The sequence below is a fragment of the Pyrus communis genome, chromosome 10, assembly GCF_041283825.1.
Source record: "Pyrus communis isolate YQ-2024b chromosome 10, ASM4128382v1, whole genome shotgun sequence".
Taxonomy (NCBI): domain Eukaryota; kingdom Viridiplantae; phylum Streptophyta; class Magnoliopsida; order Rosales; family Rosaceae; genus Pyrus; species Pyrus communis.
The window spans coordinates 8,966,433-9,038,521 of NC_142574.1; the positions used below are offsets into that span (position 1 = coordinate 8,966,433).

At 38.3% G+C, this 72,089-nt stretch overlaps 4 protein-coding genes and 1 long non-coding RNA gene across 5 annotated transcripts in view; 4 read left to right on the forward strand and 1 right to left on the reverse strand.

The window, feature by feature from the left end:
* The first annotated feature begins 7,566 nt into the window (after positions 1–7,566).
* Positions 7,567–8,247, forward strand: LOC137727287 (uncharacterized). Its single transcript, XR_011067781.2, has 2 exons — positions 7,567–7,921; positions 7,989–8,247. It is a non-coding gene; the product is annotated as an uncharacterized LOC137727287 (long non-coding RNA).
* A 1,623-nt stretch (positions 8,248–9,870) lies between these two features.
* LOC137727579 (uncharacterized) lies at positions 9,871–12,714 on the forward strand. Its single transcript, XM_068466419.2, has 2 exons — positions 9,871–11,923; positions 12,219–12,714. Exons 1-2 carry the CDS (start codon positions 11,671–11,673, stop codon positions 12,473–12,475), a joined length of 510 nt encoding a protein of 169 aa, XP_068322520.1. The 5' UTR covers positions 9,871–11,670; the 3' UTR covers positions 12,476–12,714.
* A 7,359-nt stretch (positions 12,715–20,073) lies between these two features.
* Positions 20,074–21,629, reverse strand: LOC148693479 (uncharacterized). The gene is made up of 3 exons (XM_088678435.1): positions 21,577–21,629; positions 20,952–21,298; positions 20,074–20,717 (listed from the first exon to the last, which is right to left on the reverse strand). Exons 2-3 carry the CDS (start codon positions 21,294–21,296, stop codon positions 20,532–20,534), a joined length of 531 nt encoding a protein of 176 aa, XP_088534561.1. The 5' UTR covers positions 21,297–21,298; positions 21,577–21,629; the 3' UTR covers positions 20,074–20,531.
* A 12,986-nt stretch (positions 21,630–34,615) lies between these two features.
* On the forward strand, positions 34,616–34,978 carry LOC148693480 (uncharacterized). The gene has a single exon (XM_088678025.1). It carries the CDS (start codon positions 34,616–34,618, stop codon positions 34,976–34,978), a length of 363 nt encoding a protein of 120 aa, XP_088534151.1.
* A 32,176-nt stretch (positions 34,979–67,154) lies between these two features.
* The window catches only part of LOC137728714 (CDPK-related kinase 5), a 7,389-nt gene continuing 2,454 nt past the window's right edge, over positions 67,155–72,089 (forward strand). Inside the window, exons 1-6 of the mRNA XM_068467462.2 lie at positions 67,155–68,094; positions 69,892–70,022; positions 70,235–70,276; positions 70,365–70,473; positions 71,593–71,671; positions 71,766–72,062. Coding sequence (XP_068323563.2) covers positions 67,546–68,094; positions 69,892–70,022; positions 70,235–70,276; positions 70,365–70,473; positions 71,593–71,671; positions 71,766–72,062 — 1,207 coding nt within the window. The 5' untranslated portion in view covers positions 67,155–67,545. The remainder of the gene's footprint in view (positions 68,095–69,891; positions 70,023–70,234; positions 70,277–70,364; positions 70,474–71,592; positions 71,672–71,765; positions 72,063–72,089) is intronic.

Consider the following 72,089-nt stretch of genomic DNA (forward strand, 5'->3'; position numbering starts at 1 on the left):
TTTGTGTACAAGCTTCCGCATACACATAATGGTTTTGACGGCATTTGGGTAATAGTTGATCGGCTTACTAAGTCAGCACATTTTATTCCAGTGAGGGAAAAGTATTCTTTGGGCTGATTAGCTGAATTATTCATATCGAAGATTGTGAAGTACCATGGTGTTCCAGTGAGTATTGTCTCGGATCATGACCAAATATTTACTTCTAAATTTTGGGTGGCTTTTCAGGAAGCTTTAGGTACGAGATTACTCTATAGTACGACATATCATCCTCAGATAGACGGACAATCAGAGAGGACCATTTAGACGTTGGAGGACATGTTGAGATCTTCGGTGTTGCAGTTTGGTGATGCTTGGCACAAGCGGTTAGATTTGATGGAATTTGCCTACAACAATAGCTTTCATTCGAGTTTAGACATGTCACCATTTAAGGCTCTGTATGGTAAATCTTGTCGTACACCCTTATGTTGGTCAGAGGTCGGAGAAAGAGTTTTGGTGGGCCCCAAGATTGTAGATGAGACTACTCAGAATGTTCAGGTAATTAAGTCTAACCTGAAAGCGGCCCAGGATCAACAAAAGAGCTTAGCGGACCGACATGCCACTGATAGAGTGTATAAAGTTGGTGATTGGGTGTTTCTGAAGCTTTCACCGTGGAGAGGTGTAGTACAGTTCGGACAGAAAGGTAAGTTAAGTCCTAGGTTTATCGAACCATATTTGATCACCGAGCGAGTTGGTGAAGTGGCTTACAGGCTTGAGTTGCCTTCTGATCTGGCTAAAGTGCATAATGTTTTTCATGTGTCCATGCTTCGTCATTACGTTACGGATCCGTCGCATGTGATACCTCATCAACCATTGGAAATTAACCCGAATTTGACATAGGACGAGGAACCAGTAACTATTCTGGATTGGAAGGAAAAGGTTCTGAAGAACAAGAATGTGAGTTTAGTGAAAGTTTTGTGGAGGAATCACTCCACAGATGAGGCTCCTTAGGAGACGGAAAACCGGATGAGAGATTTGTATCCTCGTTTATTCTTTGGTTATTAGTGGTTAGTTTGAGTTGTTATGAATTTTGAGACGAAATTTTCTTAAAGGGGTAGGTTGTGACAGCCCGTCCCGAATTATTTGTACTGTAGGTGTGAAATGACGATTTTGCCTTTGGTAGTTATTTGTCATTTTGGGTGGTTTTGTTGTTTGGCTGGTTGCATCTGGACCACACACACACCCTCCTCCCCATCATCATCTTCCGTGTACCACCCTTTGTCTCGAACAATTTCTCTCTATCTCTCTCTTTTTCTCTCTCTCTCCTTCTCACGTGTACAAACGAGGTCCAAAACCTTTGCAAACATCACAGATCGAAGTGGAAAATGGTACCTTTGTGTTCGTGAAGATCATATGAGTTCAACCATACCAAATTCAGGTAAGGAATCCTTCGATTTCACGTCGAACCAAGAATCTCCGAATTGGTCACTGTTTATACACACGTGAAATATTGACTTTCAGGGAATTTGAAGCTTATAGGACGCTTGTGTGGAATTGGACATCGGGATCGTGAGTTGCAAGTTTGACCGATTTTTCTTGAATTTTTCCGACGAGATCCTGTGATCTTTGAGGTTTCAAACATGTATAACGTTGTTCTTCTCATCTCCAGCTTTCCATTGGTGTAAATTTCACAGAAATTGGTGAAGAAACAAGTGAGAACGAAGGGTTTGAAGTTTTTCCAGGTTTCCGGCGACCGGTGACTCGCTGGAGAAGATTACGGAATATTTCGTCAATTTGAACGAAATATTCTATCGCAGTCAATCAGATTTAACGGAATCCGTTAGGGTTTAACGGAATATTCCTAACGATGTTAACTGACGCCGTCAGTGTGCCTGGCACGTGGTCACGTGTAGGGCCGTGCCTTCGTCGGCGCATAGAGCTTCAAAAAATTATTTTAAAAATATGGGGTTGTTCATGAGGTTGAGTAGATCATGTTGGTGTATTCACACACCCCATTTGAGCATTGTATGAGAAGTTATTACCTAGTTTTGGTTATGTGCTTTAAATTGACGGTTTTATAGTTGTTTCGCATATGGGTGAGACCCATCTTGAGGACGAGCACAGTCACCCGAGGCAAGGGGGTTACGACCCTTCCACATATCAGTGAGTGGGCTTTTGGTTTTCTGTATATACCTATATACTTGTGGTTTTTTCCCAGAAAATGATATGGAATGTTTATATGTTTTAAAAGCCATGCATAGCGTTTGCCTATTTAATTATGCATTAGTAGTTGCATATATGTATGTTTAGTGCTGCGGACGCATAGGTAAGTGCCAGGTTAGTTTATGGTTTATGATTGTGAATTAGTGGTTATGTGAGATGCATAGAGAGCTCATAACCTGCACCCCCGACATTAGTGCTCCCGCCCAGAGTAGGGCATAGTCCTTCACGTGATGTTCACCTCCTACACCACACGTTCATCTTGGATCCAAGTTAGGTGCATAGTCATGTCATACAGACCACTATAGGTGGTTCTAACTCATAGGTGACCCGCAATTATTCATCCAGTCTTCACGTGATCGTAGCACTTGAGCGTATTTATTTACACCCAGTCCTGTTGTATAGACTGCTTTAGGTGGTTCCGACTCGTGTGCAGGTACAGTTAGTGAGTTGGGGATTTGAGCTCTAGATTCAGCCGTACAGGTCACGTTAGGTGACTCCGGCTGACATGTTACTTGCATTGATTGACATTACCTGGGTTACTTACAGTTTATGTGGAGGCATTCGACATGGCATACTTTTGAACATGTTTTCTATATATGTGTATATTCTATTTTTTGGAAAACTATACAAGTTTTACGGCGAGGGGTTAGAACTTTTGATAATAAAATGATTTTGAAAAGCTTTGTTTTTGCCCACTCACACTTTTTGTTTTGCGCCCCTCCAGGTTCTAGTTAGAAGCAACTTTGGTGGTTCACGAGGACTTGAAGGTGGTTCACGAGGACTTGAAGGTGGTTCTGATAGAACATCATAAATGTAGGATCACCTTTGGATGTTGTAATTAGTATTCGTTCTTCTGGACTGCACTTAGATTTTCTGTGCTTTGATTATGTTTATCACACTTAGTCTCGCATTAGTGTGTTACCTTAACTAGCTTACTTAATAGTTTGGTTTTTATTTATTCGTACTTTTATTATTTATCTCTTGCTTCCGCACTGTGCACATGGCTACGTCACTCTCAGGTGACGGCCAGCACGACTTGATTTCGGTCAGGGTGTGTCATAAATAATGAAAATGAAAAACATAATTTGACCCAAAAAAAAAAGGAAAACATAATTAAATTAGTATATACATACTAAATTTCAGAGTTGACCACTTCACGAAAGTTGTAAAGCTTGTTATTATTAGTGATTATATATATATATATATATTACATTTTTCACGCTTCTACAATAATTATTTTTAATTTTGCACTCAAATCAAAAACACTATTCATGAGATTTGGAGGGTTTTAAAAATCTAACCGACCATTTAACCATCATTTAAACGTAGATGATGCAATTACGAGTGTTTATATACACTTTCACATTTTTTTAGACTTATACATTAATGATTATGAATTTTCCCTTAAAAATACTATTCATGAGGGTTTGTATGGTTTTATAAATCAAACAATAATGTACCCAACCTCAAAGCGTAGATGATGTGATTACGGGCTTTTGCATATTTTTTTCACATTTTTTGCACTTGTAGATTAATTATTATAATGTTTTTTAATATCACTCTTTGCCTATAGTATACTATAAAAATAAATAAATAAATAAAACTTAAATTTTAAAATTTATATAGAATAATAATACAATAATAATTTATAAACAATATATACATATCCATTATATCTATTGTATTTACTAGTAAGTTTTTTTAGTAGTTTAAAAAATTAAAATCATCAAAATAACTTTTTCCTTATCCTGTCGGAACAGGTTACTCGCGTGTCACTCTCGTGTAAACCTGTTAAGGACCCGTTATTAACGGGTTCTTATCATGTGACCCGATAACGACTCGATTAGTTATTCTGTTGACTCGAAATCCGTAATTTTTGTGTCGTTAACATGCCATGTAAGAAATTGTCAAGTCAAGTTGTTTTATGCCCAAAGTCTTTATTGTAGCAGTCTTTCTTTTGGAATTCATCTTTGAAGTCGGCACTGCTTGTATGTAAAGTGTGTTCCCCATTTTTGTTGGCAGTTTTGTGCGCATATTCTCCCATGCAACAAATTATGAAGTGATTGAATTTTTAGTTGATGGGATTGAAGTTCTTATGGCTTTGGTAGCTATTAAATGTAGGGGTGGGCAAACGGATATAGGAACCACAAGTCGGGATGGGTACGGGGCGGTTCTTAATTTTTAAAATGAGAAACGGGGTAGGGCAGGGCGGGTCTTTGAAATTTTAGGTGTGGGCCGGTTCCAAAAGTATAGAAAAACGGGTACCCGGACCGGCCTGTTTGTAATTGCAATGGACGGAGAAGATTGAATGATAAACCATTGGTGTAAACTTGCAAGTGCACAAGATAGTCGTAATATAGCGTTTTGCAAGTCCAAGTATTGTTCCCATGAGGATTCTAATTCAATCTCCAATTTGATAAATCAAACCAAATGTAATTATATTAAAGACACACAAACCCAAAAATTTAAAATATAAACCCAAACAACGAACTAGACTCGATCTTAATTAATAAATCAATCAAAGATGTGAAGAGTTTGTTGTGATGATTTTATAAACAAATAAAAACAGAACCTTAAATAAAAATAAAAATTAAAGAGAAGAAAACGTTGTGTTTTAAAGCAAGTGATGAAAAAGTCTAGGGATTCGGAATCAACCACAAGCAATCTAGTTCAGGTTTCAATGTATTCAATCGATCTTTTGATTATGTAGATGATAATTCCTGTATCTAAGTCCTTGTCAGGCACATTAGACCATAGTTTTCCTTAAGGGAATGATTCTCTTCTAGTTTAGGCAGAGGTCATATATCATAACATGTAATCTATCATGGTTAAGGCATAAATTTAACAAGTAGGACTCTTTACACTCTAGAAAACAAGGGAACCAAGCAAACTCTTTACGCTCTAGAAAACAAGGGAACCAAGCAAACCATTATTCTTTGTCAAGCAACAATGTAATTTACCATACTTAACCACAAGAAGCTAATTGAATTATATTGCTAGTTTAGCCTCAAATTCATCTTCCAATCTTACTAGATGCAAAGTCCTAAGGTGATCAATCAAAGAACTCAAGCAAAAAGTTTCAATTCAAACAGTGATTAAGCATTCATCTAAAAGAAACTAGAAATCCAATGAATAACATTAAAAACCATAAACATCCATGCTAGGGCATCATCCTAACCCTAGGAAGGTGCGTTGTACTCTGTTGGTTTTGTATAATCACGCATGAGCCTTGGTTGTAGTGGTGGCAATGGTTGAGGATTATCTCTACCATTATTGACTACTTCACCCATGGCTGGTTCTCTAAGCACTCGTTGTCTCCGCTGTTCTCTTAAAGTACGCTCAAGTTCTTGATCTATAGGAATCAACTCAAGTTGCAACGAACGACCTTGCATATACGATCAGACTTTGCTCCTTGTTTGACCACTGCTCGGTATTTTGCAAATTTCTTGCAGCTCAAATTCCAATCGTTGATTTGTTTTTTTGGGTTTATGCCTGGTAAAAAATTGAATAACTTAGTCCAAAACTGTGTCGAAAAAGTGATACAGAAACTGAAATAAGACAGTGACAAAAATTACTTTTACTTGTCTTAATAGTTATGACTCTTACTCGAAACTAGATAACAAACCAAAATCAATTTGAACACACTACAATAAACGACTTATTAGATATGGCATAAGCTATCAAATTGGGGAACTCAATTAGAGTCCCCGGCAACGGCGTCAAAAATTTGGTGTAAACTTGCAAGTGCACAAGATAGTTGTAATATAGTATTTTGCAAGTCCAAGTATCATTCCCACGAGGATTCTAATTCAATCTCCAATTTGATAAACCAAACCAAATCTAATTATATTAAAGACACACAAACCCAAAACTTTAAAATATAAACCCAAACAACGAACTAGACTCGATCTTAATTAATAAATCAATCAAAGATGTGAAGAGTTTGTTGTCATGATTTTATAAACAAATAAAAACAGAACCTTAAATAAAAATTAAAATTAAAGAGAAGAAAATGTTATGTTTTAAAGCAAGTGATGAAAAAGTCTAGGGATTTGGAATCAACCACAAGCAATCTAGTTCAGGTTTCAATGCATTCAATGGATCTTTCGATTCTGTAGATGATAATTCCCGTATCTAAGTCCTTGTCAGGCACATTAGACCATAGTTTTCCTTAAGTGAATGATTATCTCCTAGTTCAGGTAGAGGTCGTATATCCTAACATGTAATCTATCATGGTTAAGGCATAAATTTAACAAGTAGGACTCTTTACGCTCTAGAAAACAAGGGAACCAAGCAAACCATTATTCTTTGTCAAGCAACAATGTAATTTACCACACTTAACCACACGAAGCTAATTGAATTATATTGCTAGTTCAGCCTCAAATTCATCTTCCAATCTTACTAGATGCAAAGTCCTCAATCAAAGAACTCAAGCAAAAAGTTTCAATTCAAACAGTGATTAAGCATTCATCTAAAGGAAACTAGAAATCCAATGAATAACATTAAAAACCATAAACATCCATGCTAGGGCATCATCCTGACCCTAAGAAAAGAGTTTAGTTACTCATAGAATATGAAAACATAATTAACAATCTTAAAAACATGACGAACTCCCTAACGATGAAGATGGATCTCTAAAGTGGTTGATGGCTGCTGCTATTGGATTCGTGTCCCGCTGCTACGTCTCCACACCTTCTTATCCCCAAAAGCGAGTTCCCAAAAGCTCTCCCCAAAATCCTCCTTTTTTCCTGCAAAAAAATACTGAAGTCCCTCTTTTAATAGGACTCTTGACTTTCTCTTATGACTTGGATTAGTATGTTGATGATGTGGCACATCAAACCATTAGATATATCACCCATGCACCGTTTAGAATAGTCTTGACTCTTGAACTTTTCTACAAGCTTCTTTTTTTTTCTGCACATTTCCTTTTATTAAACTTAGTAAATCTGAAATCTCTTTGCAAATCCCGCGTAAACCTTGCCGGCAGACGTCTGATACAAAAACCACTATAACGTCTTCTAGGAAACTCGGAATCACAAACCGTAAAATTCCTCTAAAAGCTGACTTCCATATATTTCCAATGGTATAAAGCTCAACAGCTGGTTCATTCTGAGGAAGTACAGTTTAATCTGTAAAGTCGGCTGCACAGCTTCTGCTTCCAGCATACCAAACTCATTTCAATTGCAAAAATGCTCATTTTTCTTCTTTCTTCATCTTCACTCTTCAAATCTAAGAAAAATATAAAACTAAATGAAACGAACTAAATTCACTCACAAACATAACAAAAATCTAAACTAAATGACATTGAAATGTACGCAATATTGGTCATATCAACCATCATCCAATCTCAACCGTTAGATTCTACCCTAGTCATCCTTCCTCCCGAGTCGACTCCTAATTCCAGAATCAGTCACTCTCACTCCACGCTGTCCGTCCCTCGAATCCAACTCTTAGTCGTCTTCTCCTCCGTCATCATGACCAACACGACGGCACCACCCATCCTCCTCGACGACATCCCACTGGCTCGGTTCTCTCCTCTTCAACAACATCACTGCTGGCTCGATTCTCTCCTCTTTAACAACCTTCACTCATGTTTCTTGCCCATTCGCAACCTGTATAATCCATACCTTCCTTAGACCCAAAATCTAATTCTCTGATCTCACATCGCCGCCGCAAATCCATTGCCCGCCCGCCCGCCATGGGCACTCCATCACTCTCAAGGGTAAAGCTTTCAAATTTTCTTCTGATTTGCGGGTTTCAATTCGAATTTTTTACTCCGGATGTTGCAGAGCGCAGGTGTGTTCTCTGGATTCACACGGCTATGCAAGGTCTTGTCGGTGGTGCTCATTGGATACCACATTGTAGTTCAGCTTCTCCCTCATGCTTGTCGGTGGTATTTTTCTCTCGGTTTGGGCACCTTCATTGTCCAAATTTTGGTTTGTTGACTTGTGAATTGAAAATTTACTAAAATGTATTGCAAAGTATTGCATAAATATGTGTTTATAGTAATGGGTTTTATGAAAAATATGTGAAATTTAGTGTTTTGAACCGTTTGGTTTTGTGGGGTTGATCTGAAAGTCAGCTCCGGTTTTTCCCCTTTCTTGTGTGGAATTGGGAGTTTGTAGCAGAGGTGATAATGTTGACCCAGTTCCAAAACTTAGAATTAGGTCCGGTTCCAAAACTCAGAATTGCTATACCCGCCCCCGCCCCGCCCTGTTAGATTTTTAAACGGATCCGGTCCGGTCCTTCCAAATTTGGGCCCAACCCGACCCGACCCATGCCCATCCCTAATTAAATGGGCCAAATTGACCACGTATTTTCTTTGGTTTTTTGTTTTGGAGTCCATTTTGTATGAAAAGCCCTTAAATTTAATCCAAAATGCTCCTTTGAAGTTTGTACATTTTATTAAGATGTTAATGAAACCGCTATTGTTTCGCCTCAAAACTTCACCTCAGGATGTAAAGAGATGGTTCCTCGTATGTAGAAAGATTCCTCCTAGTTATGCTATGATTTTGTATATAATTTGTGGATGTCATCAATATGTCAACGTACGTATGACATAACCATGATGAAAGTTTCCACAACTTATAGGCGGCAATTCTTACTAGTTTCCCCCACTCGAGTAGTTCGGTTAAAATCGCAATGCCCCAAAAATTTGCATTGACAATTTGACATTGATTTTTCTATCTCAAACAACTTTCAAACTCAAAAGAAAATGGTTGACCCAGTTTTCGGTTGAGATTAAAGTATCCGTCCAATCTGAATCGACCCATTGACTCCTTTATCAATCTTTTTTTGGAAAGGTATCGATCTTTTTTGCTTCATTTTTTTGGGAGGAATTAATGTTTATGAATTTGTTAGGTGTTCGCTTCCGTAGTGTTAATTCACAAGTTCACTAGGAAAGTAGAGAAACCACGTACCTAAGGAATCAAACTTTATATTTTTGGCTTTTTATCATAAACGGACTTTGAAATTGACTCAAATCGTTAAAATTGTCACTGAAATTGAAAAATAATAAATGTAATCCCTGAAAATAGGTGTTACAAATTAATGTGGTCATTCTGTCACAATTATGTCAAAAGTTCTGTTATGTATTGGTGTAACACATAAATACCTTGAAATTGAAAATCGATCAATATAGTCCCTGAAAATTGTGTCACAAATCAATTTAGTTATTCCGTCACAATTTTTTTGAAAATAATATTATGTGCTGATGTGAGTAATAATTAATTTAAAAAATTATCCAAATACCTTTTTGCATAGTGAGATTATCTCAAGGCAGAGCTCGCCGTTCTCCGCGTCACCAAGATCACCGGAGGAGTGCCAAGTTTTGAGACTATTGATCGCCTAAATGTTGATAGTGGTGTCACAAAAATCGTAGCCAATCCAAGCTATCACCGAAGTGGGTCTTGATCCTGGTGCAATTCGATGAAAGGTGTAAAGATGGGTGTCTTGAGAAATTTATTTTTTCAGAGAAAAGGAGGTGAAGGCTAACCATAGATGGAGGTATGAGTGTGAGTTCGGGTAGTTGGTGATAACTTTTTTTAATTAATTATTAAATTATTAAATCTATTTCTAATTTATTTTTAATTTAATTAGACTTGCGGGACCTATTTTTGTGTCACACAGCACATAACAATTTTTTTTTTTTTATATAATTGCAAAGGAAGGACCATTCTGACGTGAGACACTTATTTCTAGGACTACAGTGATCGATTTTCAATTTCAGGGATCATCTTAATGGTGTAGATCAATTTTAGGGAACATTTATGATAATGATTTTTTATTATAATATATAGAAACCAAAGAAAAATAACTAACTGCCCACTAGGTGGATTTTGAGATCAATTTGAAACATGTTGAAAAATTACTATTTTATTCTTATTATATTTAATTGTTTTGTTTTGAAACTCTAATTGGAAGAAGAGTATGTCTTGGTATTGTGAAGCTTTTTAGGGTGTTTAACTTAATATATAGTGAAGCTTTTAGGGTGTTAACTTAATACATAGAAATTCAATTTCATATTTTGCATTCACTTTCTGTTTTTTTAATTTTTCTCACTTATTCAACCATTTACTAACTAGTGTTGCTATTTCCACTCCAGTGTCTTATTTCCTCACCCACTTTTTAATGAAAATTTTAATTACAAGTTTATTCATCTGTAAAATGACCAATAAAAACCTTAAAAGATAACCCTCTGATCACAAACAATTTATCTACCCTTAAACCCCAACTCACCTGATAAAATCCCAGTGCAACTTAGCTTGAAATCGTTTCAGTTCCACACATTTTCTACATTTTTGCAAATTAATTCTCCTAAAAATCTTGAAGACGAAGATGAACCCAAAAACCAGGTAACCATAGTTTGACTCTTCTCTGCTTTCTCCGGCCACTGTGCGGTTCAAATTTAATGTTTTTGTTGTGGTTGGATGTTTCAACAATGGATATCAGCATGAATTGATATGTAATATGGACTTGCTGCATATGTATAGATGCAAACATTTCTATACACAAGTGTGGAAGAAGAATTGAGGAAGGGTAGTCTTCTGTAAAGTGTATTGAGTTTGATTAGTAGAAAAAAAAAATGGTGCAAAGTCCATCACTAAGCGCTCTAAAATTATTTCACCAGACAAGCTCGGAGTAGAGAGAGAGTGCTAATGAGAATATTTTAGGAATAAAAGTGGATGAGAAAATAGCATTTTAATTTTGTAATTTTTTATGACGGGTGAGATTATAATATGAGTGGAAAAATAAGACAATAGATTGGGTCTAGTAGCTCTCTTAATAACTTCCTCCTAAGTACATGCATAGAGGAGTGGAGGTTGCTAGTAATACCACCGATACGCTTGATATAGACAGCTTTAGGTCCCTTAAATAGAGAGACATAATTAGAAGGAAGCACATCACATACGAGTCCTTGCTAGACTCTGCAATTTGTTACTATATTTTTGTTAAAACTGGAGGCTTAGCAAACTTATTTTTAGCCTAGTTAGTTAAGAGTAGTGTGATCTCCCTTTTACACCCAAATTCAAATTCTTCTTCCGTAGTTCAGACAAGATTAATTCAAATACCACTCGAATCAATAACAAAAACAATATGGATATTTCTAATCCACATCACAATTAATTTGATTCCTTAACTCTGGTGATTAGGAAACACAAATCTCATTCTTGACATAGCAAAGCATTAAGCATGAAGATTGAGACAGAGAGGGAGAAATTAAGATACATAAGTGGAAGAGTGACTCTTAGGGGGAGACTTAAAAACTTAATTAGGACTTATTTTCTTCATCGTACCCACCAACGTTGAAAAGGTGTTATAAATTCGGTCATTTTGCATTACTTAATTGGCCTACAAAAGCACCAACTTACTCATTCTAAATTCACCACAATCTCATTCTTAAGTTTCATCCTCCTCTAGCTTCTCAATTTCACCCTATCGTCCTCCAGTTGTTGCATTTGATAGAGAACAATGGGTTCCAATTATGCTCAAATTACACTAGCAATGGTGCTAATTGCTTCAATGCTGGCGGTTAGCACAGCCAACAAGGATTGGCAGTATGGTAATTACAGCGGTTGGGGCTTCAGCCATGGCTCATATCACCCCAATAAGACCCAAGGACCAAACAAGATCGTTGTTGGTGGCTCAGAAAACTGGCATTTCGGATTCAACTACACAGAATGGGCTTTGAAGAATGGACCATTTTACATCAAGGACACTCTCGGTGAGTATCCATTTTTCTGTGCATTTTCGGCTTTACTTATTGTTGTTTGCAAAGATCTTACTTGTTTAGCTCCCCCCCAGGTATTCAATTCTTGTTGCAAATTTTATCGAAAACTTTGAAACATAACATGTCAAGCAGTCGACCTAAAATCAAAAAATATCGCCCACTTAAATTCTAATGTAACTAGAATGTTTTCTCTGCACAATTTGTTCACCATGAGAAACGCTTTTTCTTTTGTTCATAGAATTGAACAACTATAGTTACATGATAAAATGGTGTTTTGCGTGTTTTGCAGTTTTCAAGTATGATCCACCGAATAACACCACACATCCTCACAGCGTCTACTTGTTCCAAGACTTTCGGAGCTTCTTGAACTGTGACTTGAGTCGAGCAAGAATGGTGGGAAATCAAACACAAGGAGGCGGAGACGGCTTTGAGTTTGTTCTCAAGAGGTGGCAGCCTTACTACTTCGCTTGCGGCGAGCGTGATGGTTTACATTGTAAGGACGGATTGATGAGGTTCCCTGTCTTCCCAATGTTTCGTGGCTACTGATCGATCGATGTTGAAACACAGTATTAAGGCAATGCACAAAACAATAATAAAGAGACTTGGTATGCAAGTTTCTGAGAGAGTATAGTAGATAAGTTCAATGACATAGGTATTGACCATGTCTACTATTTAATTATTATTGTTCTTTAGTGATGTTTTACCATGTAACCAAAAATTTGAAATAGTTTTTGGAAATTTGAAATTGAATGTTAATGGTAATGCTGTCCTAATTAAACCTCTTATATTTCCTTTTCAGAAATAATATTACATTGAGGTAGTGCATTCTCATTTTATTATTGATATATATATATAAAGAAGATTATTCTTATAATTAGTGCCTTTTTCTTCAACTCATTGCTTCTCGATTTCAAACCTTGCCTCCTTAGGGTCGATTAGGGTAGAAGCTTTTGCACAGCTGGTTCATGGTAACATGCAATATTAGCAAACAACCACTCAATTTTTGCAAATTCTTACTGAAGGGCATCAAATTCTCCAACAGGAAGGGGCAAGCAAATAATCGAGCAATAGCAAATTTGGAAAATTAGCAAGTTGGTCAAATTGCAGCGATATTAATTGGTTGAAAGAGACCAAGTAATTTTTCCAAGTGAACCCGAAGCTAATCCAATTGAGCAAAGTGCGTGCCATACAATTGAAAAATTCGAGAGTAGGGAAAATTTGTACAACTCGGTGAACTAACTAAAGAGGAAGCAGAGAAGAACAGACGATGTCACCCCACTTTTTAAAAATCCTACTTATGAAGACGAGTTGCCCTTTCTGCAATGCTTCATAAATCCAAGGAGGAGCCAAACAAAGAGTTAGAAAGCCCAAAGGAGGAAGACGTACGACAGAGAAAGAGACGAGGGATGTGACAAGTAGTTGGATTTTCAATTGTTTGATTGAACCAAAGGCTGAAGATTCTTTCATTATAAATTCTTCCAAGAACCCGCTTGAAGTTCACTTCTCAAATTATGGAAGAGAATTTGGAATTGAACCAAAAGTTGAAGATGTGAATGATAAATTCGATTTCACACCAATGGCCAAGATATGGTGACAACGAAAAAAATGAAGAAGAGAAAGAAGTCTCGAGCTTTGAGATTGAAGAAAAGAAAAAATATGCAGCGCCTTATTGTTCCCCATATGATCACCATTTAAGATTGAAGAAAAGTAAAAATCCACACCGAATTTCAAAGCTACAAGGATGGAAGAAAGGGATTAAGAAGAAGATTCATGGAGTTGTTCCCCATATGATCACCATCCTCCACTTAATTCCGGCTTGCTCATGACTATAAAGAAGCGCTTCTTGAGAGACTAACTCAAGCTTTCTTAAAATTTCCTTCACTTTTTGTATTGAGTTTGTGCTTCTTGTTTGCATTAACATTGGTTATCCAAAATTCCGCGAGTTGCAATTTTAACATCCAGACTTATTTTGTCCCATCATGTGCATGGAATTTGTTGTGTTATTGGGTCCATTTTTTTAGTTAGTAAATTAAGTTGTTTTGTCCTTTTTCTTTTTTTTAAGTTCGTTAATTATTCTGTTATCTTTGTCTTGTTAGTTTGTGTCATAGTTCTTCATAAAAAAAATCCATAAAAATTAAAGGATTAACTTCTGTTTACTACATTGAAGTTTCATGGTTTTCAACATTTGGTACATGAAGTTTTTTTCATCCCAAAATCATACCTCAAGTCTTAAATTTGGGATAGTTTCATACATCCGTTAAGTTTTCCGTTAGAACTTCTGTTAACTGAAGACGTGGCGTCCACGTGAACAATGACTGGGCGCCACGTAGATATTAAAAAATAAAAAATAAATTAATAAAATAATAAAAACTAAGAAAAAAATTTAAAATAAAAAATAAAACTTTGTCTTCCTCCTCCCTCTTCCCCCGCCCTCCTTACCCCATTGCATTTCCCAAAACCCCCACTGCCCTCTGTAAAATCCCCAAAACCATGCCTAGAACTAAAAGCAGTACCGAAGGCGGAAAAGCATTAGGAACAATCCCATTGCTCTGCATCTTCCTGAAAATCCTCTTAGCATCTTCGAACTTCTGTGCTTTGCAAAACCCATCAACCACAGCAGTGTATATATATAACAACCTCAGGAATAGTACCCTTTTCGCGCATCGACCCAAAAAGCTTCAGGCCTCCTGGACCAGCGCATCTTTGCATAGCCCATCAGGCATTGCCACCGCATTCGGAATCAGACCCGTCTCCTTCATCTTCATGAATATCTGGTCCGCTTCTTCCGCAGCCTGTGGCGGCTCAGGAACTTCCTGAGGCTCCTCCCTCTTCGACTTGTCGAGTCCCAGCTTCAGCTTTCCAGCACCATCAGGAGCTCCATTGTGTTGCACATCAAATCCTCAGAACCCCGAAATCCCGCCGCAGGCAAAACCAAAGATGGAAAAGCAGCATCGTCAGGAGCGATTCCTGCTCCGACATTAGGAGTAAGTGTGGCAAAGAATGGAAGAGCGAGAACGGGAGGATACGGCGTTGTTGGTGGGTCTGTATGTTCGATCTGGACCTCCGACGCCTCAGAACGCAATTTTTCAGATCCAACGGTGGTGGGTCTGGGTGTTCGATCTGGACCTCCGATCGACGACTCTGAACAGACTCAGTACCGAGTCAGCGTTGTGGGTGGCTGTGGGTTCGAGCTGAAGCTTCATGGAAGCAGAAATGGCCGAACCTGGTGACAAACCACATAATTTTTTGAGGTAACAGGCTGTTAAAAATTGTGGTCGGCGAAATTCGAGAACTTGGAGGTGGTTTTCGGAAACAGAGGTTGGGAAATGGAGTAGGAGTAGGAGGGTGAGGGTGCATAGGACAAATCTAGAGGTGGGTTTAGGCCTAAACATGGTTTTGAGGATTTTACAGAGGGAAGTGGGGTGCGGGGGAAGAGGGAGGAGGAAGACAAAAGTTTTATTTATTTTTTTTAAATTTTTTTAGTTTTTATTATTTTATTAATTTATTTTATTATTTTTTAATATCCACGTGCTGTCCAGTTATTGTCCACGTGGACACCACATCATCAGTTAACATAAGTTCTAACGGAAAACTTAATGGAGGTATGAAACTGTCCCAAATTTAAGACTTGAAGTATGACTCTGGGATGAAAAAAATTTCATGTACCAAATGTTGAAAACCACGAGACTTCAAGGTAGTAAACATAGATTAACCAAAAGTAAAAAAAAAATGTCAAAGGTTTTCTTTTTCTTAGAGTCGTTTTCTTTTAGTTAGACATTCCATAAGTCAATGATAATACTTTGCTTTTCTTTCAGGGTCACAAGCTTATTTGAATTGGTGTTTTTTATGTGGAACTTCAGTTATTTTATATGGTTAAACAGATTCCTACATGATTATTCTCAGGTTCATTTTATATAGACAGTTAGTATGACCAGCTTTTAACTTCGAGAATTATATGTGAATTTTAAGTGAAAACTTATTGAACATTTGTGAGATTTTGAGCCTCTTGCATATTCTTTCTCGTGAGTTTTAAGATAACATTATCATTCACTAGAACTTGCTTCAATATCTCTCGAGGAGAAATCCTAAGTCATGCAACATTAGGGAGATGATTTTGGCCATCTTTGGGTCGTTTGAGCCTTTCTAGCTAACCTTTTATGTTATATATCCCTAGTTATCCTTTTGAAGCCAAACACTAAGCATTTTCTTTCATTGCCCACATTCCTTATGCATTTAACCTATATTAGCCATACCTTGTAGTTTGAGAGATCCCAAAGTGATGCCGAGGGCGATAAAGGTTGGGTTCTACACAAAGAAGTCGCATGCACCGAGGTACCACGTGTCATATTATATATATATATATTTTTTTTTTTTCTTCTTCAATCATCTTTTCTAAAGAAAAGAAAAAGAAAACGATAGTATCAAAGAAATTAGGAAAATGGTAGTTTGAAATTGTTCTATTCCTACAATATGAGTCTGGACCCTAAGAATTGAAGATCAAGTTTCAAAAGAGGGCTGGCCAAATTTCATGATGAAGATATCTTGGTATTTCCTAAGTTCTAATTTTTCCTTATCCTTTCTTTCGTAGCCTATAGCCTAGTCTAACATTACAACCCTTGTAAAGACCTTTGGTCTTTGGTGTTGCATTAATTTAAATAAGGGGAGAGATGATATGAAGAGCAAGCTTATGGGGTTTTATACTGCTTATAATGTTTTGAGTGGCACTTTACCCTTTAATGTATGGTTTCTTTGTGAGTGATATTCATAGTGGAGAATTTGAAGTGGAAGCTTTGGTTTACGTATATATGTCTAGGTTGAGTAAGTTGTATTGATATTGGTTATTTCACTCACTACACTTGAGAATCTTATGTAAGGTTTGGATAATTCTATTTGGAAAAGTGTTTAATTCACTTAAGTTTGGTGACCCTTTTACATTGCATTGAGGCTAATTTATGGAAAATCTATTTATTTCTTGTTGTCTTTTACTTTTGTTTTGCTCGAGAACTAGCAAAAGTTAAGTTTGGAGCTATTTGATAATTGCAGTATTTCTCATATTTTCAGGCCAATATCCCTAAGTTTTGCTAAAAATTTATTTTAAAAGAGCTTTATTAGTTTCTTTTCCTTAATTTCAGCCAACATGTTCATAACATTTTTGGTGATAATCGACTTTCTGGAGGAGTTTTGATGCAAGGCCAATTGGAGAAGAATGTTAAGAGGCTGAATATAATTGCATTTAAATTTCATAATTTTTCATAGAGCCAAATGTTCTAGTTTTGTAAATCCTTCCCACAGAAGTTGCATTCTCGTGAAAACTGCACATCTGTGGGAGAATGAAGATTCGAAGCCTTTCCTGGTTGTTCCTAGTGGCGTGTGATATATTCCTACAAACCTAAGACATAGAGCTATAATGGTTCCTATTTCTCTAGAATTTTCCAAAAGCTAAATCATCCTCAAATCTAGCATGCAAGATAGATAACGTTTTTCCCAAGCCATGAAGGATTCTTTCCTAGTTTATGTCATTAATTGTTTAGGAATTTGTTTTGTTTTATGAGACTTTCTAAAAGACATTTTAGGGTTTTTCTAGTATTAATAAGGCATCTCAAGCTCTCTCTACACATCACCACCACACCATAATACCAATATCACCATCTACGCAATTCGCAAAGAAGAGTTTAGGGACGTGCCTTGCCATGGATTTCGGGTTCTTTCTTTTATTTTTATTTTTATGTGTAACTAGGTTATTTTTTAAGGTTTGTGATAAAGTCCTGACATGAATATTTGAGAAGTACTTTGTTAATTGCTATTTGATTCTAAGCCATGTTATATTCTTAATCTTTGTACACAATTTATTCTAGATTTGAATTTCTAATAACTGGTCACTTTTAGAAATTTTGCATCTAGTTACCAAAATAAATCTATGAGAATGACCAATCAATTAGTTTTAATGGATTTAAGATTAAGTAGATTAGATAAACTAGTAAGGATGAACAATATCAAGTTAGTCTTACTTGGTTGACATAATTCTTGTAAGCTTAATGGGCTTTTGTGTGTGCCTAACTGATAAGATATAGTTATCATGTAGAGATACACAAATCTCGCTACGGATTAATTCATACATTAGAAATAACAACCTTTAACATTGGCTTGGTAATTGGATAGTTGTTGGCTCTAGGAAAAATATATAAGATTGTTGTTGGTGGATTCATAACATTAGGCTTCATTGTTTTTGAAATTCTTCTTGACTTCTGTTTATATTATTTACTTGTTGTTTTAATTTTATTATTAGTTTTAGTCTTAATTCATTATTCATTTAACTTATTTTTTGTTTAATTAAGTCTAGCGTGATTAATTAGTCAAATTGGTGTTAAAGTAATCTCTTTGAGTTTAACTTCTTATTTGTATATCTTACTATAATTGATCGTGTGCTTGCAAGTTTAATTTGGTTTAAATTAATCATTATTTAACTTAGTTTAAAAATACATCAACGGGAAAGATGAAAATGAAACCTAACACTAGATAGGCCCTAGCTAGCAGCTAGCTATAACCATGACCTACTTTTCGTGTAAAAGTCCAGTGATCAAGCGCCAAAATCTGTCTAAATCTTTTGGTAGGTTGGAAGTTGGGATCATGGACCATTTTGTGATAAATGAAGGCATTGAAGAGGTTTTATGTACCTCACATTTTGTTGTTAGCTTCTCCGTGTACCAAATTATATATCTTCAAGTTATTTTGGAGCTAGGGTTTGTTTTTTGAGCAAACGACATTATTTACACTAAGGAGATGGGAGAGTGGGCTAAGCTTCACAATAGGCTAGCAATTATGTGATTCAAATTTGCCTTTGATGACAATCGAACACAAGATCTCTCACTTACGAGTGAAGATAAATGTCACTTGACCATAGTACTAAGGGGTTTCAAGTTAATTTAGTTTCCAAATTTCCAATTGATATTGTTTTTAGTTTCCGTAGGTTGGGGCCTAACGCCTAGGCGGAATCTAGGCTGACTATACAGATTTAAGTAAATCCATTTATATTGTATAAATAAGTGACTATTTATACTAAAAAATATGTAATGTAATTGTATTGACATCCATAAATTGTAAAATAAAATGACATATAAATTGCAATATTATAACATATTAAAAATATGGAGAACACGCATATAATGAGTATTCATCCAAGTATTCAACAAGTTTCTTACAATTTACTGAACAAAATAAAAATAAAATGTAAAATGAAAGTTATCGTTTTTCTGTTTAAGTGAGAGTCGCGACCTAAAATGGTGTCTAAGAAGGTCTAAACGGGCTAGGCAAATGCCTAAAAAAGCTTAGACCCCTTTTTTTAATTTTTAAACTCCTATGCATTATCTGGGATAATAGACAGCCTCCTAACACCTAGACAGGAATTGTTAAGACCGTGGTTATATGTGGATGAAAAATATTAATTGAAATTATGTCTAGTGTCAGCCCTTGTCATTACTTGTAAATAAATAAGTTATTATCAAGTGTTTTACTTTGTTTCTTGCATTGTAATTTGTTCCACTTTACCCCCGAATTCGATTATTTAATTCGAGTAGCAATTCCCCTTGAATTGCATAGGCTTCGTTTTCCAACATCCTTCAAACTTTCGATTTACTTTTGATCTCATTCATGTAAATATCCCCCAGTCCTCAATTATATTAAGTTGGTCTATTTGAGGATTATTTTCGTCCACTTACAGTACGCCTTCGGATATTTTGTAGATGAGTTGAGTTTCAATTCCTCTTAAATTTTTCTCCTTATTAAGGTCTCGTTTGGCAGCTCGAACTGTACTGACTATTTTTGTTGGATATGATAAATAGCCACTGGATAGTACTGACTAAATTAGTCAGGCGTTTGGTACAATATCGGATTAATGACCGTATTATTTATACTGTGTTTGGTGCTGAACCGGATAGGACAAGAGAAAAAAAATAATTTAACAGATCTTTCTTTGTTTGTTGAACTTTTCTCATATTTATACCTATTGAAAACCACATAAATTTTCAAATAACAAAGAAAAATAGTAAATTTCATACATCAAATTCAAAATATTTTCCAATAACATAAAAGAAGGTTCACAAAAAACAATTACAATCGTTACGATATATAATCCAACCACATATCCAAGTTCATAAAATATACAAATGCAAGGTGGTTTCAGTAAAAAACAGTTTGTCCAGATAGCCAAAATATATGCATGCTACTTTTAACAAAATATATGCATGCTACAACTTTTAACAAAATATATTGTTGTTGGTTTGAAATGTCAATTGGGGTTACTTTGTTCAAGTAACATGAGTACAAAGGCTTTTTTCATTGCACCATCCAAAGACGAGAATCTCTTCTCATTCTGTAGCTTTTCAAAAAGGATATTTAGTGCCTTGATTTGATCCTCAATAGACAAATCCATCTTTGACAATTCTGAAACAATCTCAGGTTTTTGATCCACTCCTTTCCCAAAAGCAACTTGTAAAACTTCACCCAACTTATCAACTGATTCAGAAAGCATTTCTTTAAATGCCACAGCAAGTTCATTATCATTAGTAGCTCTCTTCCTTTTCCGGGTACTTGAACTACTGGACCGTCAAGCAACAGAGGGAGAACTAGTCTCCGCCTCATCTTCATCTTCATTAATGTGCTCAGGCTCATTCATCATCTCAGTAGGAGTTGCAGCTCCTACTCCGGTTGCTCGGTCTTTCCCAAAAATAACATTTAATCTGTCATACAATGGAAACGATTTTCCTAGCCAGCCTTCTGCTTCTTTGTTAACCTGCAATGCGAAAACAAATCACACTATCCATAAAATACAAACAATCTTATTTTTTTTCCCTTCAACCTGTCTTGATATAATCAAGCATCTATTTATTTAATTAAGCTGTTATAATGAATGGGGCTAAAGGATATGGTTTGGTAGACACAATCATACTATTAAATTGTATGTAAAGGAACATGTTAAGTAATCAAATATGTAAAGTTAAATTCTAGTATTATGTTAGAGAATTACCTTTACATAGGATTGCCATACTTCAGTGCTATCAACCTCAATACACTTTCGTACATCATTCCATGCAAAACCAGTTTTATTAATCATGTCATAAACTATTGCATAATCTTTTTTCCACCTCCTCATTTTGGACTCAATATGTGGAATTGCCTTTATATTGGCATAAGGACATTTCAAATTAATAGCTGTTTCAAACTGAGCCATTGTTCCGGGTTTGAAACAACCGTTATCACATCGCAAATTCTTAACAACTGCCTCCTCAAGTATGGAGAGCAATGCATCTTCTTCATGTTGTTTCCAAACCCTTCTACTTCCTTTTGGTTGACTACTTTGTTCACTTTCCATTCCTACAATTACAAACACAACATGTGGAACTGCCTTTGTATTGGCATTAGGACATATAATCAATAATGCATATAATTAATAGTAAGTGATAAAAACCATAAGCAAATCATCACACTTTTTAAATAAATACATAACCAGGTCACACTTCGTTCGAATAAAGTATCATAACCGAATACATAAGAAATCACTATTTGTTCAAATAACAAATCATAACCAAATCACAACATGCATATGTAAGAAAATTTAATCAAATCACACTTGTGCACGCCACTCATTGTACATATTCATAGCCAAAGTGTTTCTCCATGCAGTCCATTCTTGTGTAGGTTGAACATTCTCAATCATACCTTCATCATCATCACTACTTTCAGATTTGTCCAAGTTTAGGATTTCATTTTCTATTGGATCAGCTGACATATGCCTTCTAATAAGATTATGTAATAGGCAGCAGGCTGTCATAATCCTAAATTGTGTTTTAATTGGGAAAAATGATGGACCTCTTAAGATGCTCCAACGCATCTTAAGTAGTCCAAAACATCTCTCAATGACATTTCTAGCTTGAGCATGTTTCATATTGAAATACTCCTCATGATTAATCGGGAGTCTTCTATTTCTCCACTCCGAGAGATGGTAACGCACTTCCCTATACGGTGCAAGGTATCCTGGACCATTTGTGTACCCACCATCCACAAGGTAGTAACACCCTAACACACAAAAAAAATGTATATTACTATATATAAGAAAAATGAGGATTCAAATTACTAATATAAACAAATAATCTATTGTTACCCGTGGGAACTTTTAATCCTGATGGTCTACTTATGGCATCTCGGAGTACTCTAGAATCAGATGCCGACCCTTCCCAACCTGGGTACACAAATATAAAATTCATGTCCACATTATAGACTCCCAACATATTGGTCGCAATCTCTCCCTTCCTTGATCGATATCTTGGTTTATCTCGCTCAGGGACATGAACGTTAATGTAAGTCCCATCCAATGCCCCCAAGCAATTCTAAAAAAAAATCATTAACATTATTATGCTTAATATATTTAATTACATTAATTTTAGAAGTAATTTTTATAAAATATGAAGAATACCTCAAACCAATTCTATTTAGGATCTGGGTAGGCATTAGGAATGTGACACACCCCGACCGAGATCAGGGCGTGCTGGCCATCACACGAAGGTGACGTAGCCATGTGCACGTGCGGAAGTTAATAGAACAGTAATAAAAAGTACGAGTAAATAAAAACCAACTAGCACACAATGTACTAATACAAGTGCTAGCGTGCGAGTCACAAATTCAGAGCCAGACAACAGCAATCCAAAAGAAAAAAAAATAAGCGACAATAGTACACCCGAAGGTGACCCTACTATGATAGGTGTCTATCAGAAGTGCCGGAAAAGCCCTCTGGGAAACCACCGGAACTGCTACTCAACTAGAACCTGGAGGGGCGCAAAACAGACTGCGTGAGTGGGCAAAAACAAAGCTTTTTGAAAACCATTTAGCAAAATACACTCTAACCCCTCGCCGTAAAACCTGTATACTTCCCAGAAATAAATAAATATATATATATATATATATATATATATATATATATATATATATATATCTATGTATAGATATGCCAAACATGCTCAAGGGTATGCCAATCATGCTCAATATATATATGCCATGTCGGAAATCTCATAATACAATGCAAGTGCTCAGGTATAAAGTAGGTCAATAACATGTAATCTGGTAGCCGGAGTCACCTAACGTGACCTGTACGGCTGCATATAGAGCTCAAATCTCAAACTCAACAACTGAACCTGCCCACGAGTCGAAACCACCTAAAGTGGTTTGTACGAGAGGCCTGGGTGTAATACATATATACGCTCTAGTGCTACGATCACGTGAAGGCTGTGCGAATAATCGCGGGTCACCTACGAGTCGGAACCACCTAAAGTGGTCTGTACGACAGGACTGTGCACCTAACTTGGATCCAAGCTGAGCGTGTGGTGCGGGAGGTGAACATCACGTGAAGGACTGTGCCCTACTATGGGCGGGAGCACTGACACCGGGGGTGCAGGTTATGAGCTCTCTAAGCATCTCAAACCACTACGGAAATATAAACATGAATAACACTTACCTGGCACTTACCTGTGCGTCCACAGCACCCAATATGCATATATATAGATATATGCAACTACTAATGCAACCAACGATGCATGACTAACGATAATGTAATGCATGGCATAACTGATAACCATTTAATCAATTTATGGGAAAAATATAGTATATAGGTATATACGAAAAACCAAAAGCCCACTCACTGGTATGTAGAAGGGTCGTAGCCCCCCTGCCTCGCGTGTGCACATTCGTCCTCGGGGTACGTGTCACCTATATGTGAAATAGCTATAAAAACGTTAACTTTAAAGCACATAACCAATTCCTCGTAATAACTTCTCATACATTGCTCAAAATGGACAATTGAATATACCAACGTGCTCTACACAACCTTAGGATCACAACCATATTTTAAAAATAATTTTTGGACCTCTCACGCGCCCCCACGCGCCAAAATAGGCACGGACCTACGCGCCCCCACGCGCGGCCACGTGCCATGCACACTGACGGTGTCAATTGACGCCGTTTAAGAATATTCCGTTAAACTTAACCGGATACCGTTACTGCCGTTAGGAATATTCCGTTAAAATTAACAGAATATTCCTGTTTCTTCTCCGGCCTACCCTCGCCGGACTCCGGTCACCGGAAAACTGGGAAAACTTTAAACTCACTATTCTCCTTCGTTTTTCATCTATTTTTCACGTAATTTATACCAAAATGAAGCCCTAAACATAATCTACCATGTTGGACAAGTTTTAGGGCCTAAAAACAACGGAATCAAACTTTCCAAAAATATGAAAATTCGGCCAAACTTACAGTTCGTGGTTCCGACGTCCAATTCCGTCCAACGATGCACTCCCAAGCTCCTTGGGACCTCACCAACACATCTACAAGCTTCAAAAGTCCAAAAACTAACTAGATTAATCTTGCATGAACAGTGACTAAAACGGAGCTTGTAAAATCGACGTGAAAACGTCGAAGTCCTTACCTGAAAATGGTACCACTGGACTCCTCTCAGCCCCACGAGCACGAGGGTGGTCTTGGTTCCCTCGATCTGTGATGGTTTGGTGGTTTGTGAGTTTGTCCGTACGTTTTCAAAGAAGAAGAAAGGGAATGGGGCTCGGGGAACTCACAGAGAGAGAGAGACAGAAGTTGGTGCAGGTGTGGGGGTGTGTGTGTGGCCCAAGGACATGCCAACACACAAAACAACCAATTACGTCAAAAAAAAAAAACGAACTAGGGCAAAGTTGACAATTCACATGTACGTTTTAATAATCTCGGGACGGGATGTCACAGAATGGGTTCTGGAACTTTCAAAAGTGTACCTTGTAGCCTTAACACTCCATGTAGAATGGAATTGAAATACCTACTTATGGTTTCCCTCGATCGACAAAACCTACTCCCAATTGTACGATTCTTGACATGATGTGCAAGTATATGCAAAAACATGCAAACTTGTTCTTCCATTGTCACTACACCATCCAATTTTACTCTACCGTGGTCACAAAGCATTTTACATAAATAATGGAACGTTCTTCTATCCATTCTAATTTGGTTCACACACTGAACATCATCATATCCTATTATGCTATCTAAATAGGCTGACCCTACCATTCTCCTAACAAATGTGCGATTTCTAAGTGCAAGTTGCCGATTCTGCCTTCTAGCTGAATTATGATTCTTGATGAACCACATCATCAACCAAGTCACAATATTCAAGTACCACACGTTAACAATGAAGCATACCACAATCTTTCTTTGATCCATGTCTAGTGAAAATATAAAATAACATTATTAGATAGTGGCAAAAATTAAGTAACTGGATAATAACATTGAAAACGGAAGGAAGCATGTTAATAAGTCCTACAAAAAAATGTCATAGGCAGATAATAAATCCTATAGACTGTTGTGGTGATCAGAAGGAAAAATTATAATGAAATCAGAAAGATGTCTTGACATTCATCAGTCAAGGAAGCATGTTATGAATCGAATTCAAAAACACACACTCTAAGGTAATTACTTTACAAACTAGAATAAATGCCAATCAACAATTCAACAACCCTAATTCGAAATTTTTCTCACACACAGACAGATAGACAGACAGACACACACACAAACACACACACACACACACAAACACACACACACACACACACACACACACACACACACACACACACACACACACACACACACACACACACACACACACACACACAGATATATATATATATAAAGTAAAATTCACATAAAAATTAAAAAAATTTGGAACAAGATTTGTAGTTCAGGTGTGGTAAAGAGTTGTCACCGTCGTACCCAAGGTCAAGTTTTAGTACCCAAGGTCAAGTTTCCGTATGGTTGTGTTGCGGCTGCGAGACAGCGAGTGAAACGGGAGTTGCGCCAGAGACAAAGTTTTGTTTAGGTAAGTGAACCTGCACACTCCCACTCTACCCAATCATTAAAATTGTAAGTTCAACACCAACAACAAACCCTAAATTCGACCCTAATAGCAAACCCTAAAATTCAAAAATTCTAATTAAAACACAAAATTACATAATCAATTGCATAATTAGAGAGAAAATAATAACTAGATTTAATCAATTGAAAGAAAATTGCAAGAAAAATAGGAGGAGGGGGAAGAATAGAGGGAGGGGTGGAATCCTAGCAGAAGAAATCTAAAAAGACGATCTGTGATTCAAATGAAGAAGAAAAAGTTGAGAAGACGAACTTGGGATGAGAGGAAGAGAGAGCGCCTGGAGAGTGCCTGGAGAGGAAGAGAGGGCGCGGAATACTGGTCTCTCAGCGAGCCCGACTAAGTTATACCATGAATTTGCACAATATTTGTAAGGGGGTAAGCGCCGTGTAAAAAAGGTAGGCCCGGATTATTTAATCCGATGCCTATTTAATCCAAATAGTCACCAAACACGATACACTGTATTATTAGTCTTATCCGGTACCTTATACGGTGTGCCAAATAGGGCCATGAATAGAATTCTGAGTCTGACAAAAATAATAATAGAAGTCTAAGTATTTACTAATTTTACACTAACAGGAAAAAAAAAGCAGCTTTCCGAACGACTGTGTTGACAAATTTGAGTTCAATTTTCGTCCGAAGAAACGTTAGAATTTTGCCGGATTAAAAAACTTTTTCCGACAAATACCAAGTTCACTAGGAGAAGTTTTGCTGCGAAAGCAACTTGTTTTTTTATAGTGTTATTGCGAGTGTAGCATCGTATTTTTTTAGGCATTGTGATGAGTCCATATTATACTATATATTTTACCCTAATCCTAGTATTAATTTATTGGTTATTTTGATAGAACTTTGATATTTTGTTATGTATCTTCAATGTAGGACATTCGACTTCCTCTAGAGCAAGAAGTGATCAAACGAATGAATTTTGGAATGATTCCAATTGGAGAATGTTCATGAGTGTTTCAAAATAATTGTGTCAAAGTTTCAGATATTTCTACCAAACCCTTTGACCGTGGCGAAGAAAAGAAGACCCAGCGCTTTGCCAGATTGACATTTCTAGACATTTTGGGTATTTTGAAGGTCAAGATGGTATATTTTGAGGAAGATTCATTCTGAGGATTTGTAGGGGACATCTTTAGCTTTCAAAAGAGACCTTTTGTGACCAAATTGGAGTTGATTTGGTCGGTCAAAAGACTAAATATCTGCGAAGTCCGAATTTTAGTTCAAATAGGAAACCTTTTATTTTCTGTTTTATTATTTTATTATGTTTCCTAGTTTTATTCTAAGACCTTTTAGGGTTTTATTTTGTAGTAGTATAAATAAAGATATTTAGCTAGGGAGAAAGAAAAGGAGAGAACGCACACACTACTTTGGAAGATTCAATTTTATTTTCAAGGTGTTTTCTATCCATGTTTTTAATCATATTTTGTTTTATGATTGTTAGTAACTAATTTCCGTTTGCTAGGGCGAGGTTACGAGCCTTAGCAAGAATATGTAGTTTCTTTTCAATTTGCTTATGATATTATGCATGCAAGTTTTGAAGTATTAATCACTGGTTTAAACTATCTAATTGTCTTGATGATTGGCCACCATTAGGATATTCAAAAAAGTAATTTGATGCAATTTTGGCCGAGGGTTGTCCCTAAAATTGGCGATGGCTTCTTGTGGTTAATATGTGTAACTTCTTAGGATGGACGACACATCGTAAGCGTTATATGGTTTTTCAAAAGGTTTTCACAAAACTTAATGAGTCTTGCCACGCCACTACCACCACCACCGTGACTCAGCAGCCACTGCAGGGCCACCAGGCCACGGCACCACTTCCATCGCAGCTGCCCTTGCAACGCCACACCTAACCAAACCCTAGGCAGGAGGCCCAGGTTTATTTCCAAGCCCATGGGCAGGAGGCCCAAAACTTGGCATCTGCCATAGCAAGCCTAGGGCAGGAGGCCTAGCCCACTGCGACAGCAGGCCCAAACCCAAGCCCAGTACCCAACAGCTACTGCCAGCAAAGCAACTCAACGGGCCCAAGCCCAAGGCACCCAGCCAGCAGGCCATAATGTGGCAGCCCAACAGCCATGCAGGCCCAAGGTGAGTAGGCGCCAGCCCAGAGGGCTTCGCGACCCGCTCCGACGACCTGATTGGCTGCCCAATCCATTCCAAGGCCACCTCCAATGATCCGGATTCTAACCATTGATCCCGTGATCGATTTAGTGTTACTTTCACCCCACTTTTATGCAGGAATACCTGCTTTGGGCTCAAGTTTTGTACCTACAGTCCACTATACTTCCACCACATATGGAGACGCCCATTATCCAAACTCTTCCAATCCCAATGGCCAGCACCACCTACCTCAGCAGGTCACTAATTTGACGAGCGCCCTCGTGCAGTAGACCATATTGGTGAACCAACTCCTTGAGCGCATCGTGATGCAGCGCGTCCCAGACGAAGTGCCCCGAAGCAGGACAAGGGCGGAAGAATGTAACTCATTCCAGCGACGTCCTGGCAAAGAGCCGCTCAACCTACTACGAACCATGCGTTTGGGTGGTGTGCACTCTCGTTTGGACCCTTAGGGAAACGTCTTCTCCTGCCTAAAATCGTAGAGAAGTGTTCATTCTCGATTCTGCTCATGAGTCCGTATACATTCGAGGTTGGGTCTACACTTCGACGAGCACTTAGGACATTCCGAGAGAAGCGTCCATATGAAGCAACAAAGTAGGCAGCCACATGACGCCTAGAGGAGAGCATGAGAGTACTATAGTTCAAGTTTTACTGGCAGCTCCCGCCAAGAGCGATGACGAGCAGCAAAGGGCGAACCACGTGTACCGCAACTGCGGTACAAACAAGTACAACATGCCAAAAAGCAACATGGACCAGTAGGTCAACACCGAGGGCAGCTTAAGGCTCCGCTTCCCCCACTAGGCGCAAATCCATGGGGAAGTACAAAAGCTTGTAGTAGAGCAGATGTGCGAATTCTAGCGCATTGACACTACCGACGATGCCCTTCAAAGAGACATGGCCAACCTAAGTTGGTTACATTTTACAGACTAGATCGAGCAGACGAAGCCACCACAGAAGTTCAGCCCACCACATTTCACCTTGTTCAAAGGAGATGAAGATCTGGACAGACACTTTATGTATTACCAAAGCGCCATGACTCTTTACACCAACAATGACGCTCATCTTTGCCACTATGCTCCAAGGCGAGGTGTAAAACTGGTTCCACACCCTGCCGCCACGTTCAATTCGGAACTTCAGCGAATTGTCCTTGGTTTTCACTAAGAAATATTCGTCCTACCACTCGATCAAAAAGAAGTCTGACCACTTCTTTAACATAAAGAATGACGAATGAACCACTCTGCACTTACGTCAAGAGATTCAAGGCGGAAAATGCGAAGATTGTCGGATGTGATGACAACATCGCATGCTCAGCTTTTCGAAAGAGGCTCCCAACAGATTATCTACTTTTGGAGAGTTGATTATGGGCGAGAACCTATCCCTGGCAAACTCTTATGCTTTAGCAGAAAAGCACTCCCTCTAGGATGAGGAAAAACGTTTATAGAAGCAGCCTAAGTAGCTGTGCAAAGACACGAAATCGACTCAGAAGAAGGCGAGTGATAAATCGCTTAACAACAAAAGTAAGCCAGGAGATAGATGTAGGGATCGGTCCCTAACAAAGGGAGGCACAATGCCCAAGACGTACACTAAGTTCTTAATCCCGATTTACTAGATCATTCGCGACCTTAGGAACAAGCCATGGTTCAAGCCACCGTCACCCATAAGGGGTGATACCTTTAAAATGGACCAAACTAAGTACTGTGCATTTGACAGAGGCCCTGGGCACACAATCAATGATTGTACCACATGGAGGAGGTACATTGAGCAGCTCGTGAAAGAAAGCAAATGTGACCAGTATATCGACAAACTAGCTGCCCGGCCAACGCGAGAAGCAGACACCGATGCCGAACCCCCAACCATGACAATATGAATCAACAGAATATTTGCCGAATCCGAGCATTTAGGGGCCACTAATAACTCCAAGAAAAGGAAGATCCAGTAGCTGAGATCGGTCTATCAAGTTCAAGCCATAGATGTTGTACCTGGACCAATTGTCGGCTTCACCGAATAGGACGTTGAGGGAGTAGACTCTCCCACAACGACGCCTTGGTGATTTTTGTACAACTGGCCCATGTCATAGTTTATAGAATCATGGTGGACAATGGCAGCTCGGTCAACATCATACAACTATCATTTATCCAAAAGAAGGGCCTGGAAAGTAAGATCCAACGCAAGGCAGATGTCTTGACCAGAATCAACGAACTCACCTTAACTGCCATTGGCACTGTCACACTCGACGTAACCAGCCCACTGATTGTCTCATCGCAGACTTTCATGATTGTCAGCGACCCATCTCCCCATAACGGGATATTGGGCTAACCTTGGCTAGTGAAGTCGATAATGCCCTAGAAGATGAATCAGGATAGAAACCCAAAGAAGTCGCCAAGCACATCTTCCTTGACCCTTAGCAGCGGTTAGACCACGCCGAATGCGCACCCAAAGATGATCTGAGCGATCCTAGATATGAAGTCCCCCACCACTCTGAAAGAAATCCAAGGTTTGACCAGACAAGCAGCTGCACTCAACCGATTGCTCTTGCGACCTACCAACTAATGCAGGTTTTTTTCAAGACAATCAGGACGTGTAGCGAGACAAAGGAAACGAAGAAGTGCAAGAAAGCATTATAGGACTTGAAGAAGTACCTGTCATCACCTCCCTTACTATCCAAGCTGAAGGCAGTAGTGGATTTATGCATCTATATGGCGGTATTTGAAGCAGCAATAAGCTCTACCTTCATACGAGAATAGTTAGGAGCCCGACCACCTATATTCCACAGTTCAAAAGCTTTCATTAATGCAGAAGCCACATACCTAAAAATCAAAACATTAATTTTGATGCTAGTTGTTACAACCTGGAAGTTCAAGCCGTACCTTTAGACGTATACAGTCATCGCCATAACGCGATGTTCAGCATAACCCAGAAACTGGCAGACATTCCGACGAGTGCAGCAATTCAGCACAAGAACGCCTCAGAGGCAGCCGAGCATACTGTAGCTGTACCAAGCCCATATGCAGGAGAGTTTCGGCGCTTGTACGTTGACGTATCATCCAATTACCAAGGATCAGGGGCAGGCCTAGTTCTTACTACGCCGGACGATTCGATGCTCAAGTAGGCAATCACTCTAAGCTTCAAGGCATCAAACAGTGAAGCAGAGTATGAAGCCCTACTAGTAGGTCTTCGATTGGCGAAAGACCTAGCGGTGAAGAAGCTCGCAACCTATTTCAATTCCTAGCTAATCACCAACCAAACCTCAAGGGAATGCGTAGCGAAGCATCAAATGATGGTCTGATACCTCGAGAAGGTATGAGAGCAACTAGCGACGTTCCAGGCGTACACACTCACTTAGGTTCCACAAGCAAAAAATGCCCAAGTAGACGTACTGACAAACTTAGACTCCGCACTAGACCATTAGCTCAGACACGCCATCCTAGTCGATTATTTGGAAAAGCCAAGCATAGATGACAAACCAGCAATCGAGGTGGCGCAGATCAACATAACCCGGAGTTGGCAAGATCCCATCGTCGACTACATATTCAATGGAATGCTCCTTGCAGATAGACTAGAGTCCATGAAGCCCCAGATGAAGGCAACACTCTACTACATGTGAAACAGTATACTCGTTCGAATATCCCTTTTACGACCACATCTCTACTGCCTATCGCCTCCCGACTGATAGGAGCATATTTATGTGACTTAAATGGCTTGTTCTCGTACATTTACGTTATGTTTCTTTAGTTATTTTAGTACTTTAAGCTATTTTCGTGTGTTTGTAGGTCCAAAGGGCTAAAGGAGCAAAAAGATGCATTTTGGAGACTTTTGGAGCACTTTTGGGCTAAGGACGGATAGCTTATGCTTGAAGCCAAAGTGTTGGACGAAATTGAAGACCTAATTGGAGCCAAAGTGTTGGAACCTTGTTCTCTTTAGTTTTAGGACATTTAAACCTTTCCTAATCCCAATCATGCCATGTATAACACACATCCATTCTAACACATTGTCATTGCACATGCATTTCCTTCATTAGTTAACCCACATGCACTTATCACTTATCATCACCACATATCATATCACTTAACCACTTATCATATCATAACCACATATCATATCACTTATCACTTATCACTTAACATATCATCCACCTACTTCACCTACAACATCCACCTACTTCACCTACAACATCCACTTCACCTACAACATCCACCTACTTCACCTACAAATGACATAGCCATATGTTCCCTCCACTACTCCTATAAATACCCTTGCATTCATTCATTCATGGAGGATCTGATTTTTTCATACACAACACACCACAAACACTTCCATCTTCTCCCTAGCCGTGAGTCTCTCCATTTTCTGCACCATTCCCTTTCCTTTCTCCTCCATTTCTTCCATTTCCATAATCCCCCAATCCATTCAACACACCAACAACATCCCTTAGTCCTTGTGCTACAACGAAGACGAAGAGAAGAGGGCCTAAACGTTCATACAATTCACGTTTGAGTTGTTGGAATGTTTACGCGTTTCTTTGATTTCAATGTTTAAATTCAATTCTCTTATCACATATCACTTATCACTTATCATTCACCACATATCATTCACCACTTATCATATCATACATTCATTTATCACTTATCATAATCATTCACTTATCACTTAACATATCATACACTTAGCACTTATCACTCATAATCATCTACACATTTCAACCATTTAAACACATGTACTTCACCTACAAACATCCACCTACTTCACCTACAACATCCACCTACTTCACCTACAACCTCCACTTACTTCACCAACCTCACACACTTACTTCACCTACAAATGACATAGCCATATGTTCCCTCCACTACTCCTATAAATACCCTTGCATTCATTCATTCAGGATCTCATTTTTCATACACAACACACCACAAACACTTCCATCTTCTCCCTAGCCGTGAGTCTCTCCATTTTCTGCACCATTCCCTTCCCTTTCTCCTCCATTTCTTCCATTTCCATAATCCCCCAATCCATTCAACACACCAACAACATCCCTTAGTTCTTGTGCTACAACGAAGACGAAGAGAAGAGGGCCTAAACGTTCATACAATTCACGTTTGAGTTGTTGGAATGTTTACGCGTTTCTTTGATTTCAATGTTTAAATTCAATTCTCTTTGTTTTATAATATGAGGAATGGAAGAGAAGAGTGCCTAAACGTTCATACAATTCAAGTTTGAGTTGTTGGAATGTTTAGGTGTTTCTTTGATTTCAAAGTTATGAGGAACTAAACCCTTTTTGGCTAGGGGTGATTTCAATACCATGATTATTTATGTGATATGAATTGATGAATTCCGGTTATGAACTCTTGATTCGTGAATGCAATTGGCTTAACTATTTGATGATTAACTTATTTGTGTTTGTTGATTGAGGGTCGACACTTAATTAGCATGCATGAATATGTGGCTAAAGTTTAAGAAGGTTTCACATAATCGTTACTAACTTATACTTGAAAGTAGTGAAGGTCGCTTGTCACGATCGCGTTAAGTTTAATTCTTAGCATGAGTAACATGATGTCATAGTTGCAAATGCTTTGTCAATGCTTATGGTTTTCATTATTCTTAATGATCTTCGATTGTATCTCTATTATGATGACATGTAGGGAACTTTTGAGAATGTTTTGGGTTGTCGAATGATGCCATCCAATCCAATAATATAAGGAAAATCTGAGGGTTAACTAGTGATGTCACGGTTAATTTGGGGCATTGTCGTTCATAATTCAATGAAGGAATAACTGGAAATTGTTTCATATGCATAAATATCATGTGTAGAGAAAGAACCCTTAGCTAGCTTCCCATCCATTCATTTCCGTCAAATCCATATTTACAATTTGTTTTGTTTCCAAGTATTCATTTTAGTTTAAATTCGTCCAAATCCAATTCCCCCCTATTTCGTTGAAGTCTTAGTCTTAATCTTTCTTATTTTTAGTTTTGCTTTCTTCGAGCATTAAATAGTGTTTTATATTGTGTTTTTATGTTTTTAAGTCAATTTAGAAGGTTTTAGCAAGCCCTCCTAATCCCCGGTCTAGAACGATCCCTCACTTATCCATTCTACTACAATTGTCAAACGAGGGTTTAATTTGAGTGTCAAGTAATTCTCACACCACCGACAACCTGAAAATTCTCAGCTCAATCTACGAAGACATCTGTGGACACCATTCTGGACGCCGCTCCCTGAAGCAAAAAGCTTTCAACGCTAGTTATTACTAGCTAACTATGCATCAAAATGCCAATGAGTATGTACAAAGGTGCTACAGCTGTCAGGGCTTCAAGCCCGTGCCCGTACTACCTGCTAGTGAACTCCACTCGCAGATAAGCCCTTAGCCATTCATGCAGTGGGCAATTGACTTGGTATGACCAATGCCGCCTGCTACTAGGGGGTAGAGGCATAATGATTGTAGCGACTGACTACTTCACAAAATGGGTTGAAGCTAATCACATGACTACAACTACCCAGACGGACATAGAGCGCTTCATATGGAAGAACATCATCTGCTGCTTTGACATCACACACTCCATCGTTATCGACAATGGTCCGCAGTTCATGCGCAAAGACTTAGAGAAATTCTTCAAAAAATATGGCATCATGCAGCATATGTACGCCACGATATCCGCAGAGGAATGGGCAAGTTGAGTCGTCCAACAAAACCATCCTCAATTGCCTTAAGAATACCCTCTCAGACAAGAAGTGCAAGTGGCCAAATGAGCTCCCTGGTGTTCTATGGGCATATCGCACCACTAAAAGACAAGCAACTAGCGAAACTCCATTCTCCTTGGCATATGGTTCTAAGGTAATCATTCCTCCTAACGCTGTAGTGCCAAGCATCAACACTGTACTGTCGAATTTCGAGCAGAATGAAAAAGAGATGGCCACAAATTTAGACCTGGCAGAGGAAGAGCGCGAGAAGGTTATCACCTGCATTACAACTTATCAGCAGTAGTTCCTCTCCAACTACAACAAGAGGGTGAAAATCCGGCAGTTCGAGCCAGGAGACTTAGTCCTCATAAAAGCCTTCATCACTGCTCGACAGGAAGGCTAAAAAAAGATGGCTCCCATCTGGGAAGGTCTGTACAAAATCAGCTGAGTAAGCGGAAGGAACAGCTACACCCACACCACTATGAGCGACAAAGAAATCGACAGGCAATGGAATGCCTACAACCTAAGAAAGTACTACGTGTGACCTCCCACCATTCCTTGGAGCCTATTCAAGACAAAAAAGTTTGAAAACTTAAGTAGCTCGACGAACAAGACCTCGCATGCCGCGAATTATTAGTTGTTATGCCATTACTGCCTACGAGCAAGCCTGAGCCGCATAAACAAACTAACCAACCCTGTGACAAGCAGAAGACACCCTCTACCCTGTAAACATGGCGTAAGCTCTTCAGCAGAGAAGGTAAACTAATTCCTCAACCACATTTGTGATAAGCAGAAGACGCCCTTTGCCCGTTCAGACATGGCGTAAGCTTTCCAATGCAAGAGGGTAAACTAATTCCTCAACCACCCCTGTGACAAGCAGAAAACGCCCATCTGCCTGTTCAAACATGACGTGTGCTTTCCAATACGAGAGGGTAAACTAATTTGGAATATCCAGACGTGGATGGGTGGTACAACTGCTCAGTTTCCCCTTAATATAGCGACTCCCTTAGCTAGACGACTCCCAAAATTAGCCACGATAATCCTTCCCCTATAATAGACTTAGCCAACTGAAATATTCAATTTTGCGAGATCCCGGGTTTCTAACCGAAAAGGACGCTAAGTGTAGGACCCCTTCCCATGAAAGAGTTCACGTAACAAGATGGTTCATCCTCGACGTGCAAATCTTTATAAAGTGACTTGGTTTTAAAGTGTTGCAATACTAATTAAGCGACCTGCGGAATCAAGTTGCGACTCAGAAGGATATGGCATCTGAGGCGAGATCTCGCCTACACTTCATGCCTAAAACACCTCCGAGAGCTAGGGACGATGCTTGAAGTGGTTATGCAGGTCGTTTACTTCTGTAAGTAAAATGTCGGCCGACGACCCAACGGTTGGCAGCCCAAGGCAATCCGTAAACCAAGACTTACGCCTACTATGACTACGCAGACTCGCCTACTTACTTAAAAGCAGCGCTTCCGATAAACAATTTATGGTATAAGTTTTGCTGGAGCAAAGTCGAGGCACGATTGTAGTAGTTACGCATACCGTCTTTGCTTCCTACGAGAAGCATGAGTCTGACCAACAACTTTATAAGTTAAAAACTTTGCAACATGCCTCGGGAGGGCCAATGCTCGAGAAGCCACTGGAAAGCCGAAATACAACCATAGAGGCTACACGAACTCCTCTGCTTTCCACGAGAAGCACGAGTTCGGCCGTCGGCCCTATAGGTTAAAAATTTCGTAATACACCCTGGGAGAGCTAAAGCTTATGAAGCCATCCAAAGTCGAGATTCATAACTATAGTAGCTACGCAAACTCGCCTGTTTCCTAACGAGGCAACGAGTTCGACCGCCAGCTCTATAAGTTAAACATCTCGCATTTTTCCTTGTGTAGGTAAAGTTTTATGAACATCAAAGCCAAAACTGAAGCCTAAAGTGACCACGCGAGTCAACTGCTCCATCGAAGTAACCAACGCAACCACCCATCCTACATCAAAGTTTTGCAAGTCGCCTCCATCAGGCAAGGCTCCAGAAGCCCAAAAAGCCGAAGCTAAAACCTAAGTGGCGACAGATGATCGACTGTTTCACTGAAGCAGCCTACCTAGTAGCTCGTCCTACGGTGAAAAGCTTCACAAATAGCATGGCGAAAAAGAAAGATAAAGCAAAAACAAGGAAATTTGTTTATTAAATTTCTAGCAAATTGATAAACCAGCTTGAAGGCCAACAAAGTTCAAGCAAAACAAAACAAAAAGGAAAAGAAGAAAACTCCTAAGTCTAAGTAAACAGACTACTCATTGGCAGCTTGCGCAACCACTGGTTCCTCGACTGCCACGCTTTCAGCAGCCGCATCGCTCCTAATAACCAAAGCTTCCATCAGCTCATCCTCAACCGCCCTTGCCTGGACTTCCTAACCCTCAATTACTCTACCAAAGGCAGCCTCAAATGAGAAATTGAGCAGATCAACTGGAGAAATGGAAAAAGTCTCGAAGTCCTTCTCGGAAAACTCATAATCCGACGGCCTGCCCTGAAGATGGTCTACATAGCCAAGCTTGTTGAAATCGGCCTGACAAAAAGCAAGCGCCACTTCGTGACCAACTTTCTCAATCTTCAGCTGCACATTCTCCTCAACAAGCCCAGTGTGAGCACCCTACAGCTCATCTAGTTCCTTTCTCAGGTTCTTGCTAGCAGGCAACACATATCGTAGATCCACTTCCTTGGACTTAAGTTTACTGGCAACCTCTTTGAGACGAGACACTTCAACATGCAAGAAGATAAGCTCTTCATCCTTGGCAAAACAAGCAAATTGTAACTCCAAATTGACACGCTCAAGGTCCTTGACCACCGAAGAAACACGACTGACTTCCTTCTTTACAGCTTCCAACATCGCCTGAGTTGCACTAAGCCTAACATTCAAATGGGTGACTTCCTGATGAGCGATCTCCAGCTGCAAAGAAGTGGAGGCAGAGACATCAGACCCTTTCAAAATGGCAAGTTCATATTTGAGCTTGTCGATTTTTTCAGCAGCCGAGCGAAACTGAGCCATCAACCCCACTTTGGCCTCCTTAGCATACTTGACAGCTTCCTGATCAATGCATATAGACTCAACTGCCAGGATCAAAGTCTTATGCATTGTAGCAATCAGGGATGACCTTATCGAGTAGGCATGATGATAGGAGCATATTCATGCGACTTAAATGGCTTGTTCTCGTGCATTTACGTTATGTTTCTTTAGTTATTTTAGTCCTTTATGCTTCTTTTGTGTGTTTTCAGGTTCTAAGGGCAAAGTATGTAAAAGGATGCCTTTTGGAGCCTTTTGGAGCAAATTAGAGATTAGAATGGATATCATATGCTTGGAGCCAAGAGGATGGACGAAATTGAAGGATTCCTCCTCCATTGCAGCCACATGCACATTCAATCATTCACACCAAAACCTTGCACATGCTTTCCCATTTCATTATTCATTCACCTTGCAGCCACTCCACATGCATTTCTAGCTTTTCCTTTGCATTCCCCCTTTAATCAACACATGCATCCACTCACCAAGAAATCATTCATTCCACATGCACCCAAAACACCACCAGAAACCATCATTGCACCACAATGCAGCCACATGCACTTGTTCCTCTAACATTTCAGCCACTTGCACTCCCATTCTCTCCCAAAACCATGCACATGCCTTCTCCTTGCATTTCCAGCCATTCCACATGCTATTTCAGCCACATGCACTCATAATCATTCAACCAACATGTGCACATGCAACCTAGCTGTCATGTTCCCCCCATTTCACTTATAAATACTCATTCATACACATCCATTCACCACAGAAATAAGGCCTTTGTGCCAGAAATTCATCCATTCCAAACACTCTTCCATAAACTCATCCATTGCAGAAATGTAGACATAAAACCACCCTTGTGCCGTGCCTTCCCTATTAATCCAAACACCACTCCCCAAACCATTCACACCATCAAACTCACCTTAGACCTTGTGCCACAACGAAGAGGAAGAGAAGAGTGCCTAAACGTTCATACAATTCAAGTTTGAGTTGTTGGAATGTTTAGGTGTTTCTTTGATTTCAATGTTTAATTTCAATGCTCTTTGTTTTGTACGAATGAGGAATGGATGATAAGAGGGCCTAAACGTTCATACAATTCAAGTTTGAGTTGTTGGAATGTTTAGGTGTTTCTTTGATTCTCTTTGTTTTGTACCATGAGGAACTAAACCCCCCTTGGTTAGGGGGTGATTCAAATATATCTTTATGCTTGCATTTTGATTTGAATACTTCTAATTGCGTTTCATAAGTTGTGGATTCAATTCGTTTAACTGTTTGATTGATAACTTATTTATGTATGTTCATTGAGAGTGCACACTTAATTTTCATGCATGAATATGACGCTAGAATATAAGTGAGTTTCACCTAATAGTTACGAACTTATATTCACAAGTAGTGGAGGTTGCTTATAAACAATCGCGTTAAACAAATTCTTGGCATAAGTTTCATGCGTATTCCATAGTAACGAATGCCTCGTCAACACTTATAATTTTCATAGAGCGTAATGATTCTTGCTTGTACCTCTTCTATGCATTCATGTTGAGGACTTGTGGGGAATGTTTTGAATTGTTGTATGCGCTAACCCATCCAATTCAATAACGTTAGGAAGATTTGAAGGTTAATTAGTGCATCACGGTTAACCCGGGGTGTTGAGTTTCATGGTTTATTGAAATGCAATTGGAAATCATTTTATTATGCAAGTGTAACATATGTGAAGATGAACCCCTTAGCTAGCATTCATTCATTTCAATTCCATTCAATTCTATCACACATTCACATTTACATTTTGCTTTAATTTACAATCTGTGCAATTTAATTTAATTTCGTATAAACCTCAATCCCCCTTTACTTTATTGTCCAATTTAGTTAGAAAGTGTCTTAGTTTATGTTTCTAAGTGTTTTGATTCAATTTATTTCCCAATTTCGTCCAAATTCACCAAAGTGCTCAAAACTGCCCAGAAAGTGATTTTAAGGCAGTTTTGAGTGTTTTGGGTGATGTTTGAGTCTTTTGGTTTGATGTTTGAGTCTTTTGGTTTGTCTTAGTGTTTTAAAGCTTAGTTTTGCATTCTTTGAGTCTAAGTTAGTATTTCATATTGTTAGTTTACGTTTTTGAGTCAAATCCAAGTGGTTAACAATCCCTCCTAATCCCCGGTCTAGAACGATCCCTACTTATACATATACTACAATTTGACGAAAAGAGGGTTTAATTTGTGTGCGTATAAATCACGCATCACATGACACTTCACAAAGGAGTCTAAGCGGATGACAACTTTCCCAACACTGTCAACTAACTTAGCACATGAATTAACGTCCTCAAACAGGTCAGCCTTCAGCAACGCATAAACCTCAGGAAACTCTCCAGCCTTAGACTCGGTGGATCTCTCACAACTGCCCATGTGAGCAGATTTCCCCTTCTCAGCAGACAAGTCAGTCACGGTGGAAGGAGAAACAGGCCCATACACCACCTTAGTAGTAGAATCCACCTTCCAGCTCTTCATAGCGGCGAGCCTCTCAAAAGTGGAACCAGACATAGCTTCTAATGGACATTTCGATACAAACCTGGACTTCAGAGACACCGCCGAACCCTTCTGCTGGGCAAGTCTCTCAGCAATTGATGCGGTCACGTTTAAAGCAGTAGGTTTCACAGGCTCAGGCTCAATGGTCTTCTTCACCCCCTTGGGGGAAGTTAGATCAATGAAAAACTTCTCAGCAGCAGACAAGCTCCCGCGAGTAGCAGAAGAAGTCATTGGCTTTTCCTCAGCCGAAGGCTCATAAGCAGGTGAGGAAGACTTCTTCTTTCCACCCTTATTGGCAGCGGACTCTACAACAGCGATCGGGCGAGCTAACGTATCTTCCTTTATCCGTTTTATCTCTTCCTTTGAAGGCAGGCCACCTTTCTCCCGATGAAGAGGGCTAAGCAACCAGTGCCATTCACGGTACACAGCAGGAATGCCCAAGGCAACATGTACTTTCTTCATATCTGCCGAAGTCTTTGGAGTTGAGCCAAACTTCGAATCTACACAAAGTAAGCCGAACCAACTCATACTGCACAACCAAGCAGCCTTGTGGCTCCTTGCCTTGTGTCACCCACATCGACGGCCCCTGCCAAACCAATTTTTCAAGTCCCAAGGCTCCCAAAAAAATTCAAGAAGAAAAAAATTCTTGCAAGGGCAAGAAAAGAAGAACGCTAGGGGAGGGGGAATAAAAATTTCCTCTGGCTTGTCTTCCTTGTTGGAATAATGATTGTTCTCCAAATTTATTTAATCCCTTGCTTAAGGCAGAATTAAATAGGTATTGGAGACAATTATTTTCCTTTTCTAGAAGAAGTCTATCTCCAAATCAAGAAAGAAGATCAAGTTCAAATTAGGGAAACAATTCTACAAGCCTAAGCAGCTTGGGATTCCTACACCTACTATCCTATTCCTGTGTGCAGCACAATAGGTGTGGGGGCATTTGTGGAGCCTAAAATAATGCCAAAAATTCTAGAGGTGACACATGGGCTTTTATTCAAGAAAGACAAGATTGCCCTCAATAAATGGGCAAGCTTCTTAGATGCTCTCATGCGTAGCTCACATCCTTGGAGGTCTCAGCAGCTGAATACGACTGCCCACATCTCACCTGTCCTTGGCAAGGAATTAAAGATAAGGATTAATTATCCAAATCCTATCTTTAATACATTCCCATTTGAAGAATGACTCCAATCAAGTAAGTAATCCTAATTTAAATCAATTAGGGATAATTACTTCATTATCTCAAGATATTATTTCCTATTTAATATCTGGGGAATATTTAGAGAATATCTCTCCATTAAACACTATAGCCAACCCTATCCCTATAAATACCCCGTATTTTGTCAAATTTTCAGAGCTTTTGCAACCCTAAAAAAGCCCTAAACACTTTACCCTCTTAGAGAAACTAACTTAGGCATCGGAGATCCATTGACCTAACCCCCCCCCCAGACCTTGTGGGCGTGAGAGGCTTAGGTCTTTGATCAAAGGTGTTGATTGTTTTGCAGGTGTATTTTCCTCAAGATTGAAGACGGCGGAAATTTGCATTGACAAGTATTTTTAAGTGTTTTTATCCCTACTTTTGCAGGTGGTAAGATCCCTATCACATTGCATATGATGAAATTAACGAAAAATTGTAACGATTGATGGTTGAGGAGAAGTGGGCACGAATTGAAAATTTAGGGATCAAAACAAACTAAAAGTTTAGCAGGGTTCAGAACCATAGTGAAAGTTTGAAAGTAAAAGTAGAACAATGACCTAAATTCAAGGAAGATTGCTTTAAGTTTTTGGTAAAATCTAAGTTCAAAATGTTCTGCCACTAAAGGAGATATGAATTAAATAAAGGTTAGTGAATTTTGTAGGTGAATTTGGGTATGATTTCAGAAAGAAATCGATATAATTTCAGAAGGAATTGACGAGGGTTTCAGGAGGAGTTAGAATCAAGGATATGAAACTCAAAGCTTAAGTTATTCGTGCATGGCGGTGGACTCAGTGGTAGTGGTGGTTTTCAGAAGGGGTTTATGATTTCCTGGCTCACCATCAACTTTAATGTTCATCATTTTCATCAGTAGGGCAGCAGTCTTTAATTAACCTGATGGGGGTAACGCTGAGGGCGGTCAGTAGGCCAGCAGTCTAAAATCAACATCAATGAGGTTGGTTATGACTCTGGAAAAACAGTGCACTTCAAGACACTTTATTTCAGAATTTAAAAGTAAAAAATATTAATCTAGATGTTTTTGGCCCGTCTGTCTTCCAATATTGTTTGTAAAATAGGCCTCAAAAACTTTCACAGGAGGGATTCTGGAAAACAAAAAAATGAATCCGATATACCACAACCCATTATGAAGAAACAAAATGTGTTCTTCTCCAAACTGTTAAAAAATTATTTGTGCTTAAAATGAATCATTGTTCGAATAAGTAAAAAGACATTTTTATATAGAATTGTCTTTTACTTATTTGAATATGATTCATGTGGAGTAAAAAATAATTTTAAAATTTCTAGAGACCACACGTGGACTTTTTTCGGAATAAGACAAGAATTCCCTCATTAAATGGGGAGGGCCACAAAAATTCACATGCACAGTCCAACATCTTAGAGGCTAAAGCAGCTGACTACGCCATCATCAAGCTCATTTGCTCATGGTAAGAAGGAAAAGTCTGAGACATTAAAAATATGATTAGTTACTACATCTTATCTTTAATATTCTCTTGATTCAAGATCAACTTAAACAAACATGGATTTCCAATCATATCCAATCAAAGGTATTTCCAAGATAATCCCAAGATATTATTTAACAATTAATATTTTTAAGATTATTCTTTTCTCCTCCATTTTATGGATGACTCACCTTGGCCAATCAGATGCCGCCACGAGTAGGAAAAAAAACTTAGGCCAACCACCCCCATATAAATACTCCATCTCCACTAGTTTCTGGTAACTTTTTGCTACACAATTAAGCTCTAAACTCACTTTCTCTCTCTCTCTCTCTCTCTCTCTCTCTCTCTCTCTCTCTCTCTCTCTCTATTCAAAGAAACAAACTTAGGCATCAGAGATCCATTGGCCAAAACTCCTCCCACCCCCCTCCAATCTCGTGGGGGCGTGAGGCTTTGGCCTTGATCACAGGTGTTCATTTGTTTTGTACATACAATTTTGTGAGGACTGAAGATGGCTGAATTTTGCTACCACAATTCATATTGAGTACAAATAATTTGTCTTTTTCTTTATACTTAGTTAAAAGAGGTCTCAAGTTTGAGTCATATAAAAGATGAGGATTGTGGATGCAAATTTCCGCCTTCTTCTTCTTGGACAAAAATGCACCTGCAAAACAATTAACACCTTAGGTCAAGGCCAAGAGCCTCACGCACCCACGATGAATGGGGGGAGCTTTGATCGAAGAACCTCCGATGCCAAAGTTAGAATTTGAGGGAAAAGTGTTTAGAGAATTTGAAGAATTTTAGAAGAGAATTGGACTTAGGTTTTTGGGAGAAATGAGAGCTATTTATAGGGGTATGGCCACTATTTGGAGAAAAGGGGTCCGGCCACATATGGTGGATTTTGGCTCTAATTGCAAGATATTATGTCAAAATAATATCTTGCAATCAATTAGGAAGTTAATTAGAAAATTAACCAATTAATTAGAAAATTAATTATTTAATTTTGGTAATTAATCCTAATTTGAAAAGAATAAATAGGGATTACCTTGTGGGGAGGATTTGATGAGGATTGATGAAATAGGTTTTGAATAAATACCTATTTTGTTCATATTTGACCTTGATTAAGCCATTATTGTCTACTTCTTGCGCGTGGGAGTTCCGGCGTGCCTCGAGGGTAATTTTATCTTTTTAACCCAAGAATCCATGTGTCACCTCCATATTTTTCTTGATTATTTTGGCTCCACAAATGCCCCCACACCTGTTAGGTTGCTTACAGAAAAAGGGCAGCATGTGTAGATTTCTTCTTGCTTTAGGAAACATAGGATTGTTTCCTATTTTGATATAGATTCCCTCTTTAATTGGAAATTAGATCCTTCTAGGAAGGGGAAATAAATTACTTCTAAAGCCTATTTAAGTCTACCTTAAGTAGATTATTAAATCAACATTGGAGAGTAATTTATTCTACCCTACAAAAGAGAGAAAGAGCTAAAGGATATTTATTCCCCCTTCCCTAGCAATCTTCTACACTTGCTCATGCAAATGGTCGTCTTTTGTTGCTTTTTTTGTCTTCACGAGGCATTAAGGTAAGAAAAAATTAATTTTTCCTTGTCTTTGTAATTTTTGGGAGCCTCAGGGCTTGAAATTTGGCTCGACGGGGGTTGAGGATGTGTGAAAAGTTGGTTGGAGTAGGCCATGGCATGGTTGCTGCTGTGGGATTGCTTGGCGCAGTAGTGGTTGGGCCAAGAGCAGCTCAGCTTAGGCCGAGCTGATGGGCTCTGGTTGCTGCCGTGGGATTGCTTGGCGTGGCAGTGGCTAGGCCAGGAGTAGCTCGGCTTGGGCCAAGCTGATGGGCTCTGGACCGAGAAGGCTCAGGCCATTTTTTTTTTTTTTTTTTGTTAGGCTCGAGCCTGTGCTGGAATGGGAGGAAGGGAGGCGCGAGCCTCCTTCCTAGGTCGGATGATTGGGCTTCGGCCACGGGAAAAGAGGAAGAGGGAGGCGCAGGGGCTATGGTATTGGGCCGTGAAACCTATTGACCGAGATAGAATGGGCCAAGCCGTGGGGCCTGGAACGGCTACTGGGTTCCTGCTATTTGGATCTTCAATTTTTTTTTTCTTTTTGGGTAGCCGTCTAATGAATTTTTGCTTGCGCCTTTGTAGAATTTCTTCCAGCATGTCTTCTTCAAGACAAAAAGGTAATGATGTTGTTCTGCTGTTATATCGTCAAGGCGGGTCTTTGAGTAAGGTGGGCTACTTCAAGGCTTTTGACTTCAAAATTAGCTCTGATGATTCATTTAGAGACTTTCTCGAGGTGTATAGGCATGTCATTCTGCCGGGGACGCATGTGAAGTGCGTCAAGGAAGGTGGCAGTCGTGAGCCATATAGTGTGGATCAGAGAGCCATCAAGTTCCATCCTTATTACTTTGTGTTGGGATTTACTCATCTCATACCGCGTTTCTTGCAAAAAGTGCTTTGCTCCATGAAGTGCACCCCTGCCAAATGTTCCCCTAATGCGGTTCGTGTGATGGTGGGATTTCACAATCTAAGCCAATTCTTTGACTTGTATTTGACTGTCAACGAATTTTGGTATTTCTTCAACATTAGCCACATTGAAGGAGTTGGGCAGCTACAATCTCGCTATAGGCTCTTTGACCACTTGAGCAAGGGAGACCATGACTATGCCAAGGAAACTTTGGAGATAAACGGAGAATAGGAGTTTGATTCTTCCCCTAGGCTGCGTGTTCCAACGGTTTTCATCTTCGGTAAGTAGACTGCTTAGTCATTCGGTTGCTTAGCAGTTTTGCTAGGCTAATTTCTGATTAACTAATCGCTTTTCTCCATTCTAGCAGATTCGGAATTCGGCTCGACCCCTAAAACTTCTCTAAATATGAAGAAGGTACATATTGCCCTTAGTATCCCTTTTGAGTACCGTGAGTGGCGTTGGCTGCTTAGTCCTCTTCGTCGGGAAAAAGGTGGGCTACCCCCGAAAGAAGAAATAAAGCGAATCAAGGCTGAGGCGTTGGCTCGTCCGATCATTGCAGTTGAGCCTGTCGCGCATGAAGGTGGAAATAAGAGATCTCCCTTGCCTACTTAGGAGATGTTGGCCGAGAAAAAACCAAAGACTTATTCTGCTACTTGCAAAGGTTCATCGGCTACTCCCAAACTAGTGATTAACTTGAATTCCCCTAAGGGCGAGAAAGATGAGGCTGCTAGATTTGTGCCAGTGGTGCATGCCGCTTCCAATGTGGCTAGTTCAATTGCTAACAGGATTTCTTAACGTAGAAGTTCCGTCGTGTCCCTAGTACTGAAATTTGTGCCTAAGCGTCCATTGAGGGCTAAGACTGGTTCACCTTTGGAGAGACTTGCTACTATGAAGAGTGATAAGGTGGGCTCCACTACTAAAGTGGTGCCAAAACCCACTCTCCAAGCTACTGATATTGATTCGTCTGTTAAGAAGAATGAGACTGCTCGTGTGGGCAGCCGTGAACAATCCACCAAGCCTGTTTTTGGGGAAACTGCTGAGATTTGTGCGCTTTTGAGACTAGATCTGCTTAAGGACATGCATGTGTACGCCAAGTTTGTTGATGACGTCAAAGGGGTTATTGGCCCAAGTTCATTTGTGAAGCATACGACCGAGTACAGGAGAACTGCTCTGCTATCAATGATGCAGAAAATGACGATTCTAGCAGCCGAGTTTATGCTTCTTGATCAAGAAGACACCAATGCTGCCAAGGAGGTGGCAAAGACTGTGGCAGCCAAAGGTTACTCCTTGGCTGAGAAAGTCAAGAGGTTGGAATCTAAGCTTACCGCTTTGAAGAGGTCTAATATCTCTGCCCCCACTTCTCTGCATCTGGAGACCACTCGTTGAGAGATCATGGATTTGAAGACTAGGCTTGACGCGAACCAAGTTAAGTAAAAAAGTGCAGAGAATGAGATTGGGTGTTATATACCTCAGATTTAAGACCTTGAGTGTGCTGTTGTTGAGCTTTGCTCCGCTGCTTATGCAAAGGATGAAGAGCTGATTACTGCTTATAACTAAGTGATCCACTTCAAGAAGGTCGTTGATAGGCTTGAACCTCAAGTGTTGGAATTCCAGGGTTCTTTGAAGATAAAAAAAAGAATATGAAGAATGAAGTGGAAGAGCTGCAGCGCGTCCGTGCTAGTCTGCTCAAGAAGAATGAGCAATTGAAGGGTGAGAAGGTTGGGCTCAAGGCTTCACTTACTTAGAGTCAAGCCGATTTCTACAAGCTGAGTTATGTAGACCATCTCTTTAGGAGACTGTCTAACTTTGAGTTTTTTGGTAAAGACTTCAAGACCGTCTCCGACTCCTCCTCCCAGGATGCTGAATCGAATTTTTTGATATTTAACGAAAGTAACGGTATCCAACTTTATTAGCCAAGGTCTCCCTAGAATCCCATTGTAGGGATACAGGTCGCTTACAATTGTAAATGTTTACTTTGAGACAACTGGCGATGTTTTCACATCAAGTGTCATGTGGCCGATGGCAATCAAGGTGTGTCCATTGAATCCGGTGAGTACCTCCGCTCAGCGTATGATCGTGCTTTCTAGGCCCATCTTCTGAATTATTGAAAGTTGAAGTAGGTTGACTACACTTTCGTTGTCAACCATCATTCTGTCAACTATAGCATAGGCTAGTTGGACAGATACCATCAGTGCGTTGTTGTGTGGGAAATCAACGTCTTCAGCATCCTGCTCGATGAAGCCAATGATGGGTCCAGGTTGGGTGTCGACTGCTTGGAATTGTGAGACTAGTAGAGCCTGTTGGATCTTCCTCTTCTTTGACTTGTTGGTGGCTCCCAAGTGCTCATATACAGCGAAGATGTTGTTAATCTGAATCGTCTTGTTAGGTGGTTCTTCGTTGGCATCTGCGTTCCTTCTAGGCTGCGCAGCTGGCTTGTCCAAGTATCTATCGACCTTGACTTCCTTCATGAGCTTCTCTAGGTAATTCTTCCAAGTGTAGCAGTCATCGGTTGTGTGATCGAGACCTCAATGGAACGCACAGTACTTGGTGTGGTCCAACTTGGAAGTATATCCCTTTGATTACTTTGGCAGCTTGAAACATGGTTCGCTCTTGATGTAGCGGAGGATTTAGTGAATCAAGATCGAGAACTTATAGTAATTCTTGGATGCTAAACCTTCTTTAGTCGTGGGTCAATCCCTACGTTTGGCCTCTTGTTCTTTTGCTTATTATTTCATGTTCTCCTTCTTTTGAGCCACTGCCGACTCTTTTTTAGGCTGCTCGGGTGGTTGGTCTGCTAGCCAAGCCTCGTCCTAAAGTGCATGTTTCTCTGCCAGAGTGAAATAGTCTGCCAGAGTTAAGTCTTCCGTCATGATCAATTCTCCAAATAGTGGAAGGTCTGCTGGGAGTCCTTTTTGAAAGGCTGCGCTTGTTATCAAGTCGTCGCATCCGACTTTCTTCGGCTTCTTTACTTTAAACCTCGTCACATAGTCTTGGAGTGACTCTTTTGGGTTCTTCTTCACGTTGAACAAATGATCGAACTTCTTCTTGATCGAGCGGTAAGACGAATATTCTTTGGTGAAAACCAAAGAAAGATTATTAAAGCTCTGGATGGACCATGGTGCGGTAGTGTATGAAACCAATCTTGCGCATCGCCGTGTAAAATGGTTGTGAATATCTTGCACATAAGGGCATAGTTGTTCCGATGAAGAACCATCATGCTTCGGTAATGCTTTAAGTGCCTTTCTGGATCTCTATCTCCTTTGAAAGATGTGAAATGTGGCATGCTAAACTTACGTGGAGGCTCCGCCTGCTCGATCTCATCCGTGAAGGGTGACCTGCTTATATTGGTCATGTCCCGTCGTAGCGCTTCATCAGTGACTTCGTTGCGTTGAAAATTACACAATCGTTCATTCAAGAGCTTCTACACTTCTTCCTGAATTTGTCTTTGTTGAGGTAGCGGAGCTCTCAGCTACCCCCAGTCTTGACTTACTGGTCTAGGTTGCTCTTCTATGTGCTCAACTCGTCTATGCCGCGGTTGTGGTGCATATGGTATATTCCTGGCAGGTAAGCGATTTCCTCGTAGGCTACTGGTTGAACTTGAGTCGGATTGAGTGACTACTTCTCTCCGTCCGTCGTGCTGCTTACTCTAATGTGAAGTGGATGATGCTCCTTGTAGGCCTAGTCGCGAACGAACACTTTGCCTGGAAGGTTGTTCATGTTGATTGTCGAAGTATGGTCCCAACCATAAGTGTATGCTCGTTCGTGGGCCTAATCGAGAGTGCACGCTCATCCACGCACTAAGACGGAAGTATACGCTATCTTGGAAGCGCAGTCGAGCGTGTACACTACAAGAACGCTTGGTTCATGATTAGTCAAGTGGCTGTTTACGGGGTTGTTACTGGAGAGGTTTTTCATCTGCCCTTGTCCTACTTTGGGATACCTCGTCAGGGGCACGTTGCATTTCGGTACGCTGCAAAAGTTGATTCACCAAGGTCGTTTACTATGTGAAGGCACTCGTCAACTTTATGACTTGTCGAGATAAATGTTATTCTCCATTTGGGTTGGAAGAGCTTGGACGAAATGCGTCTCCTTGAGTAGTAGAAGTGTGGTAAATTTGGGCATGAGATTTGAGTAGGAAAATGTCAAATCCGTGGAGAAATGGGGTGAGAATGCCCCCGGTTTAATTATCGGTCCAAAAATTTGGAGCCGAGACGGTTGATCCGCTCTTGGACCGGCTTGGGCTGCTTAAGACACCATGAGAGTAGGTTGGGCCATGGGAGTGAGATGCGGCACACGTTGGGCCTGGGCTCGGCTCAGCTGGTCCCAAGCTTAGCTCGATGGATCATCGGCTTGGGCTCGTGGAGTTTGGAACTGGGCAGAGTGCTAGGTTGGCGCAACTTAGATCTGCGAGCCTTAGGCCATGCGTTATGCTCGAAATTGGGCTGCTGAGGCAACAACTTGGGCTACCCTTGGCGTTTGGGCTTGCTGCATCTCATGAGTTATGGGCTCTCCAAAGGTGGCCACAGTGGTTGTTGCCGTGGTGGCCATCATGGTGGCTACTACGGCAGTGCCCTATGGTGGTGTCACTCCCCTCGTTGTCACGTTAAGTCTCGTGGATCGTCGCAGTCCAAATTCTTGAACGTTGGAATTTCCGTTCGTCGTGGTTTCCGAATGTCTTATCGTTGTACTTTTCTTTTACGTTGATTCAAAGAATTTTTATAAAAAATTCTAGGAATGAGAATGTACGAAAAATCTACAAATGAACAAGAAAATGAAAAACCTTGAATGCGAGAGTCTTTTTTTGAGCATTTGATCAAGACTCTCAATGAAAGCACCAATTTGTGAAAGCAAATGTCCGCCTTCTTCTTCAAAATGCACCTGCAAAACAATTAACACCTTAGGTCAAGGCCAAGAGCCTCACACGCCATCGATGAATTTTGTTGGGGGGGGGGGTGGCTTTGGCCAAAGAACCTCCGATGCTAAAGTTAGAATTTGAGGGAAAAGTGTTTAGAGAAATTTGGAGAATTTTAGAAGAGAATTGGATTTAGGTTTTTGAGAGAAATGAGAGCTATTTATAGGGGTATGGCCGGCCCCTATTTGAAGAAAAGGGGTCCGGCCACTTATGGTGGTTTTTGGCTATAATTGCAAGATATTATGTCAAAATAATATCTTGCAATCAATTAGGAAGTTAATTAGAAAATTAACCAATTAATTAGAAAATTAATTAATTAATTTTTGTAATTAATCCTAATTTGAAAAGAATAAATAGGGGTTACCTTGTGGCGAGGATTTGATGAGGATTGATGAAATAGGTTTTGAATAAATTCCTATTTTGTTCATCTTTGACCTTAATTGAGCCGTTATTGTCTACTTCTTGCACGTGGGAGTTCTGGTGTGCCTTGAGGATAATTTTGTCTTTTTAATCCAAAAATTCTGATGTCGCCTCCATATTTTTCTTGATTATTTTTTGCTCCACGAGGATTGTATATGTTTGCGGTGAATTCGATATCTAAATCGTGACTGTGCCACTAGGATGAAGGAATTTCTTGTGCTAGTGTTGGTGCTTTGTAAATATCCTATCGCTTGCCACCATATAAAAAATAAAATCATTAGGTATAATAAAATGGAATAAATAATAATGATTAAACCTAAAGTAATTTTGTATTAAATTTAATCCTTAGATTTTTATTAGGGAACCAAACTTATACTTTTGAAGTAACTATCATATGGTTGAGTTGGAGAGACTTATATATATCCATTTTGATATGTCATCTTAACATCTCACACACGACATCGTATTATTGACTCAAAATGCCACAAAACGTCTTTTAAAGATTGTTTATAAGTCCTTCCCCAAATTTGGAGCAAATAAATGAAGAAAGACTTCCCCATGGGGTTTGACTACAATGGATTCCAAACTTTTCCAATGGATCAATCCCCCCAGCCATTGGTTAGTATGCTTCATAAATATTGCATAATACTTGGATTATGACTAATACCATATGCTTATTATTTTCTGTCCTCCAATATTGTTTGTAACGTAATTGGTCTCAGAAATTTCAAATGAGAGATTTTGGATAACAAAAAATGAATCTAACATACTCACAATCACATTATAATTTGTTCATTTTTTCCAATTGTTAAAATATTTGTATTTAAAATGAGTCATTATTTGAATAAGTAAAAGACAGTAGAAATGTCTTTTACTTATTCGAATAATGATTCACCTGGAGCCAAAAATAATTTCAAAAATCCTAGAGACAACAAATGTATTTTTTTCGAAGAAGATAATATGTCCTCATTAAATGAATAGAGCCCATAAAGATTCTCACGCAGTCCGACATCCATGTAGGCTAGAGCAGACTACGACATTACCAAGCTCCGTGCTCATCACAAGGAGGAAAAGTCAAAGACATTAAACATAAGATTAATTACTAAATCCTTTTTTTTTTAATATTCTCCTAATTGAAGATCAACTCAAACAAGTAAGGATTTCCAATCATTTCCAATCAAGGATATTTCCAAGATAATCCCAAAATATTATTTAACAATCCATATGGATGACTCACCTTGACCAATCAATAGAGCCCATAAAGATTCTCATGCAGTCCGACATCCATGTAGGCTAGAGCAGACTACGACATTACCAAGCTCCGTGCTCATCACAAGGAGGAAAAGTCAAAGACATTAAACATAGGATTAATTACTAAATCCTTTTTTTAATATTCTCCTAATTGAAGATCAACTCAAACAAGCAAGGATTTCCAATCATTTCCAATCAAGGATATTTCCAAGATAATCCCAAAATATTATTTAACAATCCATATGGATGACTCACCTTGACCAATCGAATGCCGCTACGTAGGGAAAAACTTTACACTCATGGCCGACCATCTCCCTATAAATACTTCATATCCACTAGTTTAGGTAAGCTTTTGCTACGCACTTAAGCCTCAAACCTTCTCTCTTTTTAGAGAAACTAACTTAGGCATCGGAGATCCATTGGCAAAACACCCCCCTCCTCCTAACCTCGTGGATGTGTGAGGGCTTTGGCCTTGAACAAATGTGTTCATTTTTTGTAAGTACAATTTTGTCAAGATTTGAAGACAGGAAATTTTGTTACCACAATTCATATTAAGTACAAATAACTTTTTTTGTTTATACTTAGTTAAAGTATGTCTCAAGTTTGAGTAATAAGAAAGACGAGGATTGTAAATATTTGTGTTGAATTCAATATCTGATCTTGACTGGCCCACTATGATGGAGGAATTATGATGTGCCGGTGTTGGTGCTTTGTAAATATCCTATTTCTTGCCACCATATAGAAAATGCAAATCATTAGTTATGATAAAATGGGATGAATAATAATGATTAATTCTAAAGTAATTTTGTATTAAATTTAATCCCCAATTTTTATTAGGGAAACCATACTTATACTTTTGAAGTGACTATCTTATGGTTGAGTTGGAGAGACTTATATATATTTTGATATGCCACTTTACCATCTCACACACGACATCGTATTATTGACTCAATATGCTACAAGACATCATTAAGAATGTTTATAAGTCATTCCCCAAATTTGAAGGAAATAAACGAAGAAAGACTTCCCCATGGGGTTTGATTGCAATGGATTCCAAGCTTTTCCAGCGGCCCAATCTCCCCAGGCATTGGTTAAAGAGATGCTTCATAAATATTGGACAATAATTGGATTATGACCAAGTCAAAATACCATATGCTTATTATTTTCAATCCCTACAAAATCGAATATCAACACCATATATATATAACCTATTCCTCATAATTTCCCCACAACCTCCACACCTTCATCTCTTACTTAAACATAAGTACCTTGAATTTTATGATTTACCCACTCCAATCTAATCCTAGACAACAAACGAGCCCTTATTACTCAAAAATATTATCTTCTTACTTGCTCACATAAAGTGGAGAATGAGGTAGTCATGTCTCTTCAGTCATCATATTTTTTACCTAAAGCGAATATATGAAGGAAGCACGTACGCGATTGATGCTTTAGCGGGAAGCAATTTGAGGTGGATATAATACAAGAAGCCTTTACATGTTCTATGATTCTACCTAAAGTATATAACATGCTTCGTGCACAAGTACTCCCAAACATGTATTTACAAATGCAAAAGGATGATGATTAAATCGAGTTGTTAATCCATAACTGTTTCTATCTGCAGGTAGGTAAACTCCATTCGTTTAATTAAGTGGCATTGATTAAGCGCGAAAAATGTTAGTTTAAGGGAGGTCAAATGTGTGTCCCATGTTAAAAAACATGTTGATGAGGAAAGAGAGATTTGTAATTTGATTATTCCCTAAAAATGTGAAGTAGTGGGGAACCCACTCATTGAAGGAGTACCACAAATGGGATAATGGTGGTCGATTGGACTCGGAATGAATAATTTTGAGGACCCTTCCCTTTAAGAAACAACAATGTTTTATGGAGGAGAAGGAGAAAAGAAAAAGGAAACAAAAGGCATAAAGGAAAGTGGCAAGTTCCATGAGACATTGGGAAGCACTTTTCCCCTACAGTCAAAGAATATATAGATGCAATCTAATCTAGCCTGTGGATTGAACTCACTCAGAACCATTATGCTTTGGACTTTAGCTTTTTTACTTTTGGATGGACTGTTCAATTAATCACTCGGTGGGAAAAATGTTATGAGAATACATAGGTTGTGGTAAAAAAAATCTTGGAGATTGCTGTCCCTCTAAATAATATTAACGCGTTGTATATGTGGTAGTACATATATGTTATATTGTCAAACTATTAATTTGATTCATTTGTTAGATGACTAACTATATTGTGAATTTTGTATATATGATTCGACTTCGATCATTGTAGATATGGTAGTTTAAGTTGCCCTACCTTTCTAGAAACCCTAACCCTAGCCCTAGGCTCTCCTTCTTCCTCAGCCACCCTTCCTCTCTCTCTCATGGCGTCTACATATTATTATTAGTGTTTTTCATTTTTTATAACCCCACATGGATTGAACTCAATACTTTTTTCAATTTTTATTTAGATCTGGATTTAAAATGGTCATTGTAGAACAAAAGAAAGAAGTTTATTAGAATAGATGATAAGTGAAAGGGAACTGACAGTAGGGCAAAACATATAAGGTATGGCCCTTTGGGGCTGCTCACCTAAATTAAGCATATATATACGTAAGCAAGCGAATGACGTGAGCAAATAAAAGACTTGTTTTTTTTTTTTTTTTAACAAACAATATTATCTACACTAAAAGGAAGATGGTGAACTTAACCTTACAATGGTCTCGCAATAACATGGTTCAAATTCGTTTTTGACGAGAATCGAACCTAAAACCTATCACTTACAAGTGAATAAGAATAACACTAGACTATAGTACTAAGTGACAAATAAAAGACTTAAATAGATAAGAATATATTACTAGATTATATTTAATAACAATGTAATATAGGAAACTTTAACGAAAAGCTCCTAATACTGTTCACTTTAACGAAAAACCATATTTTTACACTAAAAAGTCAATCCTGATACTATTCATTTTACCCTTTATTTTGTTTTTATAGTTAAAACTCAAAGTTTTCTAGCCCTTTTTATTAGTTTTCCTTATTTTTAATCTAAATCTGAGAGGCTTTCTTTTCGTCACTCAAAGTCTTAAATCAAGATTTGAGTCAAACTATATTCTATCACTTATCTGTGCCATTGTAATGGAGAGAGGATCCTGGGAATCCTCTAATCATATTCGTTCATCACGCATCTTGTGATCAGTTTTTATTAAGTACGGTTTAAATTCAATTTTAAATTAAAAAAATTGACAATAATTTTTTGCCGCACAATATACGATAAACAGATGTAATGTGAGAATCTGATGAGGATCCCCACTAATTATAATGCTACTTCAATCACTATTTTCATGCATATTCCCATGTTATGCTTCTCTTTATTACATATATATATATATATATATATATGAATGAGGATCCTCTTCGGATTCTTATCGTATATCGTGCATCCCATGTATGATTTTTGGTCAGACGATATACGATAAATGGATGTGATTGGAGGATTCCCGGAATCCTCACAAAAAGGATTCGGAGATGACCCTCATTCTATATATAACACACACAATAAGGTTATTATGAGGGCAAGTACTCAATTAATAGTACATGATTAACGAGAATTATTTCCATAGCACATGTGGTGGCAAAGCTGGATTTTATAATTCCCGAAGTTGCAATAGGGCGGTACATCTGGCGGTTTTGTTTGTCTCTCGTATAGGTGGTGTTCATACATGGGATGCTTTTGAACCAAAATAATTGTTCAATACTCTGGCTTTCGATGTAAACGTTGTAATACGAGTTTAATAATATTTATCTTTCGACCAAAAAAAAAACAAAAAAATAAAAAAGAAAGAAGAAACACAGGTTGTAATTCGGTATTGATGACCCACTCTTTAGTTTTCCTCATCTGTTTATAGGGGTTAGAGACAAGATATGCATGGGGGCGTGAAGGTGTAGGGGTCATGTGCAGCCGATGAACTCATGTTGACTCTGCTAATAGATTCTAATGATATAATGTTATGAGTAAGTTTATTCTTTTTATAATATTTGTTATAGACACAAAACACGGATAAGGATCCTTTTCAGATCTTCTTTGTAGGGATCCTCACATCTTAACTATTCATTATACATCGTACCACCAGTTTTCGTCATGTACTATTTGAGTTTAAATTTAAATAAATAAAGTCAAATGATTTATGACCGTGCGATATATGATGAATGACTAAGATATGAGGATTTTTAAAATCCTCACAATTTGGATCCGGATGAGATCCACATCCACAAAACACCACTAAAACGGTGTACATGTGTCATTGATAGAGTTTATTTCCACGATTAGCTAGTAGTATTCGCCATAAAACCAACATACGCGACTTAATCAATTGCTATCTCTAATTATATGACATGTACATGGTTGAACCAATACCAATTATAGTTCAGTTCATTTCAATTGACTATAAGAACCACTTGCTATACACGAGATTGCATGCAAGTTGGTCAGTGGCTGCTACTATATATCCACATTTGATAACTAAGTGCATGACAAATAAGGCCACTGAAAAGAGTGTGGTTGATATAAAACATGGGGTAATGCTAGAGAGATCAAATTGGAGATTAAATTTACAAACTAAATAATGTGTCACCAATATGAATGAGCACGTTTATCAACGCTTAAGTAATAAACCAATCATCAACTTTCATATCCTTTAGTTTCCAAAATTTAATCTGCAAATTTAGTCTCCTTAGCATTACCCTAAAACATGACTAATTCAACAACTATCCAACAAGACATGTCAAACGTGGTTTTTAAAGCAGACCATGAAGTCACCCATGTTAAAATTTCAAAAAAGAAAATCACAATTTTGACAATTAGAAATTCATTATTAATAGAACACAATATTCTTTAGTCAAGGAAGACTCAAATCTATAGCGAACATGAAAGATAATACTGAAGAGTATTAAACCTTGCAAATTGAAAAACTACCGTAAAGGTACCATGAGGAAAATACCACACCAAGCTCTGATGATTTTGCAATCGTTGGTAAAGAAGCCTTGATGAGTAACTTCTAACAAATATCAAGCTTCTTTCTCATAGTCCTTTACCTCTAGTGGTAAGTTTTTTCTTCATTGTAGAAAATAAATTAAATTCGTTGAAATCATTGTGTTTTTTCACAGATGTTATTTATTTTTAATTATATTTTTCTTTTATTTATTTATTTATTTATTTTTAATTTACAGTGTAAGTTGACGGCAAATAAGGGTAACCGGGAAGCAAAGCCATACCTTCACCACTTTGATTCTTAGCCCCTATCTTACTGGGTCAAGGAATGGTGGCCAAATGGTTCGCATTTCCCGGAAGTGGAGACTTGGTGGGATACACATTCCAATTATGGCAACCAGGTCACTGACGACATTTATGGAAGTAGTCCCTTCTACATTTTAAATTCAAATTTCGTTACAAATCTTAATTGGTTTTTTTTTTTAGGCTTCTATGCTGCAAAAGAATGACCAGTACCTCGCTAACCTCCCAGCAGTAACCAGACACGCTAACAGGGGAGTTGACACTTGATCGAGAGGTGTCTCTACAGTTGCTGATGGACGGGGTTGGCCGACATAATGGCAAAGAATTCTGCAGCCTAGGAGCTTGTTGAGTTTGTGACCTCGAAGGGCGGGGGGCTTCTTCTTCATCTAGCTCTCATCTTCCAACTGGGATGTCTTTTAGACTGCAACGCTTAGAGATGGAGCTAGCACGCTAAAGAGAAGAAGATGAGCACCAAAGAGAAGAAGTTGCGAACCAAAGAGAAGAAATTGCTCGCGAATGAGAAGTTGTGCACGCCAATACATTGCTGAGATAGCCCAAGCAATGGCAACTTCAAACATTCGCATTCCTAAGCCTCCAAGCGACCTTCAGCCGCCTTGCCAGGCAATTAAGTAGTTATATTTCATTAGTTTAGTTTTTGTTAGATAAAATTGTACGAATATTTTATTGTCAATATAACTATTTTTTTTTAAGTTGTGATTTATTTAGCTTTTTAGATTAATATAATTAGAATTAAATAAATTATTTAAATTAAGCATTGTGTGAATTTCAAATTAAAAAAAAAAAATCAAAGGCTTTACCCCGACGAACATTTTCATCGAGCAAACATTATTGCATATCTGGGCGGGCTAGGTAGGTGCATAAGCAGTCTGAGTAGGCAGCTAGGCAGTCTGGGCAGACGCCTAAGCAGGTCTAGTCACTCTTTCATACTTTTCAAATGCCTAAAAAATTAATTATAGCGGTGGCCAACTAGGCGACTTTAGCAGTTTCTTTCTGTACTCATAGGTTAAACAAATAAGAAACTTGTTAAATTCTATAAAATTATATTTCATCATTGAGGTAATTAGCAAAACATAGAAAACAAATACAATAACCCTATGTTTGGATGAAGAAATTCAAGATTACTAAGGAATTTTAAAATGACGGAAATTGAAATGACGAGAATTTATGTTCTAGAATTTGTGAATTTTCTTGTTTGGCTAACCTAAAAGAGCAATGTAATTGAATACAGAATTTGTTATTTTTAAACTCTTAACCATAGAAATTGGGAAATGACACATATTTACATGGAATTTAAACTTGGGAAATGGAGGTCCCAAATTCCAAATTTTTTTTCCACTCGGAAATTCTAAATTTTTATGTTTATGAATTCAAACAAGGGAATTGATGCATGTCAATGTATAAATTCTGAATTTTATCAAAATTTCAAGTTTATTTTTCTTATCTAAACATAGTGTAAAAGAAAATTTGATAAATGAATCAGGCAAATTACAGTGTACGGTGTGTACATCTTTTGATTATTTCTACTTTTATCAATTTCAAATATTGTTTCTCCAGCGGGTTGGTTTTGTTTACTTTACCAGAATTATTTTTTTCTGACAAAAACAAATAAACAAATAAATGCGCACTGCTCTAGGAAATTGAATTACGACTAAATCTTAATTATCTGTGCTTCCCTGTTTCCCGTATTTCTCAATAATTCTGCTATCATTTTAAAATAAAATCATTGATTTGCATTTAATTGAGATGTAATTTTTGGTTGAAAAAGTCCATACTTTAATTAGCAAATAATGTCAGCATTTAGATATCATAAAGTGCCAATGGAATCATAGTTTATAACTGCTTTCCCTGCCATTATACCAAATATTGAATGAAATCGGGTAGCTGTCTTTGCACCTCTGCACTTTCCTGGAAAAATAAAAGATAAAAATCTCCAAACGTTATTAATGCAGCTTCCCAATAAACAAAAAAATATGGAAGATTCGATACTCTTGAGTTGGTGAGTTTGCTTGATTATGGTCCCGGGCATAGTGAAATTCTTCATATCCTCTTTGGACCCGAACGGGGTGGATAATCGTAATTTACCACTTGATGTCCCCTTAAAAAAAAATAAAAAAAAGTTATTAATATTGAGTTGAATCGGGTAGCTGTCTTTGCAGTTTGCACTTTATTGGAAAAATCTTCAAAAATAACAGTCTCCAAACGTTATTAATATTGAGTTGAATCGGGTAGCTCTCTTTGCAGTTTGCATTTTCCTGGAAAAATCTTCAAAAATAACAAATCTCCAAACGTTATTCTTTAAATGCTAATTGCATTTTGTGAGAGGGGAGTAGGAGCTGGTTCCTATACATTTACCTTTGAATCTACCAAAAAAAAAAGCATTTAAAATTGTTCAAGTAGAAAGGAGTACATGCGGCAACATTAAAATTGTTGGAACTTTTAACCTCATCCAAGTGAAAAGAGTATCACAAGTGACCATTTATTACAGTGATAGAGAGAAGTGTTGTATTTGTATCATGGCTTGGGTTCTTGAACCCCATCGACTTCCTAATCTATATCACAAACAAATACATGAGAAAATTTTAATGAGCTCCTTATACGAGCTTTTAAGTTTTTTTATTTTATTTTTTAGTTTTTGATAGGATATGAGCTTCTAAGTATTTTAGGGAGAATAGCCAAAATGATCCCTCAAAATTTGCATAACTCATCAGTTTGGTCCTTAAGATTTGAAATCAATAGAAGTGGTTCCTAAGTTTGTCCATCATCACTCATTTTGATCATTCCATGAAAAATTATATCAAATAAGGACCAAATTGACAAAAATATTCTTAATTTAATAAACAATGGGACAAATGATTTGACAAAAATTGAGGGGTTTTTTTTTTTTTTTTTTTCATTTTAGCCTTATTTAATGGAGATTTTTCATGGAATGACCAAAATGATTGACGGTGGACAAATTCATGGATTACTTCTATTGATTTCAAATCTCAGGTTCAAAGTGAGGAGTTATGCAAATCTCAAAAACCATTTTGGCTAAAAAGCTGGGAGAATATAGAAAAAATCAACTCCAATTACTCTCCATTTTCAACTCTAATTAGTAGAGACACCTTTACACAAACAATTTAATGCATATTCATACACAAATTCAATGCAAAATGCACATGAAATATAGGTTAAATGAACATGAAGTAACGATTGAGTTAAGAACTTGTTTATTTATTCTAAGGTAGTTTTACATTGTTCGTTGTGCTCATGGTTGATTGACACTTGTTTCTCAGGATACAACGAACACATTCTTGCAGTAATAGCATTCCAAATCATAAAAGATCTTAAATTTGAGGAGAGAGAAAGTGACTCATATCACTTAGTATTAGGGTATAGTGCTAGTCTTGTTTAATTCTAAACACGAGATCTTAGGTTCAAATCTATTTAATACAAATTATTTACCTTATTCCCTTAGTCTAATATATCCTTGTATATTTAATAAAAAAATGACACCTTAAGATAACACTTAACAACTCCTATACAATAGAACCTTCCGTTTTAATGACGGTTTAGTAATTGATTCTCTACTTGTAAGTGATAACACAAAACGATTCTATCTTGTCGCCGGATGTGCTTCTACATACGACACTCACTTAAAAAACAATTCTGGTTCAATACCAAGTACTAATCCACTTTGTATTCTTTTATCAAAAGTAGATGTCAAGACTTTGAGTTATTTGGGCAAACACTTCATGTGGAATGACAAATTGTACGGTTCTCCTGCTTAAATCTGGACGCTTAACTAAAATAAAAAGTTCCACTCCTATTTGTAGGAGTGGATTCGGTTTCATTCGGTTCTATTGTTTGCCAAAATCGAAATTTCGGTTTGATTCGATTTTCTTCAGTTTGATTTTTTTTTCAGTTCGGTTTCGATTTCTTCAGTTTGAAGCTCTCCCAAGTTCTAAAGCCTTTCAAAACTTTCTTTTATAACCAATAGAATATCGTCCCTAATTGAACCAAGTATGCTCCTTGAAAAAGCTGTAGGCTTAGTTTCAAACTTGGAAACAAATTTTCGCAAAAGAAACATCATGGACATACATTCATAAAGTGTAAAGGGATTCGGTTTAGTTTGGTTAAGTTCGGTTTCTAAACCTCCAAAATCGAAACTGAACCAATAAAATTTTGTTTAGTTCTGTTTTTTCTTTTTTCGGTGCAGTTATTTTGCTGTTTCGGTTTGGTGTTCGGTCCCCTTCGTTTTTGGTTTTCGATTTTTTGAACCCACCCCTACCTATTTGTTTCGGTTCGATTTTCAGTTTTCGTATTTTTTAGGTTTTTGGTTTTCCAAATGGTGGAGATTCACAAAGAAGTAATCAACATCATTTATCAAGTAGAATAGTTGATTTTACAACATATACGCCCTACAAAAATTGGTTATTATTATTATTATTATTATTATTATTATTATTATTCTTTTACTTTCTTATATGACTTAACATCAGTGGAGCAACAGTCCCTGAATTTTAACTTAATTGTTGAGCTTTGGTCCCTTACTCCATATTTTTATCAGTGGCTTAATTACTCTGTTGCATCCTAAAAGTGTTCGCAAGTCCCACGTTGCCCCCTAAGGGTGCGTTTGTTGTACCGGATTGTCTCGGACTGGACTAGCTTTAGGAACTAAGCTGGACTGGCTTAGACTAGACTAAGCTGGACTAGTCTAGTGAAGCGTTTGGTGCAGTATCGGACTAAGAAGCAGGATAATTAACAAAACTCAAAAATTATATTATTTTAAAGCATATATAGAATATTTATATTAATTCGTCCTCTTCTTTTCTTCTAGAAATCCTTTTTTTTAGAATTCTCTATCTTCTCTACCTCACCACTTCCCTTTTTTTTTTCCATCCGTCTCAATCCTCTTTGTCTCTTGATTGTTTCCTTTAGCAAGCTTGGCCTGAACATCTGTTGCTTTCATGGAATCCCGTTTGCAAAAAATAAACCAACGAAACACCTTTCAAAATCCCATTTCCTTTCATGCAATTCCCCAGTTCTCACTAATTGCCATTCCATTTTCTTTTGTTTTCTCTTTCAATTTTCTCACCAACCAAACACCTTTCAAAATCCCCAATTCCAAATAATTACTCACCTTGTCTGGCGTACCAGATTCATTGAAAACGAGAGTCGACAATTGAATTCTCGCAAAGGAACGTGATTGGTGGGGGAAGAATCAGCGGAAGCGGGGTGGTTGGTAAGTGAAAATTAAGGGCGTTTCTGAGAGAGAGCGATGTATGTATGTGTGCGATCTAAGATACCAAAAGACCTAGACGGTGGAAGACCCCAAATCGCCGAACCCATATCAAAAAAATCCTTATTTTCAAGGATTGAGATCTTGTAAGTTGGAACAAGGCATAAGGTTTGGACGAGTCATACGAAGCAGCGCGAGGGTCTTAGCAGTCCTGGGATATTTGGGAGATTTGGCTAAGAACTTTTAGTGAGGGAGTCAATCGGAGCGAGTCCGACTTAATCCCATTAAACCTAATCCTTCAGCCTAACAAACATTGGACTACAATAATAGCTAGTCCAGTCCAATCCAAGGAGGGTGAGCCCAAACAAGCACACCCTAAGCGTTACATTGACCTAAAATACCCCTAAATCATGTTTTCGTGTCCCACTTTACCGTAAACTGTTAATTTCATTAAGTATTCCATTCAAATATGTTGACGTGTACAAATAGGTCCCACTTAACAAAATTTCTATTTAATTTTTAGTTTAAGTATATAAAATTATAATTTGAAAGTATTAAGATATAGGATTAAGTACATAAAACCGTCCAACCTTGTAGTGTAATTTTAAATTGGTCTTAACGTTTTTCAACATTCCAAACAAGTATCCAACCTATTGAAAATGTCACATCTGTTAAACCCAATTAGTTTTTTGTTAAATTAAGGGCTTACTCTGTCTTCAACATCAATAGAGAGTCATGAAAGCATGGCCTTCACCAAATAACAACCACTTCCCCCTTCAGATCATCACTTCAAAACAAACTCACAACCACAAACTCCACCCCACAACTCAAGCCACCAACATCAAGAAGAAGGTCTTAGAAGTTGCTGAAATGGTATGAACTGCTATGATGCTGTCACCACTATCTTCACTGCCCACAAAGAAGAACTAGAAGCTTTACTAAACGAAAATCGGCGAATGAGGAAATCATGAGCATAAACAAGCTCCTTGAAATGCTATAAACCTATTCTTTGTCAGGATGTCACATCCCGGCTCGGGGGGGGGGGGAGGGGGACCACTTCCCGGGCCCGCTCCACCACTGTAGCACGATATTGTCCACTTTGGGCCTCGACCACGCCCTCACGGTTTTGTTTCTGGGAACTCACACGAGAACTTCCCGATGGGTCAACCATCCTGGGAATGCTCTCGCACGCTACTCACTTAACTTCGGAGTTGCCATGGAACTCGAAGCCAGTGAACTCCCAAAAGGCCTTGTGCTAGGTAAGGATGGGAATATACATATAAGGATCACTTCCCTAGGTGATGTGGGATGTCACAATCCACCCCTCTTAGGGGCCCGATGTCCTCGTCGACACACACACAACCATGGTTAGGCTCTGATACCAAATTGTCACATCCCGGCCCAGGGGGGACCACTTCCCGGGCCCACTCCACCACCGTAGCACGATATTGTCTGCTTTGGGCCCTGACCACGCCCTCAAGGTTTTGTTTCTGGAAACTCACATGAGAACTTCCCGATAGGTGACCAATCCTGGGAATGCTCTCGCACACTACTCGCTTAACTTCGGAGTTCCCATGGAACCCGAAGCCAGTGAGCTCCCAAAAGGCCTAGTGCTAGGTAGGGATGAAAATATACATTTAAGGATCACTCTCCTGGGCGATGTGGGATGTCACATAAGAGATTTTCCGATCTTCATTTTTGTTTTCTATTTTATTCGTGAATTTGTTTATTTATTATTATTTTTCACCTTCAAGTCTTTTTTGAAGTTATTTTTATTATTATTTTAGTGTCCAAGTAAGCAAATAAGGTTGCCACATGTACATATAACGGAAAAATTAATTGGGACTTAACGAATGTGACATATTCAATAAATTGGATACTTATTTGGAATGTTTAAAAATATTGAGACCAATTTAAAATGACACTAAAAGGTTGAGAGTTTAAGATACTTGGGCATAAGATATATGATAGAACTCTCGCTCAATCACTCATCCATAGCCACCTTCATGGCTTCACCACCCTTCCCATTGCAAATGCCAACGTCCCCCACCCTAGCTGCTATACTACACAAGTCATTCGATCGCCTCCAAAACACCGCATTTGCACTTCGAAAATTTCAAATTATCAAGAACCTCGCCGACAAATAACCGGATTCTACTCACCCAGCGGCAAGGAAATTTAACTGTAGAGCTACTGGTTTTTGTTGTTTGAAATTAATGAGGAGGTTTTGACTTCAAAACACTATGTATGTTTATTTACTTTTTAATTTTTACTAATTTCTTTTAATAAGAATATAAATATATAGAATTTGAACAAATGATAAAAAGTTGACCATAAGTGGTGGTTTATGTTGTGTAAAATTATCAAGGAGGTCTTAGGTTTGAAACAGTATGCGTCTTTTTTTTACTTTCCAACTTTTACGAATTTATTTTCATAAGAGTTTAAATTTATAAAATTTGTCTAAATGATCAAGAGGTTTAACCAGAAGCAATATTTTTGTTATTTAAAATTAACAAGAAATCTTGAGTTCGAAATTCTATGTGCATGTTCATTCTTTTCATTTTTACGAATTTTTGTTTGGTTGTTAATTTCTTTTTAATTACTAGCTAGTAGCTATGTGCGTTGCAATGTTTAAACATTCGTTCCAATATAAGTCTAACCTTCACAAAAAGAAATGCGTAGACAAAATTTTTAGACCAAATTTGCAAATCATATGATATGTCACCAATAGGTTACATATCAATTAAAGACTAGAAAACATCATTATTTTTTTAGTCCCATATTGACAAGGTTAATATATAAGAACAAACACATCATGATTTATATGAAAACACTTTAAAAGTTCAAATAGATGGAAAACAAAACTCATCATCTATCTACTTGTAAGACCGGGTTTTTTTGGTTCATTTTCTCGATACAAAATAAACTAGTCTTTCCGTGCGTTCTAAATTATTGAGTTTGAAGTGCTTTTTTAAGTATAATTTTATGAAGTCTTATGTGTAAAACAAAGAATTTTTTTATATGAAGTTAGGGCACATATTTTGGTGTCGCCCCAAGCCTAAAAAATCTCTAGACTGGCCCTGCGCAAGGGTGGGTGCTTGGTGGAACCGTGGAAGAGTTGGGAAAATATTTTGAGAAGAATTAACCTTTAGTTATTTTAATCTCAAAGATGCTATTTTTACTATCTATTTATACTATTATTTGTACCGTCTCTCTAATAGAGATGAGACTTACATGCATTGACAGACTTCTATTAGAGAGATGGTACAAGTGATGGTACAATTAGATGGTAAATGTAGTAGTTTGTTTAAAATGTTTCAAAGACAATATCTTTTGCACATGTGGCACCCGCTTGGCATACGAACAAGCAAATAATGGACCCATTTGTGGTACACCAACATAGAAAACTTAGATGAGGATCCTCTATGGATCTTCACATCTTATTCATTCATCGTGCGACTAATTTTTGTTAGGTACTGTTTATATTTAATTTTAAATAAAAAATTAAAAATGATTTCTAATTGCATGATATAGAATGAATGGATAAGACGTAAAAATCCATAAGATCCTCACAAAGAGGTCTGAACTGGATCCAAATCCAAAAAACTTAACAACAAAACCGCATATGGCAAAGTGGGACACAAAACATGATATAGGAGGTTGGTCAAGATAGAGAAATTAAATTTATAGATAAAATTTTCAAACTATATGATGTGTCATTAATAAGAATGAACACGTTTAATAATCCAATCATCAACTCTTATGTCATTTAGTTTGCAAAATGATACCCACAAACATTTTTAGGGGGCAATAGGGTAATTAAGCCTTTTATAAAATTTGTGTACCTTTAATTCAATTGAGTTTTAACTCAACTGTAGCAATTATCTCTGAACTTTATCTAGCGGAGGTAACATGAAATGACCAATACTCTATATTTTATCAAATTCAAGATCACATCTAATAAAGTTCTAGTTCAAGAATCAAAACTACAATTGAGTTACAATTCAAAAACTATTACTCCAATTTCCTCGTAAAAATAGTAGCTATTCATATGTTAATGTCGAGTAGTTTTTTTTTGATGGATGCCAACGTTGGTCCCCCTGTTTATTAGACAAGTAAATGGACTATCCAAATCATTTCTGGGCAAATGAAATCTAATATGGAAAGTATATTTCAACATCTAAGCAAGGTATAATGGACTCTTATCACTTTTCTTTTTCTTGCTTTTGCCAATGGCAATGGCGATTCCCATTTTTTGCGACCTTCATTGTCCTTGCGTCATGTTTAAGAATGGAAGAAAAATAATGCTACATTTATCATTTATTTGTACTATTATTTGAACTATCTCTCTAATAGAGGTAGGTCGGTCAACACATATAGATCATATCTCTATTAAAGAGATAATACAAATAAGTGATAAAAGTAGAATTTTTAATGGACGAAAGACCGCCCAAAGTGCCAAAATACCCAATCTCAAGTTTCCCCAACCCCCAAATTCTAATTTCGCCGAGAAACGATAAACATATCGTTTTTAACCTCTCAAACATCATTGTTTAATTTTATTTGTTATTTTTGTTTGACGTATTTAATTCGATGGTCGAAATTCCAAATTGTCATGTGCTTGCCACGTGCCCAGTGAGATCACACAAGACTACAATCTACAGCTCACTTCCACACTTTCATCTCCTTCAGTCATCATCTCCTGGTCCTCGTCCCCAACAAATACCCATTCTCTCTTCCCCTCTCTCTACACATTTACACCTTTTCCTGCGTTTTATTATTAACTCCAACAGCTCCACCATCCCCTGCTCTCTCTCTCTCTCTCTCTCTCTCTCTCTCGACAACACAAGAAAAGTGGAGCAACAGCAGCACCTACAAGCATTCACAAACAAAAATCCTATTGCTAGAGCTAGAGCTAGAACTACACTCCCACACAGTTCACAATGCCACAACTATAACCATTGAATTAAGCAGCTTTTCTGCTTTTGCTGCCCAATTAAGCCTTAAATCTTCAATCTTTCACCCATTTTCTCTCACTCCTCTTCTCAAACCACAGAAACCGCCATGGGAGTCTGCACTTCGAAACCTCCAAAGCAGAACCCATATTCCCCAAGGGACGTAAATGACCCAAACCACCCTTCCCAAACCCCCAAATCCCTCCCATCCCACACCCCTCACCACCGGAGAGACGACGTCGCTTCACGCCAGTCCCAGTCCCAGTCCCAGACCCCCTTCTACTCCTTCTACAGTCCCAGCCCTGCCCATTACCTCAAGAAGTCGTCACCGTCGCGGAGCAAGAGCGCCACTTCCACCCCCAGCCGGTTTTTCCGCCGACCCTTTCCGCCTCCGTCGCCGGCGAAGCACATCAAGGCCGTGCTCGCCCGGCGGCTGGGCAAAAAGGCATCGGCTTCAGTGGCGATACCGGAGGACGGAGAGGAGGAGGATGGGGTTGAGCTGGACAAGAGGTTTGGGTTCTCCAAGGAGGTAACGAGTCGATTGGAGGTTGGGGACGAACTGGGTCGAGGGCATTTTGGATATACTTGCTCTGCTAGGTACAAAAAGGGGGAGTTTAAGGGTCAGCAGGTCGCTGTGAAGGTCATCCCTAAAACAAAGGTTTGGCCTAATGCTCTTATTTGCATGTATGATTTTTAGTTAATCTATAATTTGTTTGTAAAGATTGGATTTTCTTGCTCTCATTTGCTTAATCTTGGTTGATAAAATCTGGGGTTTTTTTTTTATGTTTTGGTCATTCTTCAAGGTAAAACCTGAGATTTTAGGGCAATGTTGAATCGTTGTTATTGTTAATGTTGTTTTTGGTGTTGTGGGCTTCGGTCTACTCCTCGAGCTGATCGACGGACCGGCTTGTGATCCTTTTCCCTCCCAACAATTTCGAGCACTCTCTGACTCTCTTTTCAAAGTCCTTTTCATCTTTACTTCGGGATCAGGGAGTGGTGGTTTACAGTGTGATTGTGTTCTTTCGTAGCTAAGTAAGGTCGAAGATCCTTCGAGGTTGCATGTGGCACAGGGAAGATCTTGCAAGATCTCGTCATGTGTTCATATTGACTGTTGTTTAGTTCTTCTAGATAGGGAATATTAGGCATTTAACCAAAAAAAAAAAAAAAAAGGATTAATAAAAATACAACTCTACATCTTGGAACTTTGAGTGAAAGGGGTGTAAAGTGACCAAGTTGTTTGTTTATTGCTTTTCTTTGGTCAATAATAGGTATTGATCTCTTGGCTTACTTGATCCACCTCAATGAAAGTACATTGTTTTCTTTAAAAAAATGTGTATCTTTGGTAACTGATTGAATTCCATGTAGTGGGTATAGGAATAAATTACAACTTTTTTTTTTTTTTTTTTTTTTTTTTTTTTTAATGGCTTCTCAGCCATATAACACTTCGTCGGTTCCTAAGATGTGACAGTTCATTCTACATGATGAACAAAGAATACAGTCCATTGTTTGTGAGTGGATTGTGGACCTACTCATTAACGAAAGTCATGGTCCAAATTGTGGTCTTGACCTTCCCACAGATGTATAATTGAACTAAATCATATAGCACCGTTCGGATATGGCCAGTAACAACCCAATGCTTACAGCCATCCGGAACTGCCGAAAACTTTTGGTGGGTCACATTTCACAATCTTGGCCCGGTACATGGTTAACGATCAGAAGTCTCAACAGATTGTATGACGCTTATTGCGAGAGGGAAGGAACATTGTACTTAATCTTGTATTGTTTTGTTTTTGATGATCATGTAGCATGAGGTGGTTCACCAGTAATTGGAGGTATATGATTGACAATATATTCTTTTGGACAAAGCTACAAAGATGTATGTCCAACCAATACTAAAGGTTTAAGGGACTCAACCAATATCCATGGAGGTTGACTCAATCTATCCACTCCCTCATCAAAGAATAAAAAGATGATGACTTCTAGCCCTGGACTTTGCTTTCCTTCCCTAGAAGTCCCCTGTAAGAGAAAGAGGGGTAAAAAGTGAAAAAAAAAAAAAAAAAAAAAATTATGGATAGGAGTTGACAACTTTGTGGTTTTTAATAAACTGCAAGTATGACTCATATGCTGGGAATTATCTTTGTAAAGAATAGTGTGAATTTATTCATGTAAAGTAGATTGGGTATTATGAGCATTGAACAATGTAAATTGGATGAGGTAAATATTCCAGTTGCCTTGAAAAATAAGTCCAAGATCATGAGTAGTGATGGAATACTGGTATACAATTGACTTTCCTGTTTCCCGAGTAAGTTTGGAGGGGAAACATAAGATATGATTGCTGTGAGATGTTGTTTTACGTGAGGTGGCTTTGGTAGTTGATTTTACTTTTAATACATGCATTTTCTGTATTTTATTTTGTTATGGTTTCTTCTAATGACAATGTATTGTTTGTTGTTAGATGACAACTGCTATTGCAATCGAGGATGTGAGAAGGGAGGTCAAGATATTGCGAGCCTTGACTGGACATAGCAATCTAGTTAAGTTCTATGATGCATTTGAAGACAGTGATAATGTCTACATAGTAATGGAGTAAGTTAAAAGTTTGAATTCCTGTTTAAGACTACATCTGGTTAGGTTTCTTTCACAAGTAATAGTGATTGACTGGGTAAAAATTTAGCGTTATAAATTAAACATCTTCAGTTGTTTTTTCTCTTATGTAATTTACAGGAAGATTGTTTACTTCCCTCTTAAAGATGTTTGACGTCTCTATGGCATTCATTTTTTTTTTCCTGACATTTCAGGTTGTGTGAAGGTGGAGAGCTTTTAGATAGAATACTTTCAAGGTATATAAATTAAACATCTTCCATAGGGACTTTCAGATGATGATATTTTTTTCTTTTCTACTAACTTGATATTCTGTTTCTTCTGAAGGGGCGGGAAATACTCGGAAGATGATGCGAAGACTGTCATGGTGCAAATACTGAATGTTGTCGCGTTTTGTCATCTCCAGGGTGTGGTGCACAGGGATCTTAAGCCAGAGGTGGAATAAATCTCTCTAATTTTCTTTTTATCTAATTAGCAGATGAGATGCGTGTTTATAATGAAGATCCAGGTGTAGGCAATGTGGACAAAGGTACCCTTATCAGAGATAGTTGAAGTGACTAAATGAAGGGGTTGTTCAGAATTTCTAGCAGTGAATGAGGCTGGTTAAACTTCCCTGCAGCATCCCCTGTTTTTTTTTTTGGTGGTGGTGGGGGAGGATGTGTGGGGGGGTGGGGTGAATTCTCGGAACAAACTTGATTTAGATTTAAGTGTCCCTCCACCTCGCCAACCCCCAAGACTGTATACAAGGAATTGAACAACACGACAAATGGTTACTTTTATACAACTGAGAGATTGCAATAGAAACCCCTTCTGTTTCAATTGACTGTATCTGTAGTTTTCCAATCTGGCCCTGAATTACCCAACTGTTTAAAATGATTGGTACTTATACATGGTTGATGTCTTCTGGACTAAGATTAAACATCGTCCTGTAGCAGGACAAAAACCTATTTGTCTTCTGGAAAAAATCTTTTTACTTTAGTAGTTAGTACTATTAGGCGCCTCCAGTCTCATACAATCTGTCAATAGATTGTTGCGGGGTGTCATAATTACTCAGTTCACACCTTAGGTTCCCAGATTCCCAGATTTTGTGGTTTTTTTTGACAGGGGAAAGAAAGCTTGACACAAATAATGGTTATATAAATCTGATAAATTTTAGTTTAATCATATAGCTGGCATTATGTTCTGTCTGGCTTGGAGGGGAAATATTTCAGTGACAGTTGAAATGGTAAATCCACAGCAGCTGTTCCTACAGCATCTGGTTTTGAACAATTGGAGCTGAGACCTGACCTACATTTTCTTGTTCAATATTTTAACTTATGTGCTTGTTGAAAAGACATTTATGTGGGAAGTGTAGGGTTTCCAAAAATTCAAACTAGTTAATCGGCTTATATTCCACTCATATACTCAGATACCTTGATATATGTATCATCATGAAAGCTAGAAGTTCTTGGCAGTTTTTTATTATCTTATACTTGATATATTTGTTATTGTTGGTTGTAATCTAATTCTCTTTATGTTAACCTAATGCTATTTTTTTTTTCATTTTTGTTATCAGAACTTTTTGTATACCGCCAAAGATGAGAATTCCCAGTTGAAAGCCATTGACTTTGGCTTGTCTGATTTTGCCAGACCAGGTTTGTCCTTTCTTCAATATTTTAGCTTGTTTTGTTATCGATCTCTCAGTCTTTTGATTTTGGATAGGGTTTTAATATCATTTCTGTCTTACAGACGAGAGGCTTAATGATATTGTTGGAAGTGCATACTATGTCGCACCCGAAGTTCTACATAGATCTTATAGTACAGAGGCTGATGTATGGAGTATTGGTGTAATAGCATATATTCTCTTATGTGGTAGCCGTCCATTTTGGTCCCGGACTGAGTCTGGAATTTTTCGGGCGGTCTTGAAAGCTGATCCAAGTTTTGATGAAGCACCTTGGCCCACTTTATCTCTTGAAGCGAAGGACTTTGTCAAACGTTTATTGAACAAGGACCCTCGGAAACGAATGACAGCAGCTCAGGCTCTAAGTGAGTTTTCCATGTCTGTATGATTGG

What these genes read in the sequence shown, in the direction of transcription:
- LOC137727579 (XM_068466419.2), top strand. Translation starts at nt 11,671, where the DNA reads ATGGGTTCCAATTATGCTCAAATTACACTAGCAATGGTGCTAATTGCT. An exon ending in TTACATCAAGGACACTCTCG is followed by an intron (nt 11,924 to 12,218) that starts GTGAGTATCCAT and finishes CGTGTTTTGCAG; the next exon opens with TTTTCAAGTATGATCCACCG.
- LOC148693479 (XM_088678435.1), bottom strand. Translation starts at nt 21,296, where the DNA reads ATGGAAAGTGAACAAAGTAGTCAACCAAAAGGAAGTAGAAGGGTTTGG. An exon ending in TATGGCAATCCTATGTAAAG is followed by an intron (nt 20,718 to 20,951) that starts GTAATTCTCTAA and finishes TTCGCATTGCAG; the next exon opens with GTTAACAAAGAAGCAGAAGG.
- LOC148693480 (XM_088678025.1), top strand. Translation starts at nt 34,616, where the DNA reads ATGGCATCATGCAGCATATGTACGCCACGATATCCGCAGAGGAATGGG.